The sequence below is a fragment of the Marmota marmota genome, unplaced genomic scaffold, assembly GCF_001458135.2.
Source record: "Marmota marmota marmota unplaced genomic scaffold, marMar, whole genome shotgun sequence".
In the NCBI taxonomy this organism is placed as follows: Eukaryota; Metazoa; Chordata; class Mammalia; order Rodentia; family Sciuridae; genus Marmota; species Marmota marmota.
The window spans coordinates 51,537,132-51,609,220 of NW_026000229.1; the positions used below are offsets into that span (position 1 = coordinate 51,537,132).

The window sequence follows — 72,089 nt, forward strand, 5'->3', positions numbered from 1 at the left end:
AGAAAATAAAAATAATTTTCCTAAAACTGCATTTCACATGTCATGCTTTTATCAAATTGGTGAAGAAGTATTTTTTCCCCCTGTAGGTGTGTGTGTGTGTGTGTGTGTGTGTGTGTGTGTGTTATTGGGGGTTGAATCCAGGGGTACTCTACCACTGAGCTACATCCCTAGTTCCTTTTTTAAAAAAATTATTATTATTAATTTGATACAGGGCCTCACTAAATTGGACAGGCTGTCCTCAAACTTGCTATGCTCCTGCCTCAGCCTCCCAAGTAGGTGGGATAATAATGTGTGCCACTATACCCAGCTCATTTCTTAATGAATAAGTAGAAAAATAGTCTTAATAATACTTTAACCCACCTCCTGTGCTAGATGGCCAACTCCATGAAGAGCTGGACTTATATTTGCTAGTTTGCATCTGTTATAAAAAGAACAGAGAAAGCACTCAGCAAATGCCTTATATTTGCTACTGAATCAGAAAAAAAAATGAGTTAGTCAATAAATATTTTTTGATCATTAAATAACTGAATTTTTTAAAATCATTAAATGGGAAGTTCTAACCTTTGACCTAAATACATCCCTTCATTGTGATACTTTTCCATGGTCTATTTATAAGTTTAAAGAATACAAATCACACTTGGTAGATCTTTAAATTATCGATAGCAGAATAAAATTTGACATTGTATGGAAATTATTTGAAATGACGTGAAAATTACCTAATATAGTAAAATAGTGAGACTAGCTTGAGAATTACATTCTTTATATTTTTACCCAGTTTTTTTATTTACAAGTTTTTCTTTTCTCTCCCTTTTCCCTCTTAAAAATTACAACATGTGCTTTAAAATAATAATGAATTCCAAACCATTTCTACCTGGACTGTGAACCAATATTTCCATTTGTCTTTTGGAGATTTCCATGTGAATGTCCCATGGGTATCTTAGACCACAAACTGAAAAATAACTCAACATAATTTCCATGAATCCAGCTTCTTATTTCAACATTCCAGCATGGGAATGCAGCGATAGCTCTTTAGTTACCTGATACAGAAATTTAGAATATCTAAATTCTGTAGGCTTCCATCATTCCTCCTGGAATAAATCACAAAGTCCTTGGATTATTCTCTTAAGTGTGTTGGGAAGTTACTGGGATATCTTGAGGAAGGAACTAGCATCCATTGATTTATATTTTTGAAAGACCAAGCTGCTTACAGTGTGGAAAAGAATGTGGGAAGGCTAGAGAAGAAAACCAGAAGATCAGTTAGGAAGTCACAGAAATCCAGGTAGGAGGTGAGGGTACAGGGAGCTGAGGCAGTGGTAGGAGGGGGTCAGATTCACCTGCGCCTACCTGATTGGAAGGTAGGGTCAGTAGGATTTGCAGATAGATGGAGGGGATGGCGTGAAGGAAAGAGAACAATCCAGAAAGACCCATAGGGAGTTAGCCTGAGCCAAATGGCTCAATATAATTATTAAGTGATGCATCTTTTTGCCAATCAGGGGAAAATCACCTTTCTCATATTGAATATATTGGTTGTATTTCTGGATTTTTTTGCTCTACTGTAGGACCAATACTATAGTCTTAATTCCTAATTAAAAATCCATTAAAAATTCAATATGTTATCTATTTATATATTGCATAATATTTTATAAACTTATAATATAAATAAAATTATTTATTATACAATTAACTTTCTAAGCATCTTATTTCTCAGCTCTCTTTGGTTATTTCCTTTTATTTTATTTTGCAGTGCTGGGGATTAAACCCAGAGGTTTCCCACAGGTTATCTATATATTTGTATTTTAACTAGATAATCTACTGAATTCTTTCATGTTTCTAATAGTTTTTCAGTTGATTCACTTGGGTTTTTCAAGACTATAATCTTTATAATCTGTAAATAATGATGCTTCTGTCTCTTTCTACCCAATATTTATGCTTCTTATCTCATTCTGTCCTCTAATTACATTGGTGAGCATTTCAAGAACAATCATTAAATAATTGTGGTGATAACAAGTACCCTTGTCTTGTTCCTGACTTTAATGAGACTACTTGTAGTTTTTCACTGTTGTGTCACAGTGTTGTGCTGGCTATTTCTTTGTGATACACAAGATAAAGATGAGAGATGCATTTTTAAATCTACAGCTTAAAAATTTTGTTCTATCGCCATAGTCTAAAGATCTTTTAAAAAGTCAAAATTTTTCTTTTGGCATATATGGAGAAAATCGTTGATGGTAACTCTCTGACCTATTTACATGGTAAGGTCTCAAAATAGATTATGTATTATGAAACTGTCCTCAGAAGTCTGGAATTATCCGCACTTGGTTATGGTATATTTTTAATTTACTGTTGTTAATATTTTATTTGGCATTTTGTATATTATCCACAAATGAGATTTGCCTGTAGTTTTTATTTTTTCTCAATCCTTAGGTATTATCACTGTGTTGTCTTTACGAAACTTCTTTCCTTAAAATCATATAATTAAATGACTTTAAAAAATCTTTCAATACATGAAAAGTCACTGTGTCCCAGACTTTGAGTAGTCCTTTCTTGACAACTCTTATAAAAAAAAAAAAAAACATAGTTTGATAGGTTTATATTTTCTTAGGAAATACTCTTTTACCAGGTTTTGAAATGTTTTAGTATGGAATCATAAATGTTTAGTATTCTACATAATGTCGAGGTTTGCTTTCTTCTCTTTATTTTTTATGTGCTCATACCATTTACATTTATTCTGATAGCATGAGTGTTGGGCTTATGTCAGCCTTTGTGTTAGACATTTTATGAGTTTAGCACTTAATTTGTTACTGTCTTTTGTAATAGCTAAGACTGTTTATCTAGAAGTCTAAATATTTAAATATGAAAACTGTCCTATAAGTCTGCTGTGTCATATTTCCAAATCTAAACCGCATAGGCAAGGTAGAGAGGTTATAATGGATGAAAAATCACTTCTAGAAGTTGTTTCATGTTGCAAAAATTCTCATCAATTTCATGAAAAACACAGTGATTCGTTACTCAGATAGGAAATGCTCTGTGTGTACACACTGAGAGAAATCAGAGAAGGAAAAGATTAGCAAGGGCAAGCAGGGGCCTCTTTCCCAGAGAGCTCCTCCTTCCCTCCCTCCTTCCTTTCTTCCTTCTCTCTTTCTCTCTCCTTCCCCACCCTTCCTTCTCTTAATACCAACAGTGTCCAAAGGCCGTATTTTGCTACATCCATAATTATGGCTGAGCTTACCCACCAGCTCCTCGCTGGCCTCCATTCTTACTCTCTCCACCCCTGCTGGCTCCTTCCGAGCTCCACTGAGTCATAGAGTCCAAGCAGTTTTGTCCCTCAAAGGGAAGATGTTCCTTTCCTCTTCATTACACACTTTAGACTGAATGTCTCTGTCCCCCCAGAATTATGGATTGAAACCTCATCACTGAGATGATTATACTTGGAGGTGGTGCCTCGGGAAGGTGTTAGATCATGAGGGTGGAGCCCTCACAAATGGAATTACTGTCTTTAGAAAAGAGACCCCAGAGAAATCTCTTGTGCCTTCTACCATTGAGGACACAGTGAAAAGACAGCCGTCTGAAAATCAGGAAACAGGCCTTCACTAGACACGGAATCTACGAGTGCCTTGATCTTGGATTTCCAGTCTTCAGAACTGGGGGAAATAAAAGTCTTTTGTTTATAAGCCACTGACTTTATGGTATTTTGTCATAGAAGTCTGGAAGTGCTGAGACACTATCCTCTGTTAATAAGCATCCAGATATTTCCCCAAAGTACATGCTCCATAGTACTGTGTTAGGATGAGTTTCTAGTATCTTACTGCATAGTGGCCTGAAATAAGCAGAGCTGATGATCCTAGCCCTGGGGCTGAGTCTGATCACCTAACTCCTCTGGAGGGAAGGGGGTTTCCTGCTAGGCATCCTTCTGTTCTTGCAACATAGCCTCAGTTATAGCCACTCCAGTTTATCAGATATGTCGTAATAACTTTGAGCCTCCTATGTGGGGAAAGGTTAGTCAGAATCTGACTCCTTTTCACATATGGCATTACTCTAACTTTGCATGTATTTAGGCTAACCAGACTCCTTAGGTTGCATTTATGACTCAAATTCTCATAAAAATGTTAGAGGATCAATAACTCCTAACTCCATGCATTAACTATCCTCTCAAGATCCTTGTGCATTTCCTATTTATACCTAGAATGCCCAAAGCTACACATTCCCAAAGGACAGGGGTTAATAGGTTCTTCACTCTTGCACACTCTTAGCCCTGTGGATTTGAGCAGCCACTGGCAATGCCCACCTAATGTGGTTGTTAGAAGGCCAGCCTATGGTGTGATACAATCTCTTGCATCTTCTCCAATTAAGTGAGTGTTAGGCCTGCTGGTAGACATATTTTAGCCCCCTCTCTTCTTCCAAGGCTTAGGAAGCCAAACTCATTATGCCATAAAGAGAACAAAAAAAAATATTTATTGAGTTCTACTTTGCTATATCCTAGGTATTATTTGAGGTGCTGGCCATTCAATTGTGAACAAGAAATCAGTTCCAGTCTTCATAGAGCTTCATAGGTTAGAGAATGTTCCAGGCTAGCATTTGCATTATTATGGTCTGTATGTGAATTCAAAGGCAGACACGTTGACTTCTTCCTTTCCCTTTATTTATTTCTCTTGCTTAATTGTTCTGGCGAGGACTTCCAGAGCTATGTTATAAAGTGGTGAAAGCATTCGTTCTTTTCTTGCTCCAGGTTTTAGAGGAAAAGCTTTCAGTTTTTCCCTGTTCAGTATAATGCTAACGGTGGGTTTGTTATGCCTGGCCTCCATTGTGTTGAGGTATGTTTCTCCCAGGGTTAGTTTGTTGAGAATTCTTAACATGAAGGGATGTTGAATTTTATCAAATAAGTTCTGGTGCTCTGTTACAATCTAGGATGAGTACAACTAATAATAATGTATATTTCAAGATAGCTATCGAAGTGTGTGTGTGTGTGTGTGTGTGTGTGTGTGTGTGAATGGAACCCGGGGCCTCACACATGTTAGGCAAGTGCAGTCACTGAGCTACATCCCCAGTCCAAAAACAGGATCTTCAATCCTATCACCATAAAGAAATGATGGATATTTGGGATGATGGATATGCTAATTATCCTGATTGGATCATGAATTAAAACACTATCCTGTACATTAAAAATATGTCTGATTTTTATTTGCTAATTATAAATCAAATTGAAAAAAAAAAAGGCCTCATATAAAAGTTGGAAAAGAGACAGTGCCTGGTCAAATAGCAGCAACCTGGATCCCGCTATACGAATCCAATATGAATCTATCCTTGTTCTTCCACCATCTGCCTTCCTGCTTCAAAAAATTGGATTTAAAGTGTACTTTCTGAAGTTAATCATATGAAAGTTCTGGCCATGCTTCCTGGTTATAGAGGGCAAGCTCAATATTTGCCTCACCCTGAGGTTTCATTTCAAACACTCCACAGGTCCATTTGCAACCTGGGTTTTGAGTCAGGTGAGTTGCATAATAACTCTCACATTTTTGTATACTGTGGCACCTTTCTTTGAATGTTTTCCAGCTATTATCTTATTAGCCCTTACCATAGGGAGCACTGGGCTGGCATGCATACATTATTTTTATTTTATGGAAGAGGACACATCAGCACAGGAAGTGAAGGGGCTTGAATGAAATACACACAAAGCCAGATGAAACTGGGATCAGAAAAAGGTCCACAAACAGTCTTTGGCTGCTCTGGTATAAATATCTGCTTCCTTCTATCAGAATGGAGCGGGCTTGATGGGGTATGAAAGGTTTGATCTTTTGCCAAAAAGAATGGGTTAATAACATGTGTTGGGAAGAAAGATGAATCAAGTTGTGAGTGAAGTTGAATCATCCATAGTGGCAGACAGCTGCTTAATAAACTTTCTCAAACAATATCCATCTGTATTTCATGCCTGCTCTACTATGTGGTGCAATGCTGCTAAATTTTATAGGAGAAATCCAGGGAAGTCCTTTAATTGACACAGAGTAGGTACTCGTCTTAGTCCATTTGGTGCTATTATAACAAAATACCTGACGTTAGATAATGTATAAAGAAAAGAGGTTTATTTATCTTACTGTTCTGGAAGTTCAAGAGCATGGTACCTGCATATATTCAGCTCCAATGAAGATCTAATGGCAATGGCATAACAATAGAATCAAGTGCAGAAGAAAAGAGAGGTCACATGGTGAAACAGGAAGCAAGAGACTTGGAAGGCAAAGGAGCCAGGCTAGTTCTTTCTATAACAACCTGTTCTCACAGAAACCAGAACTGATCTGCTCCCAAGAAACAGCATTAGTCTATTCATGATGGTAGACCCCCATGTCCTAATCATCCCATGCTAGATCCCCCCCCCCCCCGCCCCACACACGTAAGGGCTTTACCATCTCAGCACTCCCACAGTGGGGACCACGCCAAGTGAATCTTTGAAGGCAGATCAGATTCAAACCATGTAAGTACAAAACATGTGTTTACTGAAGGAAAGAAGATGAAAAAGGGAAGATACCATGTTATTTGAGCTCACCAGTGGGGAGGGAGGAAGACTACAAACTCATGTCAAGACCAATTTTACCCTGAACTAGGAAGTGTCGTCCAGTGATGTCACAGGAGTGCAGAGAAAGAGGAAACCACTGTGGCCTGCAGGGAGCTTGGGGACCTTGCTAGAGGTGAACTCTGAATAGGTCTGGAGAAGGGCAGGTTCCGGAGAGGCCAAGAAGAGGAGGGATATTTTCCTTGGAGGTGCCAGGGCGTGGCCAGCCTGGTGGTTGAGGAAGGGTCACATTGACAGGTTATGTCTTTTAAAAAAGATAAGGTGCATTTTGTGAGATGGGACAGAGGGATTGTGTTTTTGAGTAGATAATGTGGAACGCCTGAAATCTACTAGAAAAGAAAGAGTAAAGAATCAAAGCAAACTCCTGGTTTCTGATTCCAAGAATGCCATTATAGAAGGGGAAAGCTTTCATTTTGGAACACTGATTTTTATTTATTTATTTTTTTTATTTTTGAGTGTGCCTTAGCTCTGGGGCAACAGTTGCAGCACATTTATTTCAAAATTTTGTGGAAGCCATGATCTTCTTTTAGTGTTTGTTTCTCCCCCAAGGGTGAGAGTGGGATCATGATTGTTTTCTACTCTCTCTGCAATCATGGTATTTTAAAAAAAATTGTTTATGTATGTTTTTACTCAGTTTTAGTGAAATATATAAGTATTCATCCTTATTTTGTTGTTATAAATATCATTTTCATTGTTATTTAGTTCTAGTGAAAAACACCACTGTATCTACTACTGTCCTTTCTGGGCTCTACTTTTATCCCTGAGCCAGTTCACATTTGGCAGAAAATTTTCTAGCAACTTTCTTCTTCTGATTGGGTTAAACCATTAGGCTTACAGGCTTTGAAAATAATTATAACTATTTTCAAGTTCTTCAGAAATCAAAACTATTGTTTTTTTTTTTTTGGTCTGTTTGCTTGTTTTTTGGGGGAGACCGGGGATTGAACTCAAGGGTACTCAACCACTGAGCCACATCCCCAGTCCTATTTTGTATTTTTATTTAGAGAAAGGATCTCACTGAGTTGCTCAGAGCCACGCTTTTGCAGAGATTGACTTTGAACTCAAGATCATCCTGCCTCAGCCTCCCGAGCTGCTGGGATTACAGGCGTGTACGATCACATCCAGCAAAACTCTTGTTTTATTTAGGGTTCTTACCTCCTTCTTCTTCTCTTCAAAACAGGGAAGATGAAAAGCTTCAGAAACTAAAATCTCCTCTATTCCTGGGCAATGTCCTTAAACAAGAAGTAATCAAAAGAGGATAAAAATATTAAACCATCATCATAGGAAATGTTTATCAACCCAAGTAGGAGATTTCAAGGGACTAAATGGTGATTTCAGTTATTAGACATCTCAAGAAGACAAGACAGAGTTTATCTCCAGAATTCGAAGATCTTTTGTTTTCCTTTCTGTTTTAAAAATGGAATCTGACTGTGTTGCCCAGGCTGGTCTCAAACTCCTGGGCTCAAGTGATCCTTCTGCCACAGCCTCCTAAGTTGCTAGGACTACAGGTACGCAGACTGAAAGCTTTGGACTCTGAAGATTCTCAACAGACAGGTGAAACTGGTGGTCTTACTATACAGTAGGGCAGAAAAATAGGATCTGCAGGTTGGAAGGCCAGACTCAGATATCACATAGGAAGGAGGTTCATGAATAAGAAGCTCCGCTCTCAACATTCCAGGTATTCTGAGCACACAGCAATAAAGAGGGGAATATGTAGAAAAGAGATTGGCAGAATTTTTCTGAAGTTCATTCCCTAATTTATTACTTTTCCATCTAATGGAAAGTCTTACTGAGAATGAGGTTTATATCAAATTCCTATTTCTCTTTTCTTTCTTTGAATGTTTCCAGTTTAATTCAGATGCATGCACTATCAAACATCTGTTTTAATTACAGCCATTGTTAAGGTAATTAATCAGTTGACGTCTCCCACAAGCCAAAATCCTATATTGCTGAATTTTTGTACAATCAAAGATACAATAAATATAAAAGGAATTCTTGTATATCAGCACCAAAAAAAAAAAAAATGCATACAACTTCTTTGCTCACTGATGCAACCAAAACACCCAGGAGTTATTATAATGTGCATTCCCTTGACACAGACCTTTATTTCATGCAAATGACTGTGATTAAGATTCAAATACTTTTTTTTTCATTTTCACACATTACTTAATCAATGTGAAGTACTGTGTAAAAATTGCATCTCTTCATAACAGTGATTTTGACCAAGTCAAGTGTTGCTCCTAGAATTATAATCCAGACTTGTGATTCAATTATCATTTAGAGACTTTCTAAATTCAAATTAAGTTCACTCGTTTCTCCTCCTCCCAATACTATCAACTTAATATCATATTATGGATCATTTGTAAGGTGTGATTAAAATAACTTTCCATTGGAAGGAAATACACAATGTGATGTGTGATTTCTTTACTTTCAAAAAAAGCACAGCAATCAATAGAAACTTGCCATTAAAATGTATGAAAACGCACAAGGTACAATCTCTTTTTTTCCCATTTGTGTTAAACTTCGCTTTTAGATTGAATAAAATCGACACTCCCCAGAATGCTTATCTCTTTAAACTTCCGTGGAATAGTTGTACAAATCACCATTTAAAAAGTTAGAAAAGAACTCACGGAATGCTTAAAGTTTGGCTTCCCTGCTTGATGAATTACTATTGGATATTCAAAAAGCACATTCTCACAGGCATCAACAAGGAATACGGAAAATGAAGTAGGATTCCAGAGGCCAACTAGCCACTCTTATGCAACTAGAAAACATTGATCTATTTACAGTTTACTGCACCCAAGCCAGAGCTGCATCTTGTTTGGTTATTGTCTGTGACACTTTCTTGCTCATCTTGCATTTTATTTTTATTTGAGGAAAAATTAGATTTTGCCAATGACTAAGAATGAGACTTTAGAGCTGGCAGGTTTGGGTGCTCATAATACAAGCTTCATCCATTTCTTAGAATATGTTCCACAGTTTGAACTACTCTAGTATCTGAGTCAAAAATAAATCGAATTTTAAGTTGTTTTCCTTCTTTCAACACTCACACAAAAATTCTTTTTTTGTGTCCAAGTGCAATGAGCAGAGAAAAACACTCGTCTTTTTTTTTTTTTTTTCCTCTCTCTCTGGTTCCTAGAATATGATGTCATCTCTATGCAGAGCTGGATTTGTTGAAGCTGAATCATTTTTTTGAGAAACATGGAGTTCGCATTTGGTAGAGTTTGATGGATTCAAACAATGTTTGAATCTGGATATTCCTTTTTAGAAGTCGTTCCATGTACATTGTCGTGGGATGTCTCCTGCCAGGAGAGGTTGAAGGGGCATTGGCAATCAGCTGATACGAGGGTTCCAATTCATAGATACCCCAGCCAATTAGAGCCAAAGGTCTTGTTCTGAATTTATTACTAGACTAGGAAACATCTGTGAGATGAGGTGGTTCTGCAGGAGAATTATTAACCACTGTATATTTCCCTGAGAAGCCAAGACATGGACTCATGCTACTTACAGAGGACCAAAAGAACAATTCCTACTTATCCTGATCCCATCCAAGGGGAGTTTAAGGGGGCTTCAGGATAAAGTTTTAAGGAAAAAAATAAGATTGGATCCGAGGCTAGTGGCTTGACCCCCATATCTAATCTTCCCCATCCCAAAGGAATAGAAATTTGGGGGAGTACATGGCTACCCAGAATAATGGCTACATGTCTCAGCTGACCTTGTAGATGGCCATGGACCATGACTAAGTTCTGGTCAATGGAATAAAAGCAGAGTAGAAGTCCAAAATTCCTTGGGCCTATATGGTTAGGAATTCAGATATTTTTCAATTTTGAAGTTGTTATGATGGATGTACTGTGCATATTAGAATATCTCCTTTGGAATCTGGGGTAGCACCTCATAACCAGCTGCCGAAAAGTGTAATAATATTCACTCTAAGTGAGATAAATGAAGACCCTAAATGGTCTCATATCAATTCAGGTTAGGTTTTTGCCTTCAAGTGAGTTTCTGTGAAAAACATAAAAATATTGTTTTTCAGAGCTTTTCAGATTTCACAATTATGCATTATATAGCTGCTTCTGGAAAAATGGGATGCTTCCTTAGATCACAAAGATTGCAGTTGTAAAGACAATCTAAAATAAAGAACTGTTACTTTAAAATGTGAACGCTATTATGTTTTACTGCATGCTTTAAGATTAAACACTTATGTACAATGTACTATGTTAAGTATCTCATTGAGTTTATTATTAGTTCTGTTTTACAGATGAGAAAACTGAGGTATAGAAAGTTTAAATAAATTAGATAATGCCCATAATCAGAAAGCAGCAAATCAAGGATTTAAAACTAAGTCTGACAGCAGAGTCTCCATGTTTGTCTATGGTACTATATGGTGCTATGTCCATGAGACAGTAGTTAAAAAGCATGGACTCATTGTAGACACTTGATCCAGCTTCAAGTTTCTCTGTGATCCTGGAATTGCTTTTTTTTTTTTTTTAATATTGGGGATTGAACCCAGGAGCATTTAACCACTGAGCCACATCCCCAGTACTTTTGGGTTTTTTTTATATTTTATTTACAGACAGGGTCTTGCTAAGTTGCTGATGCCTGGCTGAAATTGCATTTTTAATGACTTATGAAGACATTGTGTTTTTTTTTTATGGCCCCATGTTAGTTTGACCTGCAACTAACCAATTTTCTAACCATGTGAACAATGGACAACCCTAAAGGAAAAGAGTGAAGCTAGAAGTCAGTTGCTCTCAATAATCACACTAGCACAGCCATTATGACATCATAATAATAAAGCATTGTTGGGCTGGGGATGTGGCTCAAGCGGTAGCGCGCTTGCCTGGCATGCGTGCGGCCCGGGTTCGATCCTCAGCACCACATACAGACAAAGATGTTGTGTCCGCTGAAAATTAAAAAAAATAAATAAATATTAAAATTCTCTCTCACTCTCTCACTCTTTCTTTAAAAAAAAAAATAAAGCATTGTTGTTAGAGCTGCTTGCAGCTGTCCTCCTCATTGTTGTTGTTGTTGTTATTATTATTATTATTTGGGATGGGGTCTTGCTACATTGCCCAGGCTGGTCTTGATCTCCTGGATGAGCCATTCTCCTGCCCTCACCTCCCTAGTAGTTGGTTCTACTGTGCACCACCATATTCAGCTCTACCTTTTTATAGCTTAACCTCCAAGTTAAATTAAAAATGAATATAAATTAAAAAAAAAAACAGTCTGGCATCTAGCCTCTTGGTTTCACTTTATGTCTCATACTTGTATCTTAGTTGAGATTTCACATACTCAGTAGTTTGGTGATTGGTAAATTTTTGAGGTGGGGAGTATTGAGGATTGAGCCTAGGAATGCTTAACCACTGAGGCACATCCCCAGCCCTTTTTTAGAATTTTTTATTTTGAGACAGGGTCTCACTAAATTGCTTAGGGCCTTGCTTAATTGCTGAGGCTGTCCTCCAACTTGCAATCCTCCTGCCTCAGCCTCCAGAGTTCCTGGGATTATAGGCATGTGACACATGCCTAGTGGTTTTTTATTGTTAATACCTAAACATCAAAAGAAATCGCAGGGGCTGGGGTGGTGGCTCAGCGGTAGAGCACTTGCCTAGCACATGCAAGGCCCTGGGTTTGATCCTCAGCACCATATAAAAATAAATAAATAAAGATATTGTGTCCAACTAAAAAATAAATATTAAAAAAAAAAAAAAAAGAAATCACAATCTAATAATAAAGCTATCCCAGCTCAAATCTTCTTCTTATATACTTTTAAAAAATTGTTTTGCTGTCCTGGGGACCGAGCACTGGGCTCTATGCATCCTATGTAGGCACTCTAACACTGCTATACCCCGAGTTCCCCAGCTCAAATCTGAGATGACTTTAGAAGTTATAAGTGTTATCATATTCACAATAATTGTCACTACATTATTGGCATTTCTGGTACAATTACCTAAAAAATGTGAAAAAGATAAAGTTGCTAATTAACAATAAGGAAATAGTATGAATACACGACCAGTGTAACTCCACACCATGCACAACCATAAGAATGGGAAGTTATATGACATGTATGTATGATATGTCAAAATACACTCTGCTGTCATGTGTATCTAAAAAGAACTAATTAAAAAAAAGTAGATGCGTTTTGTTCAGGTAAAAAAACAAAACAAACAGCAATAAGGAAGTGAGAACAGTGTTAATGGAATTAATGTGAGTCCAGAGATAGATGTATGGCTTTTCTCTTGGCCTTCACTCATTAGAGTAACTGGATCTTATTACTGTGGCAACTATGGTGAAATATGAACAATTTCTTAATAGGGGACAAGCATATAGATATTCATTATGCTGGTTTCCTCTTTTCTATGCAAGTTTGACCATTTCATAATAAAAGTTATACGTGTTATCACTTATATTAAGTGTGTGTGGGGGGGGTCCATCCAAATGATCATTTTAAAAGCTAACATCCCAAATTGCATTTTTGGGTGATGTTCTCCGGGAATTTAGCCCTGCATTATCCAAAATAGGGGCCAGTAGGCACATGTGACAATATGTTAAATACAAACTAAGGCTAAATTAAATTAAAAATTCAGCCCCTAAGTTGTACTAGGGACACATAAGCACATTTAAATTAGTAGTTATTGGTTATACACTTTTAAAATATTTTTAAATTTGGGTAAAATATGTGTAATATAAAATTTACATTTTTAATGAGTGTTAAGTTGGCTACCATTGGCTATCTCCAGAACTTAAAAAATTTAATATGATTTAATTTTAACCATTTTTTTTGTTGTGGTAAAAATATATACGAGCATATTAAGAACATGTTGAAATTAGTGTAACTATCTGTTCTTATAATTCCCTGAAAATATTGACTCACTACTTGGTTACCATTATGTTGATTACAAATAAGACAAACATAGGCTGGAGTTGTGGCTTGATGTGGAATGCTTGCTTGACACGTGTGAGGCCCTGGGTTCAGTCCTCAGCACCACATATAAATAAAGTAAAAAAATCCGTTGACAACTAAAAAATGTTTTAGGAAAAAAAAAAAAACCAAATAAGATAAACAGCAAAAATCTCAGGCCTGAGAAATTTAAAAATATGGATTTTAAAACTTGACGTATTAACTATCCTGGGGAAATGGGAGGCACTCCATTCTTTCACTGCAGCAATAAAACAAATCTCACCCTACTTCTAGAACCCCAAGGCTCTGTTCCTCTTGAAGGTAATTTGAGACATAGGGCTGTACAGAGCACAGGAATTGATTCAGTCAGCAAATATTTGCAGAGGCCCTACTGAAGGTCACACACTGTGTTGGCAATGGGAATATAATGGTGGGCATGAGAGATAAGACTTCTGTTTCACAAAGCTTCTGTTATGATTTAGATAGGAGGTATCCTCCAAAAGCTCATGTGTGAGACAATGCAAGAAAGTTTAGAGGTGAAATGATTGGGTTATGAGAGTCTTAACTTAATCTGTGCATTAATCCACTGATATGAATTAACTGGACAGTAACTCTAGGCAGGCAGGATGTGGCTGGGAGGAGATAGGTCATTGGGGGTGTGCTTTTGGGGTTTTTACTTTTTCCCTGGTGAGCAGGGCTCTCTCTGCTTCCTGGTGGCCACATCCAGAGCTGCTCTACTCTGCCACTCCCTTCTGCCATTGTGTTCTGCCTCACCTTGGGCCAAGAGCAATGCAGTCTGTAGACTGAGACCTCTGAAACTGTGAGCCAAAATAAACTTTTCCTCCTCTGTTATTGTCAGGTCTTTGGTCACAGTGATGAGAAAGCTGACTAAAACAGCTTCCCTCCTCTAGAGTGGGGAGGCAGACAGTAGATCAATTGACCAACATATAAACCCAGAGCTATCAGAGAGTGACAACTGCTATAAAGAATACAAAACAGGCTGACCTCAAGGAGATCACCATGAACTCCTGTCTTATGTGCAAGAGATCCCCAGTGACTCTGAGTCATATGTCATCTTAAGAAGCAAATTCCAAATTAGATTTCAATCACCTAAAAACAATGAAAAGTGAAATTCCCCAGATAAAGTTTGAGTTCTAGTCTTTTGTGCTGTGCCTGACTCCAGACTGTCACTTATTGAGTGATTCTGAATTAACTCACTTAATAAGCGTGGGCTGTGTCCATTTGATAATTCTTTAGGTAACTCACACCTTATCCAAATGTGTAAGACACCTGTAGCTTTTGCAAAAGAAATTTTTCCAGATGGGCTGCAGATGTAGCTCATGATACAACACTTACCTAGCATGCATGAGCCCTTGAGTTTCATCTCTTCCCCTCGCAAAAAAAATTATCCAGGTTGGTGCTTTGTTACCAAGTTATCCTCAGGTTTTAAATAAACACAAGAAAAAATGTAAAAAAACGGGAAGAAAAGCTGTGAATATCTCAGACAAATTTGAATGACTGTAATTGTCTCCTCAAACAACAGTCAAAATGTAAAGCAATGCTGGCTAGGGTCTCTCCTGACTTTTCACCCCTGCATGGACTGTGGAGGTTTCTTGAGTTTTATCTATATCCCAGGAGCAAAAGCTGCCTCACAGAGAGGTGAGTTATGTGAACACAGGAGGAAGGCAGTATGAGCTGGTGTGACTGCCCACTTCGCCACAGGAAGGAAAGCAGATTCCCTGTGTCCTGTAAGTTTACCAGCTGATAAACTCTCTAAGCCTAAATCTATTAGTGCTCAGGACAGAAATACCTGGATGACAAGAAATACTTTGTTTCCACTGGGTAAGAGTTCCAATTGGGGGAGTGAGTAGTGATAGAACTATTTGTCCTTAATGGGAAATAAACCAATTTGGGGTGCTTCAGAGGGGACTGCAAACTTTCCTCCAGGTTCTTGTTTTGACTGTAAAACCGTAATCATTTTCAAGCCTTCTGGATTATCCTGCCTCTTGAATACACACTTCTGTCAATGTTTCTTCTTTAAGATTTATTTACAGCCTTGAAAACAGCCTGGGGCAAATAGCAATTTATACAAGGAGAACCACAGAATGTGGTTTTCAATTACCATTTGGGTGACCCCTAAGCTGGGGTGACGGGATTATGAGTGGATTTTTTAAATGGTATGGTAGTGAGGTGATTGGTCAATGTTTATTTGTAAGTGTTCTTAATCAGTTGGCATGGTATTTCATTGTTATGTGTCTCTCAGATTTCAGAGAAATAAATTCCCGAACTCAGTTTTCTTAGTTTTAGAAAACTGATCACAAGCATCATTCTCTGAAATTTGTAGGAATTTTTCAGCATTCAAAATAATAACACTAATAACAAAACTAACATTGTATTTACTGTGTGCCTAATGCAGTGTTAAGATTTTAACACAAAGCATCCTGTATAAATGTCAAAACCACCACCGTGTCAGTAATGAAGAAATGAAGGCTCCAAGCAGTATAGCAGTGAGCCCAGGTATAAGCCTGTGACTCCCTGTGGTGCATGTGACATTGGCAATGAGGGCAGGGCTTAGGAGTTTTCGATTTACTATCATCTCCATCAGACCGGCTTCTTCCAAGTTACCCAAAGTAAATGTTTCATCTAGGGAAGCCCAGTGCTGTTGCTAAGTAAATGCAGATTGCAACCCAAAAGTCCATTCTGGGTAAAAATGTCAGGACTGTTAATTCTATGCCCCTGTGACCATGACCATCGAATTCTCACTGCAGAAAGCCCATCATGTTTGGGACACTAGAGTAGGAAATGTATGGGATGAAAGGGAAGCAGTAGCATGAAAAGAACCCAAGGCAATATTACAGCATAGAACATGGCACAGGCCCAGGTCTGATGGCCAGGCCAACCTGCTTTCTAGTCTTGAGTCTTCCAAATTATTTCCTTGGCTGTAGACAAGTTACCTTGTTTCTCTGGACCTGATAATTGGCTGAAAATTAGGGGCTCAGTTCAGTAACCTTATAAATCCCTTGCAGCTATAAAATAAAATGATTCCGTATGTCCTGCCTTCCAAGAATTTACAATCCAATAGGTTGATGAGATAAACTCAATATTTAGACATGGTCCCAAACTTTCCAGTCTATTGTATTTTTTCCCCAGTAGATCCTGAACCCAAGGCCTCTAGACATATTCTTTGATTCTCCTCCAAGGCTTGGTACATGTTTGGGGCTCATGAATGGTTGCTAAGTAAGTGAATGAAAAACATAATGAGTAAAAAAAACACCAAAAAAATATGTTTAGTTTTTCAAAGCAGCATATAAAAATGGCACCCAACTTCAGGTCTTTTGTACTATTCAAATCTAGGAGGAGATTCAGCTTTCTGTGTTGCTTAAAATTCATAGAATTTAATTTAAGCTCTACCCCCTTTAAAAAAAAAGATTAAAAAATTGCAAATACACAATTTTGTACAGTGCCTTTGAAGGGGCCTCTGCAAGTGAGGAGTGCCCAGGTACACACTTTATTACTATGGTTGCTGACAACTTGCTTCTACTCTGCTCCAGGCCTGCCTGCCTTCTTGCTTCCTCAAAAGCCTACTCCTAGTCTAGCCACTTAGCAAGTTCCCTCCACCTTCACTCCTAGTCATCGTCTACCACGGATGCTTGATTTTTTTAAAAGTGTGGTAAGATACATATAACACAGTATTGCCCATTTTAACTATCCTTTAATATACAGTCTGGTGGCATTAAATAATTCACAATGCACCAGGCACTGTGGCCCTCACCTGTAATCCTAGTGATTCGGGAGGCTTGAGGCAGGAGGATCACAAGTTTGAGGCCAGCCTCAGCAACTCAGGGAGACCCTGTCTTAAAAAAAAAAAGCACTGGAGATGTAGGTCAGTGGTAAAGCACCACTGTGCTCAATCTCCTTTCCCCTCCAACAAAATTCACAATGTTGTGCTCATTTCAGCAGCACATAGACTAAATTGGAATTATACAGAGAAGATCAACATGGCCCCTGGACAATGATGATATGAAAATTCATGAAGTGACCCACTACCATGATAGAAGCAGTGAGATTCATAGTTACTACAGCATTTGGGGGAAGGGAAGCTCCCCAAACAGCCTATTATCACAAAGACCAAATTCTTTAGCAGAAGAACTGGGGAGAGAATCAAGGGTGTTGAGGTGGCCTGTGTCCTGGTGGTTTGAAACCACACAGAGGGAAGTCCATTAAATGCTCACAAATGCTTAAAAAAGAAATCCGTAACATTGTACAACTATCACTGCTATCTATATCCAAAACTTTTATCATTACAGTAGAAACTGTACCCATTAAATAACTCCTCCTTTTTCTCTCTCCCTTCTGTCTCTAGTAATCTGTACTTCATGTCTGCATAAATCTGCCTTATTCTAGAGTGCCTAAATAAATGGAACCTTCTCTTATCTGTCCTTCTGTATCTGGCTTATTTCACTACAGTATCATAGACCTTGATGTTTTCAATGGTACTGTAGTCTATATCCAGATTTCATTCCTTTTTTTAATGGCTGAATAACATTCCATTTTATGTGTACACTGCATCTTGTTTGTCCTTTCCACTTGGGCTGGTTCTGCCTTTTGGATATTGTTATGCTGCTGTGAACATTGATGTACAGGATCTTTTTTTTTTTTTTTTCAACTGAGGATTGAACCCAGGGGCACTTAACCACTGAGCCACATCCCCAGCCCCTTTTATTTTTTATTTTGAGATAGAACCTCACTAAGTTGCCAAGGCTTGCTTTGAACTTGTTATTCTCCTGCTTTGGCCTCCTGAGCTTCTGGATTACAGGTGTGCACCACTGTGTCCAGCTATAAGGATCTTTAAAAGTACTTTCTTTGAATTCATTGGGTGTATGCCTATATGAAGAATTGCCAGGTCATATACAGGGACAGTTGAGCTTTGTAAGGAACCATTACTGTTCTCCACAGCAGCTATACCATTTTACATTCCCACTAGAAATGCACGAGAACTCTGATTTCTCCATATCCTTATCAACACCTATTTCCCATTTTTTTTTCTTATTATTGGTATCCTAGTAGGTGTGAAGTGGTATCTCATTGTGGTTTTACCTTATTATTTTTTGTAGCATTTAACATTATATGAAGTAGTCATGTTCATTTTTCTTTGTTTCTTAGTCCAGAAGTCTACAAAAGCAGGGTCATTTCTGGGTTTGCAGCCTCCAGAGCTGTCCTTATCACATATGTCATTTATTCTATTGAGTAAATGATGATATAGATGATGTGTGCAGAACCCCATGGCTGTCATCGCTAATTTACTTGTCCTATGATTAGTGCCTAAATAAGAGCACATGAATTACATAACAAGTCCATGACTTGTATCAGGTATCCAGGAAATCTTTCTGGTAGCCTTGAGCAAATGGACACCATTATCTTAGGACTTCTAAAAGCGAAGACTAAACACAATTTAAATAAAACTGTGTGTTATAAAAGATGTGCATGATCCTCAAATTAAATTCAGTAATTATAATTAAAATTCAAGGTGAATCAATTAACATATATATATATATTTTGTACTTGAATTGAACTCAGGGGCACTTAACCACTGAGCCACATCTCCAGCCCTTTTTTGTAATTTATTTAGACACAGGTTCTCACTGAGTTGCTTAGGGCCTTGATAAGTTGCTGAGACTGGTTTTGAACTTGTCATCCTCCTTCTTCATCTTCCCGAGCTGCTGGGATTACAAGCATGCACCACTGCACGTGGCTAATAAATAATTTTCATAAAACCTGCATGGAGAATCATATACTGCTTCCTTTTTAAGATACCCAAAACTAAGGTTGCACTGTGACAAGTGTAAATAGGACTAATACTATCTCACTGGAGCACTGGGAGGAGCTTTGTCACTGAAACCCAAGTCTTAAATCTCTAACCACCAAGTCAAGTTGGGTGGATAGATAGGAAAGTCACGGTGCTGCCCAATTTTTCATTTACAACTGTGGGGAAAACAAAATTTCATCCCATAAACCAAAGTGTGAAGATTACTGAGTCATTCAGAACAATATGAGATCTTAACACGTGGCTTCTGTGCATTTTATAAACACACAATTTCACAACTGAAAGCTTTCAATGATTCCATCCCTATTGCTAAAGATCAGAGTCACTAGATGAAGGGATCCTGGAAAAGGCCTAGGGAACTACAGCAAACAGCCAGGACCTGGGTTAGCGGTGCACCAGAGTGAGTTGCAAAGTACACAGCAGCTTATCATCCCCTGTCCCTCCTCGCCCCCCTCCCAGCCCATATGATCTGTTTGCTAATGTCTCAAACACAAATCAGGCTTACTGTGTAGTTCATGGTTGTTCCTGGTCACTCTCTGAGTTACTGAACCAAGTTGCATGATGACAGAATTTTGAACTCATGAAGTTTGTGGCTGTGAAGAGCTCAGAGTATTTAACACATGCTCAAATGAAGTCCTGTAAAGAGAACAGAAAAAGAAATCAGATGGGCCCTTGAGCACATAGAGGACAGAAGACCCACCTGAGGACAGCTACCTTGGCCAGAAGCAGGGTTCCCCTGGGTTCCAAACCGACATGTACCTTGCCAGATCCAGAGAGAGGTGAGAACAATTTTTGTAGTTGTATAGTCTTTTCCCTAAATTGTGTAAGTTTCTTCAAGTTCCTCCAAAACCTGGAGGTTGACCCAGCCTTTGCTTTTGTCTAGCCTTCCTCAGAAATTTTTGAAAATGCTTTCAGTCATTTTCTATAGAGAAATGTTGAAAGATACTAGTGAGTTTCTGGGCATCCCCTGCAGGGCTTAGTACTGATCTGTCCACACTGCAGAGTTTGGTGACAAATGGACCTGACATGTAAAAATAAATAAAACCAAGTACTGTTAATTGTGTGTTTCTGAGTGTTTTAGTCACTTTTTCACTGCTGACACCAAAAGACCTGACAAAAACAATTTTAGGGGTGGAAGCATTTATTTGGGGGCTTGCGGTCTCAGAGGTCTCAGTCCATAGACAATTGAGATCTATTGCTCTGGGCCCGAGATGAGGCAGAATATCACGGCAGAAGAGTGTGGAGGAGGAAAAACAGCTCAGGACAAGGCACAAGGAAACACAGAGAGAGAGAGACTCCCTCACCACAGCTACAATATGTACCCTAAAGGCACCTCCTCAGGGACCCACCTCCTCTAGCCATACTATACCTGCCTGTGTTACACAGTTAATTCATTCAAATGGTGCTGCATTGATTAGGTGAAGGCACTCAAAACCCAATTATTGCACCTCTATACTTTCCTGCACTATCTCACACATGAGATTTTGGGGGACACCTCACATCTAAATCATATCACTAATACTCACCTGACACATTTGGCTTTAGATGTTCAGACTTTACTTATTTTACCCAGAAGATCTTGATTAGAGAAACCGAACATCTATGCCTGAGAACTGGGACAAGAGACTCAGGGAGAGAAACATGCTTTTGCTCCATGACCCTTTGTACAAAAGAACTAATGAAATAATTTCCCACTTGCTTTTTTTTTTATCATTTGGCACATAGACTATTATATTTTGTCTTATTCACTGTCAACTAGAAAAAGTAAAATCTCACCACAGATGCTGGCACCATGCCACTTAGATTTTTTAGCCACCAAAATTGGGAGCCAAATAAACCTCTTAAAAAAAAAAAAAACTCTCTCTCTCTCTCTCTCTCTCTATATATATATATATATATATATATATACATATATAACCTGTGGCTTTTAGGTTAATATGTTATTTACTTTTACTCAAATACCACTAATTAAAATAGATTTGTACTAACCACTTTGAGTGTACTATAAATCACCTTACACAGTTAAGTCTGATCGGAGTCAGAAGTGAAAATTCTAAAATGGCAATCACTCCCATACACCACCACTAAAGGCCTCTGCTGGCCCTTGTGGACTTTGACATTCAATTGGAGAAGAAACCCATTTAATGTGAGAAAGTCCTACCCCGACGTCAGCATGAGGGAGTGAGTCAACTTGGGTGTTCCCAGGTGAGGTCTGGAAGAGATGAGTGGAATAGTCTCAAAAGAGTCCATTTCTGATAGGAGTTCTGTAAACTTTCTCATCCCAGAAGCAGCAGTGTCCCTCAGGCCCAGGGGCTTTGCCCCCTGCTCCCCCCCGTTTGTCTTCCCTGGCAGTTACTCACTTTTTAAGGCCTCTACAATCAAACCTGACCCTCCACTTTTAGGCTCCATCATTTGTCCGTTAGGTAGGAACTTGGTGGGCATTTCATATTTCTTCCCTTTCAGCCCCAGAAAGTAGCATTAGCAGGGAAATTCTAAAGCAAGCAGAAAACTGGCATAGCTAATTTAGGCTAATTAGGACTGCGGAAGCCGATTCCTACTTCAGAGCTTCCCCTACCCTCCCGTGTCTCCACCTGATTGCTTTGTCCAGCAGCAGACCCAGGAGGCACTTCCAATTACATCACATCCTCTTCAAACACCAAACCACTCAAGCTAATTTTATCCTATTAAACAGACTGAAGGATCCAGAAGAAAGGTTCTCTCCCCTCCCCAAAAGCTTCAATTACCAGGGTCTCTGATTATCATCGCTTCAATCCTATGTGCACTGCTAAATACTTTTCTTTCTTTTTTTTTTTTTTACTTAGCCTAGCCTTCTTGATTTAGATGAAAAGCAAATATCATGAGCAGGTCTTTACAGCTCTGGTAAAGTGACATTAGGAGTAGAGCTAAAAAGAAACACCCTGCTTATTAGCATGGTTAATCAAAGTCAAGTTTGAAGTTGCCAAAGACATTGGAATCACACAAATCTCGGCACCTCTCTGAATATTAGCATTTTGAGAAATTTCTAAAGATTTATTTTTTCTCCTCCCTTCTTTTCCTTTCCCTCCCCTCTACTTTCCTGCCCTCCCTCCCCGCCACTCCCTCCTTTCCATCCTCCATTTTGTTTTATTTCTTTGACTTGGGGTCTGGGGTCTAAGTTGCCCAGACTAGTCTTGAACTTGTGAGCTCAAGTGATTCCCCCAGTTCAGCCTCCCAAGTAGCTGGGACAACAGGCATGTGCCACCAGGTCCTGCTCCTTTCCCCCTTTAAATAACTTTTTGCAAAATTTATCAGTATTCAACAAACAGAAAATTGTGATTTCCTAAAAATAAATATAGAATAAGCGACTTGATTGTGGAAGAAAATGTAAAGAAGTTTAGCAAGATGGATAACAGTCATTCATCATTTGGTCAGTTTACGTCTTTCTAGCAAAAGGACATAAATATCATATTTTTCATGACAACTATACCCAGGGAGTGACTGTTATAGAGAACGCACTTTTAAATTTCTAAATTCAAAATGAACTTTCTACTCAATTTTGACCCATAGAAATTTTAATCTGGAAGATTTTAATTTTTTATTTTCTGATAACAACAAAAACAGAATCGTATTCTAATTCTTAATATAAAGTTCATTTCCCAACTGCAAGTTTAAGACTTGGAATCAAACTTGAACAATTTAATTGTTCGCAATTCCTTTTTGGAAAAAGATTTATAAAAGCCACCTTGAAAATCCTTGCTTTAAGAAGACATGTCGAGTAAAGATATATGAATTTACATGAAGGGAGTTACAGTCTCTGAAAGACTTGAAAAACTGTTTTTGAAGTGAAATACATCAACTGTGCAAAGCATCGCTCTTCTCCACGACAAGAAATAGGTTTGACACATCTTAAAAGGTACCAAGGTAACAAAGAGAAGTTTTCCCACCTCAATATCATCCGGCCACCTGGAGGATCCTTTTGCAATGACAGAAAGATTTTTCGTTTCTCTTAAAAATTTGTTATAACTTTTAAAGACCAGTGGTGTGTCTCGATGCGTTCGTCAGTTTTAATTTCAGAAGATCTCATCTATATTCTATGTCATCAGTCCAAACGATTGAAATGAAATGTTTGCTTTTTTAAATAATCTCTTGCCTTTAGCGGAAAACCTACCCAGTGATTCTCCCACAATTGTTCCCATTCCACAGGTATCAAAAAACAGAAAACGTGGTCTTGGGACAATTGTTCTTACGCCTCCCTACCCCAGCCCCAAAAGAAACAGCTGCTAAACCACTATCCATCCAAACTCTGTTTGGGCCAATTTTCTTAATGTTTCAGCAAAGCTTAATCTGTTGGCATAAGTGTTTAGTCCCATTAACAGCTAAAGTGACAGCCCACAACTCACTGTGCTGTCAGTAAACAAGGAATGTGAGGAATGGCTTTTAAACAATGGCTAAGCCTCAAGCCATTTTGTCTTCAGATGCTGTGAGACTTGTCCTCGCCAGAGCTGCCTCCCTCCCACAGCCTTACTTCTGCAGAAAATGCACCTCCCTCTCCTGTCTTGTTATTAGCTGATTAGATTTGTCTGGTTCAATTTACTCTCCTCTGATTGGCCATCTAGGACATGCAGGTTGTTAAAATAAGCCAGCCATCACTATTTTGGGGAAGAACAAACTGGTGAAAACTGGAAGATGAGTGAGTTTGTCTACACAGGATTTGTTGGAATAACCCCATCCAGTCTAATGTGGGACAGATTCTTTGGGGCAATAGCAGATTTTTTCTGATCTTTATGTAGTCTATTTTGCCTGGAGAATAGAGAACATGATCAGATGTATGAGTGGACCTCCCCACCCACAGAAATGATCCCACAAAGGCAATCAGGCATAATATCCAGAAATGGGTATTATGTTTACCTTCTTTTTTGTTTTTTTGATATTTTTTTGGTATTGGGGATTGAACTCAGGGGCACTTAACTATGGAGCCACTTCCCCAACTCTGTTTTTATATTTTATTTAGAGACAGGGTCTTGCCAAGTTGCTGAGGCTGGCCTCCAACTTGTGATTCTCCTGCCTCAGCCTCCTGAGCCACAGGAATGCATATTCTTTTTAAACATGTAACTTCTTTGGGAAGACTTTCTAGAATATTTTAATCAGTACATAGTTCTTTCCTATTATCTGCTCAGTTAGCATTTCTCTGTCACTTATGCTACTTCTTCTACCTCTTTTTATTGCTCTCCAACCCTTAGATCTCTCCCATCACCCCCAATGCCCACCCTCAATTTATAAATATCAACAAAGGAGAGTATTCTTGGCATCAGGATCTTTATATGACTCCAGGATTAAGGAGATTCCCCCAAGGGATCCAGGCTACTCATGGGGAACTTTTACAACCTTTTCATGTGAGCTCGAATCTCCCTCTTGGCCAACAATAAACACCAGATCTTCCCCTGAACCTACCACTGACTGCAGATATCTTGCACATGGTATTCAGACTCTCTCGTGCATGCTGTCCTGCATTGCTGAGTCGAAAGGAGTTGTTTTGAGTGCTGTATTCCAGGAGGCTGAGGTTGGACTTGTAAACAAAGGAACGAAGAGAAAGGCTGTATGTAAGTGGAGAAGTTGACAGAGCCGGTAGGGAATTTTGAAACTCCTTTCTCAATCTCTATCAAATTAAAAAAAATGTACACAGTAAGAGGCAGAAAGAGACCAAGAAGAGGTGCATTTCTTTCTTCTTTCAATGTGAAGATTTTGTACCTGGAGTTATGTTTCTCTGGAGTGCCTCCTCATAACACCTTGTGTCCTTGCAACCCCCACCCCGTGTGCTTTGCGGTGGCTGTTTGCTCTTCAACTCCATTTGAAGCATCCCTTCCTTTGGGCAGCCATCATCCCTAACCCCTAGGGTTCTCCAATCCCAGATGATTTTGGTACCTCCCCTCTGGGTTTCACTCTGGGCTCTCAAAGTACTATAATATACTGGGTAGTAATGACTGATTTTTCTGATTTCTTTATCTTGGTCTGTCGTTATGTTAGTGCAATGCAGGTCACCAACTATTTGCTGAATAGCTACTAATAGCTACTATATTCCTCGTTTAGGTGATGGATTATCACAACTGTCATTTGCCTGACTCCATCTTGTTTCCTGTCACATCACTGCCTGCTTAGGAGTTTTTGGGGGGCTCCTAAGATCTAATTGTCCTAACATGCATCAGCTCCTGGCTTTCTGCTTGACATCACCTCTCCACACACGTCTACAAGATAGCCATTCTGAAAGAATACTCTGTATGCATGTGTGTGAACATATGTGTGTACTGTTTAATGGTTTATTATATTCTGCTATGCTTCCATGATATGTAGCTTCCTCTGTCTGGAATACCCTAGTAGACTGAGAAAATTTTTCTGCAACTTCAAGTGTCCACATTTTTATTACCCACTGCCTCCTCAGGCCCCGACTCTATTCATGGGCATCTTCTTTTGTATACCTTGTCTGTCTTATAAAAACCTCCCTTAAGCAATTTCTATATTGTGTTGTATGGAATTTCTTTCAGGTCACAGATACTCCCTCTCTGAGCTCATAGGTGTGGGGTCTGCATGTTTTTTTATTGCATTATATGCCTGGAACAAAGTGGGTGTCCAGAGCATAAGTATGTGCTTCATAGCTTAATGAGGATCTGGTTCCTGGGCAGAAAAGATGTGAGTGATCCAAGTGATCCAGCCCCTTGGTTGCTCTCATTCCACAGGCCTAAGCTCTATGGTATCTCTGTGCACACCTACCTCTTCAGGGACATTACGAAAGGTGGACTAGTGGACACCACCCAGAGGTCAGTGCCTGCCACTATCTCCCTCACCCAGTCCTCCAAGAGATGTGGTCCAGTTCTCCAGGGTCCCTCAGTACATATGTCTTTGTGCTCTTTGTATGGTAGCCACACATGCCCAATTCTGTTCCTTAAGTACAGCTTAGAGCTTCTAGCCTCTGTAGCCTTGATCATGTCCCTCTGCCAGGGCTGTCTGGCTTTCAATTTTACTTCTGAGTTCATGTCCAAGCATTCTTTTTTGTACTGGAGATTGAACTCAGGGGAACTCGACCTCTGAGCCACATCCCCAGCCCTATTTTGCATTTTATTCAGAGACAGGGTCTCACTGAGTTGCTTAGCACCTTGCTTTTGCTGAGGCTGACTTTGAACTCACGATCCTCCTGCCTCAGCCTCCCAAGCAACTGGGTTTACAGTGTGTGCAACTATACCTGGCCTGTGAAATCATTCTTAAAACTTACCTTTAATTCATTTTATTGGCAAAGTTTTGTTTATTCTCCAAATTGGAATTGATCTGTCCTCCTAGGGTCTTGTTGTTCTGCTTAAAGGCACTAATTATATCTGCTTGTTATTGTCACCCTGCCTATTGGCTGAGACTAACTCATAGTTGTTTTCACCCCTCAGGGTCTGGTATAGTCTCTTGCACAAAGTAGGTGCTCAACCAATTCTGGTCTCAGCATACATATTTACTGTTCCAGGGAGCCACTCCTTGACTTCCTTATGTGTGCTTTGTGTGTTTACCTTTAGGTTCCTATGTTGCTCAGGGGCCTGTCAGCTTTGGGATGGCAAGGATTGTATCTCCCTCATCCACAGTAGAATGCCTAATATCTAGCAAAGGACTGACCTCCACAAATATTTGTTGAACAAATGAACTTTAAAAATTAGCAAATATGAGTTGTTGACAGGACAACTCAAGGAGCTATCCTGGGGCCTGAGGAATGGTAACCTTTTAAGATATTTGATTGAGTAGCTCTGTGTTTGCATTTCACTTTCAGAAGTATGTGGGAAAATGTAAATGCTACCTTCAAAGCAAAGGGATAGTCAGTAACTGTCTAGAGATATCAAGGAGTGTGGCTCCTGAGGAATGAAGCAGGATTCAGAGATGGTGGGAGAGAGTTGGCGGGATGGGAGGAATGGAGCCAGCATGTGGCGGCTGCGAATCTCCAAGTCACCTTACTTTAATGACTGGGGACGAGTATGCCCATTCTCCTACTGCTTACAGTTCAGTGGGGGTGATGTGTTGTGATGGGCCGACGGAGGTCCCAATATGGTAGCCTGTACTTAGAGCATGTCCAATGCTCTTGGTACGAATTCAATGACAGTTGAATTTATAGATTTAATTGTAATTGCCCCTTGGCTGAACTTCAGGAAGGGTGGATGTTTTTTGGGGGGTTAAGGGTTGGGAGAAAAAAAAAGTGGTCCAGCTTTATTTGGAATGGGAGTCCTTCCATGATGAGGAAGTGTTTTATTATTTTGGAATTTAAAGGTTATTTAAATTTTGTCATCAGTGTATCTGTTGATGGTTCGTCATAGAGTAAGATTCCTTTTCCTAGCTCAGTTGTAAGCCTCCCAACTTCGCATGCACAATTTTCACTCCAAATGGGAACAAATAGGCTATATTCAAAACTGAAAATGAAAATTCATTGCAAAACCTTTCCAAGAGCTGTATTATTAAAGTTACCATCATTCAATTGGCTATTATCAAGGCAAAAAAAAAATTAAGGTACAGATTGTGAGCACTGAATTCTCTTTTCTCCCTGTGCTTATAAATGAATGTTTTCAGCTTCCCCATCCATCTTCATTAACATTGTGAGCAATTTGTATTGGTCTTGCAATGCAGCATCTGTACATTGTGCAGATGTATGTGATGTTCTGGAAATGGGCAATTTAATATGAAAAGCACACCATGTCTCAGATTTTATTTTAATTTTCCAAACAGTAATTTCTGCCAGGAATTATTCCATGATTTGTGCATAATTTCATGCAGATGGTTATTTAAATATAAATGGAGAAATCTGTCATTTAATAGTGTGTCTGCCTCCACTTGGGGTGGCATTCCTACATTTTAACAGAATGCCATAAATAAAAGGTAAAAACATCTCTATGCCACATACTAGTCAGAAGATAATTGTGCCTGTCTGTTGATTGTCCTTTGGGTGACCGCCAATTAACTTTCTTAATATTTTCCAGTTTCTTTAAAAAGAAACTTAAATGTGGTCTCTTTTTTTGTGAAATGTGTTTACAGTGTAATGAAAAACCTCTTTGTTTACCTAATTAAGGCGACATTCTCCTGGTAGTAAAAACAGAACTCCTCTCTTTGGTGACTAACCCATTTTCCTCCTCTGTAAAGCTACCTTTAGACTCTAAACTAACCCGGGAGAGGTTGAAGGATGAACCTAGGTAAATAGGATGTGGTCCTGTGCAGAACATTATATATATGCATATTTTTTTTGCCAAAATGTCACACAGTTGTTTGCATTAAGTTTTGTAATAATGAAAGGAGACAACAGGAGAGAGGGGAATATTAATACTCTGATTAACTTTTGTTTGAACAAGATCTAATTTAGTAGCAACAGGTTTGAATTTTTAGATGCCATTACACAACATTGCTGACATCAATAATCTGTGACACTCATCAAGCAAAAACCATGAGCTTAAAAAATGGTGATGAGAATTTATAAAATGGAGAAAGAAAACATACTACTTCTGTCCAAAGTTCTGCTTGCTATCTTGCCATCCTATCTGCCATTTCCTCACCTATTCTAGTCAAAGAGTTATGAAGACTTTTTGCAGACCAACTGACCTCTATGAATGAATGTGAGTCTAAATTAGAGCAGAGAGACATTTTCCTATCCCTAAAAGATGCTTCGACAGCAAGAAGTACAAAAGTAGAAAAAGTAAAAAAAAGTGTGAGCTGGGCACAGTGGCACAAGCCTGTAATCCCAGCAGCCAGGGAGGCTGAGGCAGGAGGATCATGAGTTCAAAGCCAGCCTCAGCAAAAGTGAAGCACTAAGCAATTCAGTGAGACCCTGTCTCTAAATAAAATACAAAATAGGGCTGGCGATGTGGTTTAGTAGTTGAGTGCCCCTGACTACTACAATCCCCAGTACCAAAACAAACAAACAAACAAAAAAAAAAACGGGAAGGTTTTCATTTGCAGTTTTGAATATAGCCTATTTGTTCCCATTTGGGGTGAAAATTGTGCATGCGAAGTTGGGTGGCTTACAAGTGAGCTAGGAAAAGGAATCTTACTCTATGATGAACCATCAACAGATACACTGATGACAGAATTTAAGTAACCTTTAAAGGTGTGTGTGTGTGTGTGTGTGTGTGTATGTGTAAAGATGTGTTGGACCTCCTGATGCCAGTTCTAACATTCTGTTGACTCTCAGATTTGTATCTCTGACCTGAATCTTTCCTTCTTTTGCACTTTTAAATCTCTTAATGGTAACAGGGCAACAGACCTCGGAAAACCAGTTTCCAATTCAAAACAAGTATGCTGAAATTCAAGAAATTATTTTCTGTCCTTGTCTCCCTCCTCAATTCTGGTGTTGTCTTGAGATTGACTTTGAAGTTTTTTTCCTTATTGTTCATGTCAACTGGGTTACCCATTCAATCCCAAAAGCACTTTCTTTACAGCCTCAGGACACTGCAGCAATTCCTACGCCTAGACAGGGAGACGTGTCATCTTCTTACCTATATTTTTGCCCACTTTACTCTTTCCTAAAGCATCCTGGAGTAGCTGCTTGATGTTGAAAACTGGCAAGAGCCCTGGTTAGGAATTAAGAGAATAGGGGATTATAGTCCCTGGTTGAGCCTCCTGAACTATTAACTTCCTTCCAGCCCTCACATCCTGTGCTTCCAGAGGTCAGCATTAGAACCCCTATCCTGGCTCCTGGGGTTCTGGGACAATTGCTGTCCAGCTGTTATCTATGTTTTCCTTCCCTCTCTTTGGGCATATGCTTCCCATGTAATAATCCTGCAAGCCTAGATGTAACTGAAATTTTTAATTCTCTTTAATTTATGAAAGGTTAGCATGATGTTGTGGTTAAAATAAACTCAAGTCAGACTACCCGGTTTTGAATCCAGCTTTACTACTTATCACTTACCACACGACCTTGGACAAGTCATTAAACTTCCATGAATCCCAGTTTCCTTATCTATCAAAAGAAACAACCCTGTTTACATAGGGTTATGAGGACTCCATGGGATGATCATAGCAGAACTTAAAGTGAAGCCTAGGGCTTAACAGATTCTGAAGATTAAGATGAAATATTCTCTCATTTTCATATCATAGATAAATCAGTAAAATATACAGAAACATGCAGGACACAGTGACTCATAGTATTATCTTTTTTCTTTTTGTAGTATTGGGGATCGAACCTAGGGCCTCCTGCATGCTAGGCAAGTGCTCTACCACTAATTTACATCCCTAGCCCCCTTTTAAAAAATAACATTAGTTACAGCACCTGTCTTCACAGTTATGCCTGATAGGAACCCACGCTTTTATCACATCATAAAAAAACTTACACATGCTTATCTTATCTTCATCATAACAATGTCTACTCCTAAGAGTGGAACATTTCTTTCTTAATAGCTGTGTACACATACAGTGTCAAAAAGGCCAGTGGATTTAGTCATATAGTAAATGACATTTAGAAAAATGAAAAAAAAAAAAAATCTTGGGCCTATCTAAAAAAGCATTTTTCAGAAATCTTAGTTGTATGCATTGAAATAAACATTTAAAAAATGTTAAACTGTGGCATTATTGTAAGTTTCAAATGCTAAGTCTCTTTTTTCCTCCCTAGTAAGAGGCCTGCGGTTTGTTAGGCTTGAGTCATACTTGACATACCCATATTTTGAACAATCTTTTTATTGTTGTTTTTGAGACAGGGTCTTGCTAAGTTGCCCAAGCTGGCCTCTAACTTTGATCCTCTTGTCTCAGCCTCCCGATTAGCTGGGATAACAGGTGCGGGTCATTGCTCTCTACTTTTTTGTCGATTCATAGCAATCCTAAATTATTTAGCTAATAGTGTTTAATGAATATATGACACTAAACTTGATGACATATAATGTTAAATAGCTCCTATATTATGGAGGTTAAACCCCAGAAGGGATTATCTGGATATGTCATTGAAAAATCAAGTAGGTTGATCCGAATAGCATACTCACCCTATGTTTACCATGTAAGAAGTATGTACAATTATTTCCAATAGAAAATATCACACTGAAGTGATATATTGATGAAGGAAAAAGTTGAGATTGGCACACAATGTATACTGATTACAGAATTACTTTGTTTTAAAGCTCAAAGTTGATTATTCAGAAAGATACTCTGGCTGTTTCTCTGTTTTTGGTCTTCATAAAACCCTAAAATAGAAAGTTTGTCACTAACCCCACCCCCCTACTCCTTTCTCTCTATCTTGTAATTTCAGTTAATTCTTTGTCCTGTGCTGGATTCTTTTTTTTTTTTTTTAATATTTATTTTGGTTTAGATGGATACAATACGTTCATTTTATGTATTTATTTTTATGTGGCACTGAGGATCGAACCCAGGGCCTCACACGTGCTAGGCAAGTGCTCCACCACTGAGCCACAACCCCAGCCCTCTGCTGGATTCTTCTGGCCATGCCCTTCCTTTCCCTGCCCATTCCTGACATCCTGGCACTCCAGGGTCCGGAATAACCTAAATGCAGCTTCACAGGAAGCGTTGCACACCACAGGTAACAAGCTGTTAGGTCCACAACAACCACCCAAAGAAACAAAATAGCAAAACCCCACCAAGCCTCTGGAACTCACCTTTTGTTTTCCCAGCAGTGGGTATTCTGGGTTTGCTTGACATGCATTTTTTCCCAAATCCAACAATTTGGATTCCATATTTAAATATTATTGTCTTGACCGTGAAGATTCATGTTTGTGACCAGTCCTCTGAAAGAATGTCCAGATCTCTGATCTGTTCATGAGAAGAATCTAGCCAGGGAACTGAGCAAGTTGAAAACCAAAACACATATGTGAATAGTTAGTAGCCAATGATTTGGGGACAGTAAATCACAAGTTTGATTAAACTGTGTCCTTAGAAAAGAAACAGAAATATTAGGGACTTAAGACTGTTGTAAATCGTGAGCAACTGTACATGGAACTCTTTCCTTGCAAATGTTGATATTTCTGCCCACAAATAAATGTCAGAGAAAAAAAATACAGATATTATAAATTGTTAATAGTAAAACACCAGTGATTTTTTTTGAAAGTGTTGCAATGATAATTAAAAAATAATAATTAAAGACTGATATCCTAATTCACATTCTTTACAGTAATTTTATTATCCTTTCTTTTTTGCCATGTTTCTAATTCCATGCATCAGCTTCCATGGAGACATAACCCATGCAAGCTAAAGTGATTTTCCCTAAATGAAGAGAACACAATTGAGTCCTCTCTCCTATCTAGGTTCAGGATTTTTTTTTTTTTTTTTGCCAAACAATTTTGTTTGGGGAGCAAAAACTCCAAACCAGAAACAATAAGAAAATAAAGAGCCAGGCCTTGGTTCCCTAATTCCAAGGAAAAGCTCAGGGAATGTCTCCCCCAGGGTCTTAAGGCTTGTGAAACTTAAAATAACCGCTGCCTATGGACCCAAGCATCCATTGCCTCTTGTGACTGTTCAAATGAGGTCATTTTAAAAGTTACAGCTACAAAGATAGGCCGAGGGTGTCCTTAGGAAATGTGAAATGAAGTTGAGCCGGAATCCAGGCTGGGATTCTGTGTTTTCTTTGGGAGAGGACAGTGAGACCAGGTGACAGGCCACACAGGCAGGTGGGGGGAAAAAAACGAAGAGAAGTATTAGCTGTTCTGATAAAGAGTCCCTAAGAACACAGGCTGACATGACAAATGTCACCTGCTAAACAAAAACATCAGCCACTTCCAGAGATGTAAAGGGAGACACATGCAGATAAGTGCTTTGACTTCAGTGAATTCTCACTTAATACTTAAAAAAATATAATTTTGGAAAAAAAGGTTCCTGTACCCCCTCCTCCATTCTCTCTGTGCTGCTCTAAAAGCTAGCATACCTGGAAACAGAAATAGATCCCGGGCAGTCGACAATGGGTTAATTAGACAAATCTGCTTTAACGTACATGCTTTTACGTATGTAAAAGTGGTTCAATGTACAACTTGAAGAAAAGAGAGGAGAGAGAAGAATAAAAGAGACCCCAGACTTCCATTTTCTTCCTTCAGATACACGTCTTTAACACCCACGAATTACAAGGGAAGTTTTAGGCAGCTTTAAGCAAGCCTCAGAGAATTATTCACTAATAGATCCAAAATGTACATCTTACTGCCTTCAACTTCCCAATTACATTTTTAATTACTGTCAAAGTACCTTCTTCAGAGCAAAATGTCATCGTGTGAAAAAATCTCCCGTTTCCTCTTGGTTCTGCCTGTTCAGAAAACTTTTTCTACATTTCATTTCATTCTGAATCCGATTTCACCGGTTGAAAAATTTGAACGTGTCCGACGACACAGTATTTCCCTCTTAGAAAACCTGAGACAATGACGGGAATTCATAGTAAGTTTCCCCATTCAACCAGACATTTCTTGAGGGAATTGCAAAGGCTCTGTGTAGAAACAGTTAATATGTATATATCTCTCTGAAATTGGCAAATGCCTTTTATTTCTTCTAATATTCTAACCAGAGATCTGTGGCTCATTTTTTTTTTCTGTCCATAGGCTCAAAAAAAAAAAAAAAAAAAAAGAAGACTGTATTCGCTAATTATACACCCTGAAAAGAATTTGGTTCAGTGTAAGATGATCCTAGTGATATGCTAATCCCTTTTTCTGCTTGGTGCTGCCTGAAGCTTCTGTCTAACATTTTTTTCAACTGTATGACAATAAAAGTTCTGGCAACAAAAGAAATAAATGGGCAGCTAAAGAAGGTATAGCTAAACACATGGCAGGCCGTTCTCCCCTCTCCTTCTGGCTGCTCTTTTGTAGACTCCACTTTGGTATCCTCAAGTCAATAGCCGAAATCCAGCCACCTTAGCAACTTAGTATGACACCCAAGCCCTCTCTCTTTACATTCATGAATAGTCAGCACCCAGCAGACAAAATAGAACTAATCTTTTTTGACAGAATTGTTCAATTTTAGAGGAAAAGCTTTTGAGTCTTCCACACATTTGCAGAATATGAGACAACAATGGCCGCAATCAAATTTTAAAAACAACAGTGGCCAACAGGGCTGGAAAAAAGTCTCTTTGAATTAAATAGGACATTCAGTCAGTCCCAGTGGTCATAAACTTGGGGCAAACATTAATTTCAATATGTGAAAGAGGGAGATAAACAAACGGAGAGGATATCCCAGAGCCCTGTTCCAGGCTTCAAGCAGTAATTCCTTCTGCTATGATACATACATAATTTTTTTTCTATTTTCTTTCTTTCTTTTTTCTTTTATTTTTTCTCTTTTTTCCTTTTTCTTTTTTTTTTCTTTTTCTTTCTCTCGATCTCTCTTTCTTTTCTTTTTTTGCATAGACTGATACAAATATTTCTTTCCTCTCAAAAAATGATTTTATTTGGGGGGTCCAAGGAGACTCTGTGTAAAATGATTTTTTTTTTATGATTCAGCTGCCTTTTGTAGTCATTTGAAAGCAATTTTACCATTTAGAAATCCTGTAATGTATCAGCCACTTACAAGTCTAACATGGGCTAAAAATGAATCTTCTCTCCAATCCCTACCCCCTCCCCTCAATTTAATACAAGGCATCTCTATACCTTTGGAGACAATATGAACGAGAAGAAAAATCTACCCAGTTCATGGCAAAAACAGAAGTTAGCAACATGGTCCATGCAGCTGCAACACTGCATTTAAAATTCAGTTTCCTCATAGGAAGAGGGCTAATCCTGCCCCCGTAATTCCCTACAGCCAAAATGTGCCCCCTCCCCGCGTGACAGTGCAATGCAAAGACACTAGCACGCTTATCTTGCCTAACCAGATGGCCGACTTGGATCAATGCACACACGCCACGATCAATGGGAGAGATAAAGAATTAGGAAAACAGTGGTACATGCTCCCAGAAAGCTTGTACACTGCATAATTATTTTATGATTCTACACATGGCTACATGTGATACTGAAGTCGAGAAGGAAAGGATAATTAGAGTGCCGGGAAGAATTTTGTAGTAGACTACACTTTGTCTGTCAGCACTTCCCACTCCAGCAAACTCACTGTCCTTATCTGAAAGTGAATTTAGAAAACATGAGCAAAAATGTCAGGGAAGGTATTTCCATTTTTTGCCAGGTCCTGTCTCATCCCAAAGTTCGGTTCAAGGCTGGAGGAGGCTGGCTGGGATTTGGATACGCCTCTCATCATTAGCTACCCCTAGCTGCCCAGCCAAGGAAACCCCACCAGATAATGCTTGTATGTGATGCAGACTGTAACCAGGAAGAATTCGGTCTCCGAGTGATTCAGTCAAGTTCATTCAGTAAAAGAGAGCAGGACGAAGCCTTCCCTTAATTTCTGTTTCTGATTGGCCAACCAAAGCAGTGTTTTTTGAGCAGGTTTGTTACACACTTCACACTAAGGAAAAAAGATATGGACCTACATTCCCGTTTCCCATCCAGGTTATAAAAAAAGTATACAAATGTGAAGCTGGCGCATGGCTGTTTTATTCTGAATCCAGACCAAGATCATAAACCAGAACAATAAACTGCTGAGATCCACCACTATGGTAATGTGTTCATCAGAAAGACAAAATGTTCCTTTGGCTCCTAATAAGTGGTGGGCACTTAATGAATGATTATATTATTATTGAAAATAATAATAATAATAATCCTGTACTGTTCCAAAATTTTGTTCTTTTATCACCTTCTGTTAGATGCAAACACAAGTAGAATTAGGTTCTCCCTTGGATTTGAGACTCAGCCTGCATGCTAATTAAAACATTCAATGAACTTTTGCACCATTTTTTATGTAAAGAGAGATGGGAGCTGGTATCTGGAATTAGACACAGTTCTCCACCACTGTCAACCTCAAACACCCTGTGAATGAGCTGGCCATTTTAAGGAATCTTCTACACTCTAAATAGAGTGAATATTCAGCATCTCAATTGTTAAAATTACTATTAATTCCTAAGGAACAATAAAAATCTAGTCTGGGTAAAAATTCAGATGGGAGGGGGGGAAAAGGAATATTGAAAATAGTGAAAAGCCATAGTCACCCTCGTTGTAAGTTATTTTTGTAGGGATAAATATGAAGCTCTGGATTTTTACATTTTCTCCAGTCATCCTCTGTGATGTTCTCTGTGAAGTTATCTTGTTATCCCTGCCCTATTACATATCTCTCCTCAGCCTTAGCACAAAATGAATAGCTATTTATTACCAACATTTAGATTGGCTACCCATAATCAGATTTGGAGAGAGATCCCGGTTTGAGGATATGATGTATATTTCCATATCTATTTTTAGTTCAAACCCTTTAAAAAGCAGGGCTATCATTTTACTATTTAGGGCTTATTTCCCTTTTCTCTGAGATAAGATAAACATGTTTTTTCTGGCAGTATGACGGATTCGTTGAGGGTTCCTCTTGCTGTAAAAACTGATTTTGTGTGGACCATACTTGACATCATGCAGCGGAGCTTGAAGGAAGAAAGGAAAAGCTTTCGATGTTGGCGAGGGGAGAAATCTTTGAGTAGACAGTGTGCAAAGTTACTCTGAGGGCAGGACCGAGATGGGCTCAACTATGGGACTGAGGCCAGGTGAGGCCACTGGACCTGAGTCTCACCAGTAAAAAAGAACACCTGGAAGGAATCTGGTAGGCTCTCAGCTCAGTGGAATCCTGGCTCCCTATGAAAGCAAGCCCAGTCCCACCAGGAGTGAACCATCATCAGGTTAGATGCCCATGTTTTCAGCGATTAAAATGAATGAAATGTAAGCTTACAGTCAGAGATCACCAATCACACAGGAAATAATCCTCTCTATAAGAGAAAGGCAGTAAAGAGCAATAAACAATAGACTTAGATCTTCTGGGTTGAAATGATCAGAATTTATCAGATACAGAATACAAAATAAATATATAAAAAAATCGTTTAAAATTAAATATATATTTCACTTAAATGTGTCCACAATGAAAGACTATAAAAAATGGCAAGACAGGTTTTGCAAAGGAACCAACAGTACTCTTTTTTTCCAAACATATTGAGCAATAATTCACATACAATCCATTGCACCCATCTTGAATGTATAATTCAATGAGTTTTGACAATTGGTTATGCCTGAAAAGCATTACCACTAGCAACACCAGGCATTGCTCTCCATCTATATTGTTACCTGGTGCCCCTTTGCAGTTGATCTCTTCCTCTCCCACGGGTTTTAAGAAAACACCGATTTGGTTAGTGTCACTATTACATACTTTACATTTTCTAGAATTGTAGTAATATAATCATATATTATGCATATTTTTGGATGTGCTTCTTTGATTCAGCATAGTGATTTTGAGGTTCATCCACTTTATTGTATGTATCAGTAGCTTGTTTCTCTTTATACCAATTTTTGTTTATTTATTCCCCAATTTGGATTATTTCCAGTTTGGGGATATTGTGAATAAAGATCAGTAAACAGGTATGCAGAAGTCTTTGTGTGGGCATATGTTGTTGTTGTTGTTATTATTATTATTATTATTTTGGTACCAGGGATACCAGGGATTGAATCCAAGGGAGCTTAACCACTGAGCCACATTCCCAGTCCCCTTTTTCATGTTTTATTTAGAGACAGGTTCTCACTAAGTTGCTTAGGGCCTCACTAAGTTGCTGAGGCTGGCTGTGAATTTGCAATCCTCCTGCTTCAACCTGCCCAGTCTCTGGAATTACAGGTGAGTACCACTGCGCCTAGCTCATTGGGGTTTTAATTTGTATTTCTCAGGGATGATGTGCTTATGTACCATTTTTATATCTTATTTTGTGAGATGTTTGTTGAAATCTTTTGTGCATTTAAAAAATTGTTGTTTTGGGGCTGGGGTTATAGCTCAGTGGTAGAGCACTTGCCTCGCACATGTGAGGCACTGGGTTTGGTTCTCAGCACCACATACAAAATAAATAAATAAAATATTAAGAAAAAAATTGTTGTTTTATTGATTTGCAAGAGTTCTTTTTATACCCTGGATATGTGTTTTGCTATATATAGCATCTTTTCCCAGTCTGTGGTTTGTCTTATTGTTTACCTAATGGTGTATTTTGAAGAACAAGTTTAGAATTTTGAAAAATTGCTGGGCGCAGTGGTGCACACCTGTAATCTCAGCGGCTCGGGAGGGTGAGACAGGAGGATCGCTAGTTCAAAGCCAGCCTCAGCAATAGCAAGGTGCTAAGCAACTCAATGAGACCCCGTCTCTAAATAAAATACAAAATAAGGCTGGGATTGTGGCTCAGTGGTCGAGTGCCCCTGAGTTCATTCCTTGGTACCAAAAAAATAAAATAAAATAAACAATAGACTTAGATCTTCTAGGTTGAAATGATCAGAATTTATCAGATACAGACTTACCAACTCTTTTATAGCTTGTGCCTTTTGGGGGGCTTACGAAAGAAATACTTGTCTATTCCAAGTTTGCAAAGATTTCTTTTTTCCTCCTACATTTTGTTTTAGAAGTTTTATCTTTTACATTTAGGTATGTGATCCATTTTGTACTAAGTTTAGTGTACAGAATAAGTAAAATTTTTACCATTCCAGGCACTATGGTGCACACTTGTAATTCCAGCTAAATGGGATGCTGAGACAGAAGGATCGCAAGTTCAAGCCCAGCCTGGACAACTTAGTGAGAACCTGTCTTAAAGTAAAAAAATTTTTTAAAAGGCTGGGGATGTAGATCAGTGGTGTAGCACCCCTAGGTTCAGTCCCCAATACCACACACATATACAAAATCCATTTATGTTTTTTCTCTTATAGGTAATCAATTGTTATAGCACCATTTATTGAAAAGACTTTTCTTTCCTTATTGGATTTTCCTGCACCTTAGTTGAGACATCAATTAATTACATATATATATATATATATGTGTGTGTGTGTGTGTGTTTATTTCTGACTATATTCTGTTCTTTTTTTATTAGTTGACTTAAAATTTTTTTTACAAATACATGTATTTTTTAGTTGTAGTTTGACACAATATCTTTAATTTATTTATTTATTTTTATGTGGTGCTGAGGAGCGAACCCAGGGCCTTTCCTGTGCTAGGCAAGCACTCAATTGCTGAGCCACAACCCCAGCTTTGATCATTAGTTGATTTTTATAATTTTACAATAAGTAGAAATCAGGCAGTGATATCCTCCCTTTTTTTTTAATAGAGTAGGCTAGGGGCTGGGATCGTGGCTCAGCAGTAGAGTGCTCGCCTAGCATGTGCAAGGCCCTGGGTTCGATTCTGAGCACCACATAAAAATAAATAAATAAAATAAAGATATTGTGCCCAACCACAACTTAAAAATAAATATTAAAAAATAGTGTAGGCTATTACATTTGAATTTTTCTTATGCACTTTAAGATTAGCTTGGCAATTTCTAGAAGATTGTCTACTAGGATTTTGATTGGCCTTGTTTTGAGTCTATAAATCAATTTGGGGATAATTGATGTCCTAACAATACTATGTCTTTCAATTTGTAACCATGGTTTTCCATTCATTTAGGACTTTAAAATTTTCTCTCAGTAATATTTTGTAATTCTTAATGTAGAAACCATGTACAACTTTTGATGATTGCATTAATAAGTATTTTATGGTTTGGGGCTCTAGTTTATATGGAATTGACTTTTACAATTTAATTTTATGGTTGCTTGTGGCTAATTATTAATGTATAATTGACTTTGCCATATTTAATAATCATCTTACTAAATTTACTTATTAGTTCTAGTAGTTATGTTTTACATCCTTCAGAATTTCTTAAATTATCATGTATTCAACAAATATTTTTCTAATATTTATGACTTTTATTTATTTGTCTTGCCTTATTGCAATGGCTAAGACCCCGGTACAATATTGGACAGAAGTGGTAAAAGCAGGCATCTGCACAATGTTCTCACTCTTAGGTCAAAAGCTTTCCATTTCTTAACAATAAGTATTTTAGCTGGAGATTTTCCATGGATAAACTTTGTCAGATTGAAGAATTTCTCTTTTTCTAATTTGCTGGCAGTTTTTAAAAATCATATATTATTGTTGAATCATGTTAAAGCTTTGGTGTCCGGGCATGTTGGTGCATGTCTATAATTCCAGTGGCTCTGGAGGCTGAGGCAGAAGAATCATGAGTTCAAAACTAGCCTCAACAATTTTGGGAGGCTCTAAACAACTCAGTGTTACCATGTCTCTAAATAAAATATAAAAAAGGAGATGGGGATGTAGCTCAGTAAAATGTTGAGTGCCCCTGAGTTTAATCCCCAGTATCCCCTACCCCACCAAAAAAAAAAAAAAAAAAAAAGCTTTTGTGACTATGAAAATTACTTTATGTTTTTTCTCCTATCATACTAATATGGTGATTGTATCCATATGATTGATTTTGTACATTTAAACTACCTTGCTTTTCCTGGGGTAAACCTTTCTCAGTCATAACGTATTAATTTTTAAAATATATTGTTGAATATCATTTATTCATATTTTGTTTAAAAATGTATTCTATGCTTATGAGGAATATTAATATCTTATTTTTATTTTTTGTAATGTCTGTTTTTGGTAGCAGAGATATGATCATTGCATAACAGTGTACCTATCTATTAGCTCATTAATTTTAGTTTCTTGTCATATTTTATTGTTCTTCATAGCACTCATCAATATCCAATGTATATATTCACTTGTTAATTTGCTTATGGTCTGTCCTCCTCTCTAGCATATGACCATATGAAAAAGGTCTTTGCCCTTTTTTTTCTTTTCTTGATTCTAGGCTAGGAAAGATTTGAGTAGATTTTCTCAAATGTCTAAGATGTGGAGAAATGCCTTAGAGAAATAAGAGGACTGTCTTTCCAATTGAAATGAGACATGGAAAAGTTGTGTGCTCTGTGATAGCTAAGCTATGGAACCAACCTAGATGCCCTTCAAGAGATTAATGGATTTTTAAAAAATTGGCATATATACACAATGTAATATTACTCAGCCATAAAGAAGAATGAATTTATGACATTTTTTGGTAAATGGGTGGAACTGGAGACTATCATGCTAAGCGAAATAAGCCAGTCCCAAAAAACCAAAGGCTGAATGCCTCAGATATATGGAGGCAGGAGGAGGGAAGAATAGAAGTTCAGTGGATTAGACAAAGGGAAATAAAGGGAAGGGAGGGGGAATGGGAATGGGAAAGTCAGTAAAATGAATTGGACATCACTTTCCTATGTTTATATATGAATACGCGACCAGTGTATCTCCACAATCATGTACGACCATAAGAATGGGACCCTAATTAGAATAAGTTACACTCCGTGTATGTACAAAATGTCAAAATGCACTCTCCTGTCATATATATCTAAAAAGAACAAATAAAAAAATTAAAAAAAAACCTTTATGGTAATGACTTAAGTTGTGCTAATTTTGCGAGCATGGTGAAAAACCATTTACATTTTTATATGAAGACTAAAAAACTAAAGAATTAAAATTGTAAAAACACATTTGTATATTGAGTAATAGGTATAAAATGGGTTATCAAAAAATAAAAATGTGAAGAAGAAAAACAAAGAAAGATTGTGTGCTCTGGAGTCAGGCTGCCCCTATTTGAATACTGGTACTACCATTTACTACATGACCTTAGGCAAGTTACCATGTCACTTTTTGCATCAGTTTTTTAATATGTAAACTAGAATAAGAACAGTACCTACCTTGGTGAGTTGTAAGAATCAGGTGAATTGAGCTGGGCATGGTGGTATACACCTGTAATATGAGCTACTCAGGAGGCTGAGGCAGGAGAATCATGAGTTTGGGGACAGCCTGGGTATCGTTTCAAAATAAACAAACAAAAAGGACTGGAGATATAGCTCAGCGCTAGAGCAACCCTTTGTTCAATTGATAGATGGGAAACATTAAAAAATGCTTGTTGACAAAGGAGGTGATGTGCATGTCCTTTAGGTGGCTAAGCATCTCAGCTGAATCCTTGGAACCAGAAGTGGGGCTTCCCTACATTCTATGCTTTATTTTATTTTATTTTGGGGGGATACTAGGGATCGAATTCAGGGCCTCACACATGCTAGGCAAGTGCTCTACCACTGAGTGACATCCCCAACCCCTTTATTTTTTTAAATTTTATTTTGAAACAGGGTTTCCCTAAGCTACCTAGGCTTCCCTCCATCCTTTTGCCTCATTCTCCAGAGAAACTGGGATTATAGGCATGGCCACCATGCCTGGTAGCACATATTCTTTTGTTTCATGCATGGCCAGTCTTATTTGCTTGATGACTGTCTCTGTGCACGCCTCAGCTCCAATGAGGAACAAAGTTTCTGTTGTAACTTCATGTCTGATATGATGCTGTTTTACACAGTGCCTGACTGGGTTCTACCTCAATCCAGATGACATACTGTAAGAAAATCAGAATGAAATATATCTGAGAAACACTATAAGAGACTTTATATATACAGTTACTCATAATTAACTGAAATGTACAATGGTCTCATTTCAGTATGCATTCTCCTTTCCTAGTGGTTGACAGTAGACCTATAACCATGGGTCCTGCTCCAGTGGGTTTTCTGGTTTTCACCTGTTTTATTCTTGTCTGTCTTCACCTAGATTATCCTTTTCTGAGGTCCCACACTGTCCCAGGTAAGCAGCTGACATTTTGTGGGGGAATTTGCCTGTAGCTGTCCAGAGGTTACAGGGGCTTTATTTACTTCTTCTCTGAATCAGTATGTTCAATTGTAGTATAAAAATTGACTGCTCTGCCAAGCACAGTGGCCCATGCCTGTAATCCCAGCGGCTCGGGAGGCTGAGTCAGGAGGATCGAGAGTTCAAAGCCAGCCTCAGCAACAGTGAGGTGTTTGACAACTCAGGGAGACTCTATCTCTAGATAAAATACACACAAAAAAAATAGGGCTGAGGTGTGCCTCAGTGGTTGAGTGCCCCTGAATTTAATCCTTGGTACAAAAAAAAAAAAGTACTGCCCTACTAGCAAAAACAAAAAAACTGTGTTTCTGCTGCTTTTTCTCTGCTTTTGCTATTTCTTCACCCTATACATTCTATGTGAATGCTTTTTTTAGCTTCTCATCTCCAGGACTGCTGAGCAGGAATTTCTCTTCTTCAATGCAGGAAGCAACTTAGTAAGTCCATATCAAGTACAGCATTATGAAGAATATTCTGTCTTCCAGAAAGTTAAAACAAACCTATTAGGGTTTACATATGGAAACCTGGTCCCCCACCAAGCTCTACCATTTATGTTAATGCAGGCTTGTTTGGAGGTGAAATGATTGGATGAGTACACCCAGGTTTGAATGGATTGACTGGGTGGTTGTAACTGTAGACTGGGTGGGATGGGTCCCTGGGAATATGCCCTGGAAAGGTTCATCTTCCCTGTGGCCCCTTCACCTCTTTCTGTTTCTTGGATGCTTTGAATGGAGTAGTTTCCCTTTGCCACACCCTTCGATGTTCTGCTTCACCTTGGGCTTAGAGCAATGGACCCAGCTGAACATGGACAGAAATTGTGAGCCAAAATGAATTTTCCCTTTTCTAAGTTGTTCTTTCATGTATTTTGGTCACAGTGATGCAAAACTAACTAACCCAAAACTTTACTATGGTTTTCCATTTTGTACTTCAAAGTATCCCCTTGGGTGAAACCATAGAACGAAGGTCAAAGATACCAGCAGGAAAATGCCATCTACTTATTAATGCTTTAATAATGCTATGTTACATTAGTATAAAAATATCCAGGTAGAATTTATAAAAACTTAAGTCACTCAGCTTTTATTCTCATTATATCTATGAAGCAGACCCATTAGTTTTAACTAGGTTTAGGATTCTGGAGTCTCCCATTCTGGGTAACTTAGATGGTCCTGACTTATCTAGTTCTGTTGAACTCCCTGCACATTTATCACTACCTTCTGGAAAACACCCAGTCTTCAAACCACCCTTGAAGATATGGTCCACCAAAGTCCAGTTCTTCTAAGTTTGGTCCTTAAATCTTTCCAATAGCTTCAGATCTCTGAGTGGAAGAATCCAAAGAGACTAATCTGTGGCCTGGGGTTGGTATCAACATCACACTGTAGATAAAAAGTAAAATAAAATACACATAAGAAGAAAGCAAGCTCTGAATCCCAAATGTGGGATGGGCCTTTAAGGTCTTGGAGTGATAATTACTTATTTTATGAAGGCTTATCTTTTATTCAAAAGAACAATCACAGTAATGATGTACTTCTGGATGTACTGAAATGTTATTTCCTATAAAGACGAATAAAAACAAAAATCAAATGAGAAAAACAAAGAACAGCCTTTGTTTCACTAGTCTTGGTCTCGTTGCCTTGTATCTTGAAGTACTTGTACCAGACTTATCTACTGTTACCTTTCCTGGCATTGTCCCTGATTGGAGGTCATGCATTCCATGAATCTATCTCATGGCCACAGCTGATGACCAAATTCCTTGTCAAATTCTTTCCAAGAGACACAAAAAAGCATTGTCGGAGCTGAAATTTGTGTGGACATAGTGGTGTCTGTGTCTTGCCATGCCTAAGAAGGGCTCATGCTGCAAAGCCAGTCAATGTGGAGAAACAGGCAAAGGCAGAAGATGCCAGAAAGAAAGGAAGAGCTCCCATAGCCCAGACTGAACAGACTTTCTCTCCTGGGGATAGTCAGTAACTACAATACCACACTCAGCTTTATTTCTTATCATTGAGTTGTAGGAGAAACTGGACCTTTACGATAAACTGTCTTTTACTTGGAAGAGTGGTTTAATGTTACCCGCAAACAACAGGGCTCTGAAAACAGCATCTCTTTGGGTGCCTGACAGTAAGCTCAATCTCATTCAACTCTACAGATAGCCCAGAAGAACACCAGGCCCCAGTAGGGACTCAGCAAATTGGTTGACACTCACATTTTACCTTCAATCTTTCTAAGTGCTTTCAACCATACAATTTCACTCACCTTAGAGTCACTTTGTCTTGTTTATTTTCTTTAACTATAGAAAAACAAAGTTCCAGAAGTCCATCAATCTTAGAAGTAAGAATTACTGGCCACAGTGTGATTTGGGGACATCAGGAAGGCCACCTGTTTGCACATCTCTCTTCCTTATCTCACTAATCTCTGAAATAGTATTAGAATTATTCCTGAAGTCATTTTGGTCTTCCAAGTTGTTAACTAAAATACAAATAGGTAGGCCAGTATTTCTTAAAATGTGTTCCATTAAAAGTCTCATCTCAGAAGATCTCCATGGAAAAAAAAATAAAAAGAGGAAGACAAATAAGATACTCAGCAAATTGTATTCCCATCTTGGAGGTTGACAGGACTCTGCAGCATGCCAAAGGCTCTGAGAAGTCCTGCAGTAAAGAAATCTCTTTATGCTAGTTTTGGTGGAAGCAAGAATGACACAGTCATTAAGGATACTGGCTTAGAATTGTGACTGCCCCCCACCCACCATTTTTTTTTACTTAAAAGTGGGGATAATAGTAAGTTGTGTCTCAAAGTGTTACTGTGAGAATTATATAAGATAATAAATAAAATTCATCTGATCAGCACAGAGAAGAACTTTCAAGTATAGCTGTTTTTATTATTAATGTAGCATTTTCTAAACTTATTGGCCAGTGTCTGTTGAACACGAATCACTTATTGACACTGCTCAGATTACTTACTTTGGGAGGAAGAAAGCTGCTTAAGAGAGTAAGGAAGCAAAAACCACTAAAATTTAAGAGCAAAATGGACAAAGGCGACTTTGCTCATGTTATAATTATGTTTAATTAGGTGATCATAAATTTAGGTATAGCCATCTCTCCAATCCAACTTGTAACTGGACCCTGTTCATAACTATGATAGTGAGCGTTTAGCCAGCCCTGTGTGTAAGAATCATTCAAAATGCTCCTAAGTGCATTATTTCACCTAACCTTCAAAATGATCTTTCAGGAGAAGATGCATGTATAATCTCATCTTTATAGGTAAGAAATCTGAAGTTTAGAGACATTAGGTAACTGGCCCAAAGAAGTGGCCAAGGCAGGCTTTAAGCCTACATCTGGCTGACGCAAGGACCTCACTCCTGGCTACCACACCCCATGGGATCAGATAGGGGTTACTTAATTTACTGAAAACCCAATGAGCCTGGAGAGCCATAAATGTCACAAATAATTCATGTAATACTTCTTCTACTAAAAAGTTGGCTATGCTCCCATTCTACAAAGAGATCAATGTGACCCTCAGGCAGGGTTGGCTTCATGGAACCTGCATTTAGAGGGGTCCTATGTTTGTTTAATGCTCTGCTGTTGCCTTCTTGAAATCTTTAAGCATCTTTGAAGAAGGGGATCCATATATTTTTCCAAAATATGGGCACTGACCACTGCACACTGATGGTCAGTCAGTGCTGCCCTCAAACCTCTTCCCTTCTTATTGTGATTCTGAAGATTGTAGAATTCATGCAGAGTGAGGGGGCCACTCCTTTCTATGAGGGCAGCATTAATGGCATCATATTTTCAGGAATATATTCTAGGAATAGAAGCCCGCAAATTAATATTTGCAAGTATTACCTAGTGACAGGACAGTGTTAGAAAATGAATTAAATATAATAGAGTTGGAGTAGGAAATAAAAACATGCATTTGTACTGCATCATAGCATTACTTTTTTTTTTTTTTTTGTACCAGGATTGAACCCAGGGGCACTTAACCACTGAACTACATCCCCATTTTATATATATGAATATATAAACATATATGTGTGTGTGTGTGTGTGTGTATGAAAGGGGCTCCCTAAATTGCTGAGGCTGACTTTGAACTCGCGATTTTCTTGCCCCAGGTTTTCGAGCTGCTGGGGTTACAGGCGTGCACCACCACACCCAGGGAAACTTGCTGTCTTTCCTTTTAAGTGTTCATGACAACCGCAGCATGGATCTCACTATCAGAGGATAAATGCCCTGAGACATATCACACCTGGATACCACCACTCTGCACAGTAGAGTCCAGAGAAATATACCAACCAGATAATAAAGTAAATGCTTATAGCAGCACTATGGTTAAGATGCTGGCTTAGTTTAATATGTCTTGTCGAGTAAGAAATTGCCATTGAGTTCATTTAATGTGGGTAGGGGGACAGCACTTAATTACCATCAAACTTTGGGACAAAACACCAAGAATACCTCCAAGGAGGAGAAATTGTCACGGCACTTTCCCCTTGTCTGTCCACATATTGGTTCTTTGCACCTATCCTTTCCTCTTGCCATAGGAAGGTTCTCTGCAAGTGACAGGGAAAATGGCTGCTGCCTACCCAAGGTTTGCATCCTTGCAGTTTGCAATCCAAAGGAAAGCGCCTCCTCACAGCAAATCATGTGGAGAGGCTCGGACTGGCTCTACTTGGGAGAGATATTTATATGTTAGACCAATCATTGTGAACAAAGGGATAGGGACCCTGTGATTGCTCAAACGTGTCACATGCCCACTTATGAAGCCAGAAGTAGGTAGCACGCTGATTGAAAAAGCCACCAGAGGTTGCCTCATTTCTTTTTATTTTGCTGTTTATCTGACATTCAAATTTATCTGGAGGTGGGCTGGGGTTTTAGTTCAGTGGTAGAGAGCTTGCCTAGCACCTGTGAGGCCCTGGGTTTAATCCTCAGCACCACATAAAAAATAAATGAATAAAATAAACATAAAAAAACAAAAGTTACCTCATTAAAAAAAAATTTAGCTGGGTATTTGGTATCTTATTTGATAAACCTGCCCCCAGAATCACAGGGGTAGGAATGGAGCAATTTCTGATAGAACCAGTGGTTGTGGACCAACAACATCAACAACAACAAAAAAGAGACAGACACCAGCTCAGTACTATTGGTTTCATATTCAGGCCCCAAAGTCTGTATGAATCTCAGTTTCAAATTCCAGGGGGAAATGAGTTTCTTCTTACTGAGCTCTAATCCCATTTTCAGAGTCTCCCCGTTTACCTGTGACATGACATCACCTCTTGATGCTCTAAATTGATTACTTTTGCCATCATTGATTTCTATGTCCAAAAGCTATTGAAATTTTACTGAAAACTTTAAATTAATTTTTCTAGTCAAACGAACACTCATGAATCTAGACAGATTACAAATGCTTAGGCCATTTATGCATTGGGATTTACTATATTAAAAGTTCAATATAACATTTTTGTTTTAAATGGAACAAAAAGACTAGTCATCCTTTTCTTTCTTTCTCTTAACAAACCAGGATATACTTTTTAAAAATGTTGAACAAGAAAAATAGATTTTGCTAAAGGCCTATACAGTCAAATCCTATTGCAGAAATTAATCTATTTAATTGAAAAATATTTAAGGGAACTTTAGCCATGGGCTCAGATACTGCAAACAATATCAGATAGAATTAAATTATTGTACAAAAGGGAAATTTGGATGGCCCCCTGCAATATATTGAAATGTAATTTATTCTTGGAAATCAGGCTTAAGAATTGTGACCTTGAGGTATATTTTAAAATGAAGATAAAAAATTTCTCTTTCTCCTTCTCTTAGTCTTCTGCAGTCCTCTTGCCCTCCCTCAGATCTTCATGTTCGTGTAAGACATGATAAAAATGTAGAAAAAAAAATCTAGAATAGGGCTGTCCAATGGGAATATAATGTGAGTCAAATATGTAATTTAAAATTTTATAGTATCTACATTTATAAAAGTAAGAAGGAGAGGCTGGAGGTGTAGCTCAGCCATAGAGTGCTTGCCTAGCATCTATGAGGCCCTGGGTTCAAATTCTAGCACTGCAAAAAAATATTTAAAAAATTAAAAGTAATAAAGAATAGGGGCAAGCAATTTGAGCACTCTTTTTTATTTAACCTCTCATATCTAAACTATCTTCATTTCGGCATGTCATGAATATAAAAATTATTGTGATATTTTATTCTTTTTTATACTCATAGCCCATCTCAATTTGGGCATTAACTTTTCATTGGAAATATTTGATCTGTAATGTAGATTTCATAAAATTTACAGAGAAAAAAGATATTCACAGACTTAGGTTGCTCCAAAAATATTGAATAACATCCCAATAACTAAATAGAGTATCAGCTTTTAAAGTGGAAATTAATTAAAGTTAAATAACATTAAAAACCCAGTTCCTCAGTCATGATGGTCACATTTGGCTCCCACATATGGCTACTGGTTACTCTACTAAACAGCACAACACACGGGTCCCTCCACTTCCTAGTGGAATTTCAAAAACTCATTCTAACTTTAACTGAAATATATGTGAATGATTTCCTTGTGTTTATAAGGACTCTTACTGTTTCAGTGTTTAATTGTTGCCATAACAAATCATTGAAAATTAGTGCAGTTCATAAATGTATTAGTTCACAATTCTGCAAGTCAAAATCTGATACATTTCATTGGGTTATAGCTGAGGCATTGGCAGGGCTGTGTTCCTTGTGTAGGCTCCTAGGAGGGTCTATTTCCTTTTTCCAGAGGCTGCCTGCATTAATTGTACCAAGGCCCCCTTCTCTGTCTCCAACATCCCTGTGACTCTTCTTCCACTGCCAAATCTCTCTCCTGCCATATTTTAATAGGTGTATGGTACAGTCTCATTATAGCTTCAATTTTCATTTCCCTGACCATGTGATAATTTGCTGTTTATCTTTTCTAGTGAAGCATCTGCTAAAACTTTTTACCCATATTTAGAACTTGTTTGTTTTCTTGTGATTCAATTAGGAAAATTCTTGACTTGCAGTTATTACTCCTTTATGAGATATATGATTTGAAAATGCTTTCTCTGCCCACTTACCTGGTCTTTCAAATATCTTTTGAATATCTTTCAAAGAGCCGAATACTTAAAGTTTGAAGTAAAATTTATCAACATGTTCTCTTTTGGACTATGCTTTCGACTTTAAATTTAACAAATCTAATGCCTAGCTAATGTTCTTCCAGAGGTTTTATATTTTACACTTAGACCTATGATCCTTTTGAGTTATGCTTTACATGTGGTGCAAGGAATGAAGCTTCTTTGTGTGTGCATGTGGATGTTCAAGTTGTACACCATTTACTTTAAAGATTATTCTAAATTTAAAGATTATCCACTGAATTTATCTGTGCCTCTGCTGAAAATCAGTTGGTTCTATTTCTGAACTCTATTTTGTTCCATCTTTATGCTGATACCAACCTTTCTTGATTAACTTTAATAAAATCTTGAAATGAATTTAAGTCCTCCAATTTTGTTCTTCAAAATTCATCAGACTATTTTAGCTGCTGCTATGAATTCTAGATCCTCTATGTCAATTTCTGAAATAAAAAATGCTTGTGGCATTTTGATTGGGTTTGAGTTGGTGTTTGGAACAAATCGACATCTTAACAATTTTGTGTCTCTGAGCCATAAACATGATATTGCTATAATATTTTAAAGATTTTGGTGTATAAGTTTTGTATAATTTTTGTCAGATTAACCCCCAAGTATTTATTTTTTAACATTTTAAAAATTCTATTTTGACTGATTGTTGTTAGTATATACAAATACAATTGATTTTAGAATATTGATCTCATATTCTTTAATCTTTTTAAACTCACTCATCAATTTTAGTAAATTTTGTGGATTCCATTACATATTCTGCATAAATGATCTATGAACTGAGACAGTTTATTACTTCCTCTTTATACTTGATACCTTTATTTTTTCTTGCTCAATTGCATTGGTGAGAACCTCTAATATAATATTGAACAGAAGAGGTAAAAGCAGAAATATCTATCTACTCCTGTCTTTTTTTCCTTAGTATTTGATTTTGGATCATTTTCATTGCAGTAACTTCACATTCAGTGTCTTTTCTTCTGCAATCTCTAATATGTACTAATCTCCCCATCCCACTGTATTGAAGAAGCTTGCTGGGTGATTCTAACAAGCAGATAGGAAGCCCACAGAAAATAGGAAGGGGAAAGATCCTTCTCCATAAACTAACCTGGCAGGTTCTCTTCAGTTTTTGTATTTGCAGACCCTAACATAAAATTAGCAAATAATGTAGAAATGTGGTTTTAAAAGTCTCAAATCTAGTACCACAAAGCAAAGTATAGAAGGATGGATAAGGGTTGAGAAAAAAATAACTGGCATCAAATATGTGATATACTTAAACTGTGTCAGTTCAGTAAAACTGGAATTAGTTTCCCTTCTCTGCACAGTCCCAGGTTAGTAACTGTCAAAAAAAGAAAAAGAAAGAAAAGGAAGGGAGGAAGGAAGGAAGGAAGAAAAGACTCTTAGTGGTGCAAGCAATTTGGAGGGCAAAGGTGAAACAGCAGCTCTGAAGGCTGGGGCGGGCAGACACACTGTGTCGCGTGTCACATAGGTGGTGATCACCAATGTGCTGGTTAGCCAGGTTGGTAGAGTGGCAACTGGACACACAGAGACTCCACATTCTGCTGTTTTCTGTTTCAGTTTCTCTGATCTCTGGGTCAGGTGGTGAAAGTATAGCTTCAAGATAAAGTGCACCAGCTTGTCCTACAGGACATCTGCATCATTGAATCTGGAGGCTCGGAGGTGGTGGAGGAAAACATGGATTCTAGACCCTCCTCTTCGTTCCAGCTCAGCCTTATAGATTGTCCTTAGTTCCCTTATTTCATATCCATCTTTGCTTTTCAACTACTTGCCTTGGGTACTTGACATTCTGACCCCAAAGAAATAACAGCATCATGGAGACTCCCACCACCTCCTATAATTTATAAGGTTACTAAATCCCTGGGTTTTTTTTTTTGTTTTGTTTTGTTTTTGTGTGTGTGTGTGTGTGTGAGAGAGAGAGAGAGAGAGAGTTGGTGAGAGACAGAAAGAAAGAAGATATACATACCCTAGTGGTTCTGCTTTTCTTCTGATCAAACCCTTACAAAAGCAGTACAATAAAAAGGGCATTACAACATGCTTGGTATTAAAAAGCTGTTAGTCCTCTCCTAGGATTGAGGTCAAGCTATCTTAGGGCACTCTGACCATTCCATATGGTCCCAACAGAAATGTCAATCATGATTCTCATCATCTCCAATTTTCTAGCTACAGTGATTGTTCATAAGGTGAATGAGCTAGCTATACCACCCTTTAATGAAATTGCATGTGTGAATGTTAAGAAAGAGGATTTTCTTTCCTTTTTATCATAAGTTGCAAGCATATCTATGTGGGTTAGCCAAAGTCCTCTTTCTAACCATTTGGAGTCAATCTATTTTGTTTGTTTCTCAGAAGAAGTGTACCAGAGTAACAGAAAAGAGGAAAAACAAGCAAAGCAGAGAGATGGAGTGAGTATGAGCGGGGCCCTGACACTTCACTTGAAAAATCCTGCTGTACTACTACTGTACTTTCAGTTCCATATGCCAAAGTTCTCCCATTTTTATTAGGCTAATTTGAACTGGGGTTTAGTCACTTGCAACAAATGATTTCTGACTAATAAATTCACAACCTCTTGTGAGCTGGGTAATTTTTTTTTCATTTCATAAACAAGGACTCAGTGGTCCAAAGAAGTTAAATGACTGATCCAGATTTTCAAATTTGTGATTTATAATGATGCACACTAAAACTTTTATTTACATTTGCAGACATTATAACCCCAGAACCAAATGCATTTTTACCTGGCAGCTGAAACAATTCTATTCCATAGACATAAAATTGCAAGTACTACCTTGATGAAGATCATTGTTTCTTGTGATAGAAGAGAGTACCAAGAAAAATAAAATATTAAACTGCTTCAATTTTTAACATTTATAAATTATCACTGAAGTCAGGGATCAGCAAACCACAGACTATAGGCCAAATCCAGCCCATCACCTATTTTTGTAAATAAAATTTTATTGGAACACAATCCTGCCCATTTATTTATATATTGTCTATGGCTGCTTTTCATTACAATGGCATAATTGAGTAGTTGTCTGAATCCATATGCCTGGCATGAAAAATCTAAAATATTTACTATTTCACTCTACAAAAAGTTTGCTGAACTCTAATCCAAGCCATTGCTGGAATTAATGTTTTTGTTCATTTAAACATGATACCAGTAATGTGGTGTCTTAGTACACCAGACAATGTATGTTCCTACAGTACACAATCCAATCCAGATTGTGGGTATACCAACACATCTCTCTCTCTCTCTTTTTAAAAAAATATTTTTATTAGTGCATCATGGTTATACATAATTGTGGGGTTTATTTTGACATAGTCATGTAAGTGCTATTACTATCCAAGTTCTGTGTGGCTCTTAGGGTGACAGAAAGTTGTATGAGACAAAAGGGAGAGAATGAGAGAAAAGGGAGGATTTTTCTAATCAGCAACCAGATTCAACGATTTTAAAAAGCTGTTTCTATACACACAAGGAAATTTTGTTCCATACTGAAGAAGCAGTGTTGGCAGAAGCAGTGGCTGTGTGGGTGATTGGTGGTAAAGGAGAGAAGCAAAAGTGTAAATAAGAAGAGAGAAATCTTCTTGTTTCCAGTTGCTATTAGGCCTTATTTTAACTGGGCCATGTACTATACAATAGTGGTATCACTCAGATGCCTCGGTGGGTGTTCAAATGGACTCCCAGTAGAAATTTTACCTGAAGGACACATAAAGCCAGTGAACAGAAGAACTTGCCTTAATAATTCCAGAAGGTTCCTGCAAATTCAAATTCCCAGAGCTGACTCATAAACTGTTCAAATCTATCACTCAGGTAAACATGCTTTCTGCCATTAAATCGTATTCAGAAAAGAAACAAAACATCTAAGATATTCATCATAGTTTTATTTGAAAACTATTATAAATCGGACATTTCATTGGAAATAAAGAATGCAAGTAATGGAGCAAATTCTTAGACCATTGTAAGAACACATAGACAAGTCTACACCTTGGATCTCATGGAAACATCTGACTCTCCTAGTGAACAAGACGTGTCTTACCCAAAGTCAGCATGTTGAGGTTCTGCTTATTTCTTTCTTGTGTTCACAAAATATCAAGAATCAAATCCTACGGTGGTGATGAGGCAACAAGGCACCCCTGAGTATACAGGGTAAGCAACAGTAGATCTATGACCTTGGATTCTATTAATAATTGTAGCTAACTTTTCTGAGAATTCCATGTGTCAACACCATATTAGGAAATTTGTATGGATTATGTAATGTCAGACTAGTGGAAAACCAAACTGAATGATATGTTGTTTGTAAGAAGAATCTAAAGATACAGATTTAAAGGATGGGAAGGCAACTTCAGGTGGGGAGGAGGGAAACTGTTTTTTAACCTTCATGTGTTACATTCAACATGACAATCCAGGAAGAAATTAGTTGTAATACATCTTGTAATCAGCAGAGAGATCTGGGTAAGAGATGGAGATTTATGTGTATTCAGAGGAGTAGGAGAAGATGATCAGGATACAGAGAAATATGTGCATTTAGGGAGTGGCCAAAGACATGGGAGGCAAACTAGGAGATTATGGTGTCAATGAGGCTGATGGGAAGTACCATTTTAAGGATATGAATGATTGATAGTGACAATAAAAATCTCAGCTTGTAAAGATGATGTAATTTGCTCATAAACCTCTCTACATCAAATAAGCTGGCAACTGAGTATGGACAGCAAAAATGTTTAGAACTGGGGCTGGGGATGTGGCTCAAGCGGTAGCGCGCTCGCCTGCCATGCGTGCGGCCCGGGTTCGATCCTCAGCACCACATACAAAGATGTTATGTCCGCCAATAACTAAAAAATAAATAAATAAAAAAAATGTTTAGAACTATAAGAACTTGATAAAATTATAATTGCAATTTCAAAAACTTCTTTTTCTGAAATGGAAAAGCTCACCACACACACAAAGTAAGGACAGAGAGGAATTGAATAATATAAGCAATAAACTGTATTCATAAAATTATGTGTCATTCACATCTTGCCAATACAGAGTGTGAATTTTTGTAAGGCTATAAAAAGTCCAAACCTTGAGCTGGGTGCAGTGGCACATGCCTGTAATCCCAGCAGCTCAGGATGCCAATGCAGGAGGATCAGGAGTTCAAAGCCAGCCTCAGCAAAAAGTGAGGCGCTAAGCAACTCAGTGAGACCCTTTCTCTAAATAAAATACAAAATAGAGCTGGGGATGTGGCTCAGTGGTTGAATGCCTTTAATTCAATCCCTTATACTCCCCCCCCCAAAAAAAAAAAAAGTTCAAACTTTGATACATTTGACTACAAAAAAAAAAACAGTTAAAATATAGAACATTTGCAGGCCATGAAAAAATTAGAAACAAGTAATAAATTGTTGACCTAAAACAACTTAATATGTTAGAAGTTAAGAAATATTCTCTTAAATAACCTTGGCATCAAGAGAAATTTAAAACTGAAATTACATGCTATGCTACCTTGAAAGTGTAGAGAGGAGACTATTTCCCATTAAGTATTTTATGTTAAAACTGTTCTGTTTATATTCAGAAAAAAAAGCATGACCTAATTTCTCCATGTTTGAATAAAAACAAAAATAACTTAGACCATTCTTGGGGTTGAATTTTTCTTCCCCCAACCCCAAATTCAAGCATTGACTTCCTAACCCCCAGCACCAGAATATGACCATATTTGGAGATGGGACCTTTAAAGAAGTAATTAAGGTAAAGTGATCTCATATGGGTGGGTCCCAATCCAACATGACTGCTGTCCTTATAAGAAGAGATTAGGACACCAACAACACAGAGACCAAGAAAGGATACCTTGAGGACACAGCAAGAAGGTGGCCATATGTGAGTCAAGGACAGTGTTCAAAAGAAACCAAACCTGCTGACACCTTCATATGGGACTGCCAGCCTCCTAAACGATTAGAAAATAAATCACTGCGGTTTAAGGCACCCTGACAGAAGCATTTTGTTATTGAAGTCTTAGCAAACTAAAACTGACATATTAAGAATGAGTAAAAGAAAAATAAAATGAACCAAAGAAAGTCAGCACTAAGAATTAATAAAGAGTAAAATAAAATAAAATCAGTAAGATGGAAACACAAAATTAGAAGGGAAAACCCAAAAACCGATGCTATAAAGATGGCAATAAAATAAACTGCTATTAGCCTGAATTGAGAGAAAAAAGATAAAGAAACATACAAAGTTCAGAATCAAAAGTAAGTGGCAGAAAATTAGAACTAAAAAAAATGATAAAAATAATTATAAGAATATACTATATGAAATATTGTGGCAACACCTTGATAACTTAGAAGAAATGGACAATTTGCCAACAAAATAAGTAAAATTGACCCAAGAAGAAATTAAAAATGTGAAAATAATTATTACATCAAAGGTTATAAAAGTGATTTTAATAAAATCCAGTCAATTATTCACCCTAGGAAAAAAAACAAAAAAGATTTTACAAAACAGAAGGAATAGAGTCATAGTACATGGATGTGAATAAGGCTTATATAATCAAAATAATGTAATCAAATAATAAAAGTTACAATGTAATTACATTGGTAGAACAGGAGATGTGTATTTGAGGTGTGGATAGCCATAGAAGAGCCAAATCTTCATCTCTACTAGGAGATGTCATTAGATGGCACCTACAACTGAAGTCTAAAACATACTTGTATTAACATAGACTGTAGAAGTGTGGATGGAAATATCAGAAAAAAGATGGAAATATCAGAAAAAAGAGCTAAAAGAATTGGGAGCAGGGCTGAGGTTGTGGCCCAGAGGCAGAGCTCGCCTAGCATGTGTGAGGCACTAGATTCCGTCCTTAGTACCACATAAAAATAAAATAAAGATACTGTGTCCACCTATAACTAAAAAACAAATATTAAAAAAAAAGAAACTTTTTTGGGGAGTAGTGCCCCCTGGGAAGCAGGACTCATGAATGCAGAAGGGTAGGCCAGGAGATTTTTGGTTTTTATTGTAAGACTTTGTAATATAATTTGGCCATGTTTGGATCATGGTAGTGACAGGATGTTATGTTTCTTTTTAAAGTTCCACTGCCAGTTGTGTGTAAGGGGAAAGAACAGAAATAGGAAGACTTTTAAGAAAGTGTAATTGTCCAGGCAGGAGATGACAGTGCTTGAATTAGGTGTGTGTGTATTTTTTCCAGTGCTGTCAATGAAACCCAGGGCCTCATGCATGATGGGCAAGCACTCTACCACTGCCCTATGCCCAGAGTCCCAAGGATATATTTTTGAGGGAAAAATCGATACAACTTACTGATGAGCTGAATCTGGAGAGAGAAGAACATGTGAGTGATAGAACTGGCCTCTGTCTCCAGCAAGCAAGTTAAGAACACAAGAGTCATTATTGAAAATAGGAGAAGTCTGGGAACTAGAAGTGGCAGAGAAATCAAAAACTCAACTTTGGACATGTTGAGTTGGAGTCTAAAGCAGATTCCCTAGGTCTTAACTCCAGGTTCAGCCCTTACTAGCAGCCTGAGTGTCATTTTCCTCAGGGGTAGAGTAACAATTATATGCATCTCATTAAGTTGTTGTAAAGCTACGAAAGAAACTATTATAAAGGGAAGGCCTGTCACACCTTAAAATGTGCCACAATCATAACATGTAAACTTGTTACTAGAAAAGAACTAACAGATAGTGCTACAGAGCAGAGAGTTGAAAATTGGAAAGTAATGAGAGCACCCTGGGGGCTGGGGATATAGTTCAGTTGGTAGAGTGCTTGCCTCACATGCACAAGGCCCTGGGTTCAATCCCCAAGCACCACACACACACACACACACACACACACACACACACACACAGACAAATACACACAAAGCACACTGGGAAAAAGTAGATTATAATAACATACAACAACAACAAAAAATAGAAAAAAAGAAAGAAAACAAGATAAGCTAAGGTATTGGAAGCAAGATACGAAGGCAAAAACAAAAAACTGTTGAACAAAACATGGGCAAAGATTTTAACTCCTCTGGATATGGGGAAGGACTTAACCAAATGTTAATGCCATGGAAGAAATCAGAAAGAACAAAATGATTTTTTTTTAGTAGATAACATAGACGTTTAAAATTTCTGAATATTAAAAGATAAATAAATAAAATTAAAAGGTAGTATAACACACACAAAAAAAGAAAATGACAAATTGGCAAAATATTTTTTAAAATATTACAGCTAAATTATTAATATGACATTACTATAATTTTTAAAGAAAAATATGAGCATGTTGATAGAAGAATTGCCAGAGGAAATAAATAGAAAATTCATGTAAGAAAAACACAAATGATCAATAAACAGATGAATAATTTCAGTCATTTAGTACTATATTAAAAACATATAACCTGGCAGAAAATCTTTTTTCTATATCAAATTGACAAGAATTTCAAAAACTATAATACTAGTATTCCCAAAGAAATAAGTGCTTTTATACTCTTGATACATTGCAGGCAAGAAACTTTCTAAAAAATTTTTAAATTTTTTAGTATCTTTTATTCCAAGGATTTCATTTTTAAGAATGTATTTTAGGAAAATTTAAATATGTCATTAAAAGTAATGATATTGATCTCTTTTTGATAATAAAGAATGTCTAACACAGATTAATCAAAATATAATGTAGGTTATAAACCAGATTTTATTGTGATCCCAATTTTGTCCAAGTGTGTCATCTTTAAGAAAGATTAAAGCCAAATATGTTGCCAGAAATGGTGGCACAGGTCTATAATCTCAGCTGCTTGGGAGGCTGAGGTAGGAGAATCTCAAGTTCAAGGCCAGCATTAACAACTTAGTAAGACCCTAAGCAACTTATCAAGAACCTATCTCAAAATAAAAAATAAAAAGGAATAGGAGTGTAGAGTATCCCTGGGTTCAATCCCCAATATCAGAAAAAAAAAATTAAAACCCTAGACATGATCTTTTGGTGAAGAATTTGCGGCAGTTTTTATTCCAAATTTAAGCTGCATAAATCCAAATATTTTGTAATGAACATATATCATTTCATTAGTATAAAAAATTTAAACTAAAAATGCAAAACAGTACTCTTTAGAATATTTCTATTAGAAAAGCTTTTGTACTCTTGATACACTGCAGGCAAGAAAACTTTCTAGCTGGAATTTTGAAATTGCAGTTTTGTGATGGCTACCTTAGGGTTCAACAGAATATATTCTCCACTTTTGTGAAATAACTTGAGATTCAAAATTATGACTGATGAATTTTAATATTGTAGTTGTAATTTATTCATGAAAATAATGGAACTATGCAAAGGTCATCAAAGAATATTAAAGCTATTGATGAAAATTTGGTAGGGAGTTTTATCATGGATGTATTGGCCTAGCAACATCTGGGTTGTTAGGCTGACTTTAGCTAAAGGTAGAACAGGTAGACAGTACAGATTTGTGATGTGACGTAATAGCAATGACATAGGACCACCCCTGGATAATATTCTTGAATGAAAGAAAGGAAAGAAGAGAAGGGGGTGGGGGAGGAAGATCTAGTCAAGTTTTTAGATTTATCAGTTTACAGAAAGTAGAGAGAGAAAGAAGAATAAGCTGAACAATGCCACCAGAAGCTGCGAGCAGAATCCAGACTGTGAGAAAATAAGATAAATGACCTGTGCTTAGGGGAAAATGAGGAGGTGGGGTGGGAGAGATACATAATATTTTTAAAGAAACATAAGAAGTATAATAATCAAGTATGAAATATGGTCCTTTTTGGATCCTGATTTGAACAAACTATAAAATGTCCATCTTTTCTAGATTAGTCAGAGGAACTTGAGCTGTGTTCCTTGATAGTAAAGCATTATTTTGTTAATTTGATTGGTAGTGGTAATCACATATCATATTTAAAGTATTCTTCCCTGTTAGATATGAACACCAACGTCTTTGCAAATATAATTATATGATGTCTGGAATTTGATTTTAAATACTCCAGAATTTAAAAGAAAACAGAAAGCTATCTATACTTGGGGGGAACTACATTGATGAAATAAAATTGGCAAAATGTTGGTGATTACTGCAGTTTTGTGATGGTTACATTAGAGTTCAATAGAATATACTCTCTACTTTTGTGTGTATTTGAAAATAGCCCTAATTAAAATTTATAAGTAAACTGCTAAAATTATACCACAATCTTTAAATTGAAGAAAATGAATGTTTCTATTCATAGTTTTAGTATCATTGAGCATTGTCCAAATTTGCAAATATGAACATTATTCTTTAGAAATAGAGATTATCTCTGACCAGACAGATATTTGGGAATATTTAGCCTAACCTAAAAATACATATAAATATTTGAAAATGGTAAAGATTATTAGAGTAAAAACAAATTGTAAGAAGATGCTATTGGAAGAAATGCATCTGAGAAGCTAAAGAAGAAAATATAAACTTGTAAGACACAATACATAGTCTTTGTAAGGTGTTTGGTAAGAATGAGACATTCAGAGTCTCTAAGAAATAAGGGTTTCCCAACTTCTTGCATGTTCAAGGGACAGCTTGGTAGAAAAAAAAATCATGAGTAATTTTATTTTATTTTATTTTTTGGTTTGTTTGTAGTGTTGGAAATGGAACCCTGGGCCTTGTGAATGCTAGGCAAGTGCTCTGCCTCTGAACTACATCCTGGGAATCATGAGCATTTTTGAGGTTTCCTCATTCTCCTTCCAGTATACTGCATGTCTAAATCCTACAGGAAGGGGTTCTTAGTGATTTTTGAAGTTGTAGACCCTAAAATAAACTCACATATTCCATCAGGCATGGAAAACACTTGCTGTACACCTGTTCTGCACACTGGAGTGTCAAGAGGGACTAGGTTAATCAGTGTCTCCACCACAGACCCAGCCCCTGCCACATTACCTGGCACATAGTAAATGCTCAATGAATATAATTTGACTAGTTGATGGAATACCTTCCTTTTGTCTTAAAATTATTTCCCAATCCTCTCTAACCTGTTCTACATGATAAAGGTTTGATTTTATTGAGAAGTGGCAAATAAAGGCTTTAGATCCCCTGATGATTAAATACTAAAATCCTCCTAACAATTTTTTTGTTGTTGTTCTTATAGGGCTGCATGAATTCGAAGGGCATTTATAATGCCTCATAATGCTCTAGGATGTTAGCCAAGAACTCCACCATCACTAGGAGTTTCAAAACCTTGAGAACTTTCCTCCTGGTGTGTTTAAGAGCATTCAAGCTCATTCTGCGCAAGGAATGTACTGGCTTATGTTGACATTTTTGTCTTTGCCCACCTCCCCCCTAAGTAGCACCACAGTTTCTTTTCAGGGTCATACACGATTCCAGCTGCCTTTTTGGTGTGCAGAAGATAGCCCTACGTGCTTCCTCCAGCTCGCCCGACTCTAATAAGAGACAATCCGCACAGCACAGTACAGTTTCCCAGCAGGATAAAAGCTAGTTTCTATAAAGTAATATTTCTCTCTTGAGAAAGTATAGTTTGTAACTCTGGCACTATCAAATTTCCAGGTCATCTTTGCTTGCTGGGAAAAAGAATGCTTACCAAGAGAAGTTGCTCCCTGGAGAGAGAAGAAAGCAACAATCACCCGCCCTGAACTGACCCTTGTCCTGGAAGGATAGCTACAATGAGCCCCCGGGAGGCCGCGGAGACTTCGGGCAGAAGAGGTTTGGGTGACCACAGAAGAGAAATGGGATGGCTTGCACAGCTCTCTGTGAAGCTCTCGCAAACCGACCAATGCGGTCATCAACCATGCTCTGATCATTTTCAAGTCATTGAAGATGCTCGGCGGATTAAAAGGATATTGCACTGACTTCCTCAAATGCACACACACAGAATCACTGAATGCCATTTTCAAGGGCAAAAGAAAAGAGATCTGATAACTCTGCAAAGGAACAGAGACTAACAACAGCAAAAAACAGATCCGCTACCCCCACTTCCAAAGGACTTTCCTGTTCCAGACCAGCCATCTCTGGTAGTCTCCTGTCCCTGTAGCAGGGAGAGCATGGGGTCTCCCACTGCATCTGCTTGGCTCTACCTCCACTGAAATCCTTCTCCAGCCCATTTCTTCTTCACCAAGTCACCTCGGAAAAGCAGGAGAGATCCGTGCCAAGAAATGCTCACTTTTCCTTTGACACAAACCCTCATTTCTTAAAGTACATACTTATATCACATTTCCAGTTTCAGCCTATCCCAGAGGACACACCAAAGCAACTTCTTTGTGGCCTTTGAAGTTTATCTTAATGTTTCCAAAATCTAGATAGATCCAGTGAAGGGACTAAAAGCAATCACTTCGTGTGACATCGCCTCTTGGATGACTGGTTCAGGTTGAGGTTTACGACATCATTATTTGGTGCTATTTACTGAATGTCTTACCTGCTCTATTATCTGTTTTTTCACATGTGTGCTCTTTTTGATGTTTAATTGCTTTTATTTACCAAATGTCTTATTCATCATATTATCTGGTTTTTCAGATGTGTTCTCTTTTCCACTGCAATGTAAAAGGAAGCTAGCCTACCAAAATTGGTGACTTGCTGAATAACCCAAGAACTGTCAAACACACTGCACAGTTGCGTTCTCAGATTCCATGGCTAGCGACCGGCATTGTCCTTCTGTTTTCATCCGTGCAATCAGTGCTTTTGGTGAGAACTAAATAATTTAACTTCAAAAGAAAATTTTAAACACTGACAATTTATTTGATAAGATTCAAATGTTTCCATATATCAAGTCACTTCAATTATTCAAAAAGACTATTTCAGTGTCCTCCCTTCATTCTCTACAAACAAATAAACCTTTAGAATCTTTTATAATTTAAAGAAGCTATATTAGTGCTGAAATTTCCCAAAATACCCATATGGATACCCATATACAAATACCCACATACAGTCTAATATGTCCACAGGAGGAGTCAACAATGTAAAATATTTCTAAAAAGCATAAAATCAGCAATAGATTGAATGAACATAATGTCTTACAGTATTTTGGATGTTTATGTTGTGCATACTGCCATTTTTTTTCCCCGAGCAGTATGGGACAGAAAAAATATTTTGATTTTGCTATTTTATTCCAAGAAAGTTTAGGCTGCTAGGGACTGGGGTTGTGGCTCAGAGGTAGAGCACGTGCCTAGCATGCATGAGGTACTGGTTTGATCCTCAGCACCACATAAAGTAAAATAAAGACATTGCGTCTACCTATAACTAAAAAATAAATATATTTTTTAAAGTTTAGGCTGCTTTACTTGGGGCCAAGCACAGAATTAATTAACTAGAATTCTCTAATAATACAATTCACTGTATTGATTCCCATAAGCCATGGGACAGATCATGTCCAACAAAAGAACATACAAGAACATACAAAAAAGTCCTCTAGCAGAAGATATGCCTCATTTTTCTTCCCAAACAAATGTATAGAAGGGAATGTATTCTTTTTTCCCTGAAGACTTTTCATTTCTTTGTACACAATACTTTGGCCAGTTTCGTTACTTTTGAGTTTTAGTCAGATTCACAAACTACATATACTGCCTCAATCAGTTCAGGTTGCTAGGACAGAATACTGTACACTTGGATGGCTTAAATAACAAATATTTATTTCTCACAGTTCTGGAGGATGGAAACCCACACAAATGTGGTGGGATTCTGGTGAGGGCCTTACTCCTGGTTAGACCCTCACATGACCTTCCTTGGAGCACACACAGAGAGAGTGAGCTCCCATCTCTTTCTTTCTTTTTATTTATTTATTTATTTATTTATTTATTTATTTATTTATTTATTTATTTATTTATTTATCTTTCATTTCTGTTTTTGGTGGCAATGGGGATTGAATCCAAGGGTATTCTACCACTGAGCCACATACCTGCCCTTTTTTATATTTTGAGGTTGGAACTTACTAAGTTGAGTAGGCTAACCTCAAACTTGTTATTCTCCTGCCTCTGCCTCCTGAGTATATGGGATTACAGGTGTGTTCCACCACACCTGGCCTCCTTCTGTTTTTATAAGGCCCTTAATCTTATCATGAGGAACCTACCCTTGTGACCTTATCTAACCCTAATTACCTTGCAAAAGCCCCACCTCCAAGTACCATCATATTGCAGACAAAGGTTTTAACATTTGAATTTGGGAGAATACAAATATTCAGTTCCTAGAACATACAGATAATTTTATAAGTCATCATAAGTCAGTTAAGCACCTTGATGAACTCTTAATTGTGAGGCAGGTATGTATGTCGCTGTGTATGTAGACAAATTATCAGATCTTTTTTTAGATTTTCCTGTCTGACCTCTGTTCAAGTCCTGATTTTTTTTTTCAGTTACAATTATTAAGTAATAGCTTTATAAAAGCAGTTTAATCAGGTAATGTTCTGAATGTTGCAGATGAATCAAAAAACCATTCTAAGGGTTTTAGTGTTTTTGTCCTTTTACCTTAAAGGTTTTAGGTTATAGAAGGCCCCATAGAAATCAGAAATCTACAGACTTGCCCATGTTCATGCTTAATTGATTTCAGTAAGTATTCACTGGGGCCAGCCCCTGGAGTTCAAAGAGGAACACAGCATGGCTCCTCTTCAAGGGGCTGGTGAGCTGAGAAGAAATCAGTAGATGGAAAGCCAACTGTATAAGAAGCAAGAACCTGTCAATATAACAGAAGGCTCTCGAAGTCCACAAGAGCAAAGGATCAGGATCCTGAGAAATATGGGATAAGATGCTAGATTAACATTACTGGTTGCTTCTTAGTATCCAGCTCCCCTTTGGGTGGGATTGTCAGAGACTGACTCTGCACCTCCATTACAGGTGTGAGTTCCCATAAGTGTAACCCACTTGGCACAATCCAAGCTCCTTTTCAAGTGCTGAATTTTCTTGATTATTTTCCTTTGGCTAGAGAGACTGATTCAAAGAACCTAAATCTGTCCAGGCAGCCGGCAACCTACTATGTTTGTTTGAAAGAAGCCCTCTTGTCACCTCCACCTTCCATCAGGAATATTTTTCTCTTTCTTTTTCTTTTTTTGCTACTTCCTCTCTTATCACAGACCTCTTGGTGTTTAAGGCCCATGGTTCAGTCTTTAATTTTCTTCTCTTACCTATCTACTCTTACTTCCTTAGTAGTTCATCCAGGTTTACAGCTTTAACTATTATCTGTTTTCTATTCTGATATATTTACAACCGGCCTAGATTTCTCTCCCAAAGGTGGATCCTGGAGCCCTCTGCCTACTTGACATCTACACCTGTACATCTAGAAGACTTCTCACACTCCTTATGTCCAAAGCTGAAACTCAAGTCACTCAAGTCCCTAGGGTTGTCTTGTCCGACTCTTCTCTTGTTTGTCCTTCCTGTGGAATTCGTCTTCTCTCCAGAATTGATCCCACTTGCTTCTCTCTCATGCCTTCTGTTACCCCATTTTCTTGGATTTCCTGCTTTCTTTCTGGAAACTCCCCATTCCTCCATGATGGAAGAATGAACCTTTTCACAAAAGTGACTGTTCTGCAGGGCTGTATCCATGGACCCGGTCACCGTTCATTCTACCGTCTACCTGTGAGAGATCTCATCCTGTCCTGTGACTTCCCTCACATGTAGGTGCTAAGCCACTGATTCCCAAAGTTCTTTGTCCATCTCAGACCACTGACCACATCACTGACAGACTCCACACCCTATACACCGTTCCTCCAAATCTCACATAAGTTGAATTCATCTATTTCAACATAAACTCTTGTTCCCAGGTTCCCTGTTCATTTGGATGACTCCATGTGATTCCTCATCTTTTTTTTTTTTCCTTCACTTCCAGCTGGTTTTCCAGCCATTTCTCCTTAGAAGAAAGCTGTTGCTGCTTACCTGGGCTATCAACCTTAAGTGCCATCCTCTGCCTTGTCCCCTTCACCAACGGGCCTTCCAATCATTTCACTAACCAATAGTTCCATTAAATGGTCTTTTATACTAAGCAGCCCACCTAGGGGGCATTTTGAAAATGTGTGTGGGTGTGGGGAGTATTTTGGTTATATCAAAGATTAGGGGACAGTGTGAGCATTTAATAGGGTGGAGGGAAGCTAGACACCCTATAATACCTGGGGCAGCCACACTTCTTGCACACCCTCAAGAGTCTTGCAGATAGTCCCTAGTGTGCTGCAAAAGCAGTTGCACGTTTATTTCTTTTTAAAAATTAGTGCCTTCGGTTGATTTTTTTTATGTGTACATAGGCTGCTTTGTCTATGGATTTCATGTCAGTGTAAAAAAAAAAAAAATGACAACATAGACTATTTGCTACAAGAAGGCAGCCCTTCTCAGCTACTGCTGGGGATCACCAGTCAGTATCCCAGGTTGCCAAATGGTGGTCCATATACCTGTGTGGCCCGTATGCCTCGTGTAGTCCATAGGCATGTTTTGTTTGACTTAGGGTTGCCATAAATTTCAGATGAACAACAAGTCATATTTTAACATAAGTACATCTCACACAATTGTTGGGATGTGCTTATACTAAAAATTATTCATTGTTTATCTGATAATTCAAACTTAACAAGATATTCTCTATTTTCATTTGCTAAATCTGAAAAAACATAGTTTTTTTCCCTCCACCTTCTTCTCTTTCTTTTCTTTCATTCTTTTGTTTTAAACTCAATAATGGCTTTTTATATTAAAATTTGAAGCTCTGAAATTAAAATTCTCTGTGTGGGGGGGAACAACCCAGAAGGTCTAGGTTTGGTCTGCATTCAGTTGGAACAGAGTGGAGTTCTTCCCTTTGGATGGAGCCTGCTCATCATAGGTCACCAGAGGTCCCCAACCCCATACTCTACCCCAATTCTGTAGATGAGCAAAATATTACCACTAATCCAGCTATTTGCTATTAGTAACTGTTATAGCTAAGAGAAAAGTAAACTATTTCTTTTATCCATTTATTGTATCTATTAAAAATAGAAAAATAAAAGAGAAATTAATAGGGCCACATACTTCCAAAAAAGCAACAAAGAAATACATTTCTTTGAGAAAGTGAAGATTTTTCTATGTTTTCTTCCCTTGGACCAGCTTAAATTCAAAGATAGATATAACTTGGGAAAACACAACGGACATGGCAAAATCACTAGTTTAAAAAAAAATTCCACATTTTTGTGTTTCTTCTTTTTGTTAAAAATGTCCCCTAGCAGTGATTAAGTTGGGAGAGGAGAGAAGATGAAAGGGAAAGAAGAGAGTGAGTGACCTGAAAAACCTCTGGTGACCTATGATGAGCAGGAGTCAGAGTCAGACATGTGTGAGGTATAAATTTTAACTGTGTGAATTTTCTTTTCATTTCTAAGACGATTTCCCGGCCTAGATATATTAGGGGGAGGGTAGAGTAACAGCCTTGTACTGCCTCAGAAAGTTGTGAATGGTTAAGAATGGCGCGAATGAATTGTGCAGCACCACTCTGGAACAAAGTAAATCTTCAAAAAGTGTGAACTGTTTCCTGTGACTCCCATTTGCCTGACATATCTGAAGGCTGTTTCCTGCTTCCAGGAGGAAGTTACAGGAGAAGATGGAGGAAACCACTCCTGCTCAAAGCAAATTACTGATGCTTCCTGTCCTAGACACTAAGCAAGATTCCTTTTGCTTTCTCCTACCTTAAATGAGCCCCCTGAAATAGCTGATTAGGGAAAAGTGTCTTTGCACAGAATTTGGGGAGTGGACATTACCAAGGGTCTCCATTCATATCCCTGGTCCCTGTGGCCTGGGGAGGTTAGACACCCTGGAGAGTGGTTCTCATCCTGCTGCAGATCCCGGGGCTCTGAGGAAGGACTTGGGGCCGTTGTTTCTCCCCACCTTGACTTTTCTGTCCATATTCTGCCCCTGGGAATTCCAAGTGAAGGGGATGATGGGTGAGTGTGCAATCCCTCTCACATCCTGGTAAAGGCTGTGAGTCTTTCTGAGGAAATGAGTGTCCCTGGGTTTTCAGGTGTCACAGGCAGGGGTGAAAGACGCACTCAGGGAGTGAAGAAGTTTTTCAGGGGGATCTTGGAGCTCATCCCTCAGAGCTGCTTTGCCTAAATTTGTTTTAATTTGGGGACTACATAATTCTCTTTAATTCTGAAGATGCAAAAAAAAGTTCAAAACCCACCATACTCATTCAAATCTCACATTTTACATAAATGGAAACCAAGGACCAGAGAGGTTATGTAGGTTGAATGAGGCCACTTAGCAGAAGAATTGGGACCAGAACTCAGGCCTTCCCAACTTTCAGCCCAGTGTTCTTTCTGCTAAACATTGCCAGGGAAATGATTATGTCAGAGCAGCACCCTTGGATCAGACTGCAGCAGGATTGCAGAGCAGAGCAGGTTGTTAGTTGGTGCCATTTTGAGTTAGCCAGGGCCTCCCTTGACTGGTTCCGACCCACCAGCTGGATCAAGAATACAACCTTGGGCTGGGGATGTGGCTCAAGCGGTAGCACGCTCGCCTGGCATGCATGCGGCCCGGGTTCGATCCTCAGCACCACATACAAAGAAAGATATTGTGTCTGCCGAAAACTAAAAAATAAATATTAAAAAAATTCTCTCTCTCTCTTAAAAAAAAATTAAAAAAAAAAAGAATGCAACCTTGACCAATGGTCAAGGCCCCAGGGATGCTTCAGGAACTCAGGCCTGCTGTGCCTGCTGTTGAGGCAGGTGCTCTGAGCACCCTAGGCATTTTTACTACTCTGTGCACATTGCCAAGTGATCAGGGCAGAGTTCATTTGGGGAATTTTATTTCTGAAAATTATTTCATTAATGGAACTGAAAGGAACATTGCATTTTCTAAAGAGGGCAGGGGGACAATCTGCTGCAGTCTGACTCATGGGTGCTGCTTTGATGATCCCTGATGGTTTAGTTAAATTCAAGAGTGATCGGTTAACACCATTGGGCACCTATCAGTGCAAGAGACCTTGCAGCCTGCTTTCAGAGCACCAACTGTAAGGTCATCTGTTCCATCTGATCCAAACCTCCCGCTGAGCTAGGTCTCATCTCTACGACACAGGTGAGGACACTGAGGATCTGAGAGATAAGGCAACTTGCCCAGGGTCACATCCGTTTGTGGACTTTGCCACCGCCCTGCCTACAGCTGGATGCCCCATTACACAGCAGCTGGCCCCATGTGGCATTTTGGCTGATGGATAAAGTCACTCATACAGACTCTTCACTTCCCTGCCAATTATTTGATGTGTGCTGCACACACTAACTGAAGGAAAACGTTTCAAACAGTACCCTCCCTCTGAATATCCAGTAGGAATGATGGAAGGGCTTCCTGCTGAGGTAGGGGAACACTTCCCTTGAAAAGGGCCCAGATGCATTAAGTTTTCTTTCACTTTTGTCCCTTTCCTTAAATTGTCTAGGGCCTCAGTAGGGTGGCCCCTCCACAAGCAGCATGTCCATTGCCCTAGAAAAGATCATGGCACCTCACTTGGAGACCAATCTGGAGCAACTCTCCATATTCCACCTGCAGAAAGAGAAGGAATTGTTCTCTCTCTCTCTCTCTCTACACACACACACACACACACACACACACACACGCATGCACACACACGTATATAAAAATTTTGTGGGAGCTATTAGTGCTGTTCACCAACTATTCTCAGCTCTGAGAATGTACCTTTCTGGTCCCCTGTGGGAGGCGGGTAATAAGACTGGCTCTGGCCAATGAATTCCATGAGAAGTCTAATGTGTCACTTCTGGGCTGAAACTTTCACTGTTGTCATGAAACCCCTCAGAGTTCTTATCCCCTCTGCAGGTGATCAATGTGGCTGCTCCATCAACTGGATCCATGAATTTCCACCATGAACAGACTCCACCCCACCCCATAACCTATAGTTATAGTGGCCATAGCATAAGCAAGAGCTTCTTAGCTGTTTAAGCCCTGGAGAATAATGTTTTTTAATGTCGCCTAAGCAGCCCAGCCTGGCTAATAGACAATTTTAGGGCCAAAGTCTCTTTGTGCATATCCCATTTTTTTTCCCTCCATAAAACCTAGGAGGCAAGTACTATTGTCATGCCCATTTTGTGAATGAAAAAGCCCCAGCTGAGAAAAATTAATTAACTTGTCTAAGAGAACTGCAGATGGCTGAGACAGTTTTTCCATTCCACATCTCTGTGGCTCTCCATCCTGGTCCTGATCAGCACTCTATCACTCTTCTCTCTCCTTAGGTGCTTTCTGAGCCAGGGCAAGAATAATATTTGTTACCCATGTTTCCCAAACACATATTTTGCTTCATCGTGTCACTTAGTTATGCATGTGCACTTTCTTGTTGTAGTCACAATCCTCACGGTAAAAAAGGAAAATTTGGTTTTTGACAAACAGAGTGTCATAAATTATGGTTTAATGGTTGGCATTCTATTACTTTCTAGAAAATATGATCTGGCAAATATAAATCCTTCTCACAGCAAGCAGCCCTCAGCTAAGAAAATTAGTTTTACTAACCAAAAAATCATTCTTAGAATTGATGGCTGTGTAGATGACCTTTGGCCTACTGTAATACAGCAATGTGTCTACCACAGTAAAAATGCCAGGGTAAGACAGGTCCCACAGAAGGCAACAAAGAAACAACATTCCAAAGACAAATGCACTTGAGACACTTATGACAGCCATGGGGAGTGGGGGGGGGAATCAGTTACAAGAAATGACAGTGTTTTGGCAACCTCAGTTACTTTAACTGACAGGACAAATAAAACTAATATAAATTATTTTTTTTAAGAGCAAGTCCTAAGAGGTCCAAATATAAATCAAAAATTATTTTGGACTTTGACTTAAATCTTCTTTTTCAGTGCTCTGAGGTATGCAGTTCCCTCATACAGACAAAAACCTTTCTAGTTCTACTAATTTTTCTTTGGTTATTTGATTTAATCTGGGTTTGATTCTGCTGCTAATCCTCTCAGACTTACTCTGTCCCTCAGATAGTCTCTTTGAGGCATATCCTCATCTGGGTAGGTTTATGACTAAATGCAAATCCTCCGTGAATTTAGTAGGGAATACACAGGGTCACCTATTAAAAGAGCCACTGTAGTTTTCCATGCCTCCTGTTTTAATGAGATGATAAGATCTTATGACTTTTGGATATTCTACATTTGGACCCTAAAATCTGATCATGACAGTATAAACTATCTATGTTTACGTTCATATTTTTATTTCCAGAGGCAGAAACAAAAAAGTTTTAAGCTATGTTCATATTTGCTCTGTGAAAAGAAATCAGAACCCCAAATACAAAGTCTCAAAAAGTTGAAGGAATCTTCCTTTTATTTCTTTCTCAGGAAGCATACTTATTCAAATGGGTCAAATGCTAAAAATACCTCCCCTGATGATAATTCATTACCTAGCACGTCACTACTAGAATTGGGATGAGCAGATCCTACTTTGTTGGTCAAAGACAAGGATATTGAGATTCTAGCTTAAGAACAGGACATAAATCCAGGGGCTTTTGAAGTCTTTAGTGGCTTAATGTTCAAAACTTTGCTTCCCCAAGATGAAAGTTCAAACACAATTTAGGTCAAAGGTTAAAGAAGGCTGCCACTTCAGGGTTTGGAAGGTTTCAGCTGAGGCCAGTGCAGTCCAGGCAGGAAAAATGGGGGATGAAGGAGACTTAGCTACACCTTCAGTTATCTGCTTCTGGTTTCCTTACGAACTAATGTTCATTAAATTCCTGTCTTATGATGGAGAATAAAAATTCACAACTTTTAAAAAAAAAATCCTACCTTTGTTCTAGGAAATGAGGTCAGCATTCTCTTCTCCTGCTGTCAATTTTCTGCAGCGTGGGGCTCTCAATGAGTCCCAGTATTTATGAAACTGTGCTTCATTAAACTTTTCTTGTTCTCACATCTGAAGGCTCCAGGGTCTCTTGGTTAGGGAGAGATTGAGTTGGCAGGTGTTTCTCTTGGAAGACCCCTAAGAGAAGACAGTGGATCTGAGGTGTACCTTTGCACAATCTCGATTTGGAAAGGAAGCATCCCAAACATACATGCTGCATGCAGAGATGCCACTACCACATAAAAGCTTAGCAGCATGCAAACTTTACTTTTTTGCAACCCATTTTAATGGGATTGGATTCAGTGGTGTAAATTTTACTAAGCCTGCCTTAAAAAAAAAGAAGAGAGAGAGAGAGATAGATAGAGAGATTCATTCACATTTTTTTCCAACTTCTGGTTTTCT

At 38.2% G+C, this 72,089-nt stretch overlaps 1 long non-coding RNA gene and 1 other non-coding gene across 2 annotated transcripts; one reads left to right on the plus strand and one right to left on the minus strand.

The window, feature by feature from the left end:
- Positions 1-17,398: 17,398 nt before the first annotated feature.
- On the plus strand, positions 17,399-17,504 carry LOC125613471. Its single transcript, XR_007344035.1, has one exon. It is a non-coding gene; the product is annotated as a U6 spliceosomal RNA (small nuclear RNA).
- Positions 17,505-41,325: 23,821 nt separating this feature from the next.
- On the minus strand, positions 41,326-48,388 carry LOC125613301. The gene is made up of 3 exons (XR_007343820.1): positions 48,377-48,388; positions 43,218-43,220; positions 41,326-41,558 (listed from the first exon to the last, which is right to left on the minus strand). It is a non-coding gene; the product is annotated as an uncharacterized LOC125613301 (long non-coding RNA).
- Positions 48,389-72,089: the final 23,701 nt, after the last annotated feature.